Genomic DNA, 72,089 nt, shown 5'->3' on the forward strand with positions numbered 1-72,089 from the left:
TCGGGGGACTGAGGTCGTCGCAGGTACTCGTCGATTTCCCGAGGGCGTTCACCATAACGTGGGCGCGGGTCGATCGGGTGGAACCCGCGCAGTCCGAGTCGTCGGTATGGACATCGGCGGTAGGCGTGGTCTGCTTCCCTGCAGTGGAAGCACAGAGGGCGTAGGTCGGGCGTCCTCCACACGTCTGTTTTTCTGGGTTCGGGCTGTTCCGGATGGACGTACGGGACCCATTCTTCTTGTCGTCGAAGGTAGTGTGACGCTGTGGCGTCTCGTCGAGGTGGCAACGTGCATAGACCAGCAGTCGGTGGTGGTCGTCGTGCCACTGAAGCGTAGGTTATTACCGGTTCTTCTAGTTTAGCGATGTCGACAGGAGACACCGGCTGAAAGGCCCGCTGCAGTTCTTTTTTAACGAGCTCTGCCGTTGGTCGTTCTGCTGCCGGCACCAACTTCCTAAGCTCTTCGCGGACAATGTCTCTAACCACCTCATGGATCGCAGAGAGGTCAGAGTTACCGGAACTGATGTTGCAGGTAGATGGTGGAATCACGGTGGCGCCATTATACCACTAGTAATGTTTCGCCTTTGCGAGGAACGCCCTTTTAAGGTTGGTTACGTCCGAGATCACGTTTTCCACAGTCGACGGAGGATTGCGGACAAGGCCCCCGAAAATGTCATCCCTGACACCCCGCATGAGTACCCTCAGCTTCTTTTCATCTGTGGCCTGCGGGTCGGCGCGGGCGAACAGGCGGAGAACGTCTTCAGTAAAAGATGCCACGCTTTCCTTGGTCCCTGGTTCCTCCCTCGAAAAAGGTCTTCGGCACGCTCATGTCGGTGTTGACTGACCAATGTTTTCTTCAAATCGTTCTTACAAACTTACCACGTGGTCAAGGCGACTTCGTTTTTTCATACCACTGCCTTGCTGTCCCTTCCACTGAGAAGATGTTCTGGAGGCGTTGCTCATCAGTCCATCCGTTGTGTCGGGCCACTTGGTCGTTCTGCAGGAGCCAGTCTTCTACGTCCTCGTAGATTTCACCTTTGAATGGCATCGGCACGCGGGGCACCAAAGGCAAGAATACGTAGGACGACGCGGCTGGAGGATTTTCCGTCTGCTGGACCCGGGAGCTCATCGTCGGCTTCGATGGCTACTATGTCTTGTCCGGCAGTGGTCCAAACTCAGCGCATTGTCCTTGCGGACGCTGGATTGCCCCGGGCCCTCCCTCTTCCACGAATCGACATATTGGTGTGGGGCTTGCCGAACGGGTCCTCGGAGGCGTACGGTTAAGAAACATAAGTTGCGTACCCCACACCTCCACGAAAATGTCACGGGTGGTGACCAAAAAACAATAAATAAACAGGAAGAAATAAACGTTTAATGTGGCGAACTTGTGCCAAAAATAAAAGTTTACAAAAGATAATAACAGAGCGCCGCGCACGTCGAAGTCGGCGTAACAGCAGAGTCGAACGCTGGGTCGAGACTGACCCCAAATCGCCGCGCGGAGCCCCTTATGTACACGTGTGGGCTTCTGGAATAATCGGCATAAAAGGTTGGGCGTGTAGAACATTCTGACCTCGCAGAAGCAACACGGTTCTCGAATTTACCAGAACATTACGTTAGAGTCACTGAAACTGCGCCTCCGCGGCCAGGAATCGAACCCTGGCTTTCCGTGAGACACACACTAGCGATAACCGTTATGCCTCGCGCGCAAAACGGCGGAACCAGGATTTGAAAGCTGGGCCTCCTAAACTCCGGTCGAGTGTGCTAACCTTTACACCACTCCACCTTGTCTTTCTGGCGTTTCCTACCTGTCTTAATAATGCACAAAAACCAAAAGGTATCCAATCGGATGTGTTCTGGAAACACACGCCGCCGCGTGAAACGCGGTACGACGCTTGGTGTCACGTTGTACGTGCTCTTTAGTGCTCCAGAAATCCTCCCACTGTTTGCCTCCTCCGGTGTACATGTAGTATTCTTTGTTTACGAGCTTTAGAGACACGGTATCATCATCATCTGAGAGAATCAAGAGCCACGTTATTGAATACATAACACGAGCACTTCACACCATCGTACGTTGTCTCCGAGGAGGATATAAATGAACATATTCAGATGAATGAACCGTACTTAATCCAATGAATCACGGAATTAAAGTTATCAGGAACCCGCCGAAAGCCAAAAAACGCGGAGCCAGTATTTGAACTCTGGGCCTCCCAATGTACGGTCGGGTGTGCTAACCTCTACACCACTCCATTTTTAGTATATGTACTTTGGTGAAGCGGGAACCAGCGCTTTTTTTTTTAGTATTTGTTCTAAAAGGCTTTTTAGTGTATGTACTTTGGAATTAATATCTTGGGTCCAAATAGGATTTCTGGAGCACAAACGAGCACGTACCACGTGACACCAAGCTTCATACCGCGTTCCGCGCGGCGGCGTCCCTACTGAAAAAACTCGTATAAAAATTCATAGTGGTTGACCCGTATATTTCATACTGTGTTATGGGATACGGGTCTCCCGTATGCTACTGGGAACCCGTACCTGTACAGGTTGACCCATTCAGATACAGGAGCCCGTACCTGTATGGGTTGACCCGTTCAGATACGGGACCCGTACCTTTATCTTCTTTATTCAGGTTCCCACTTTGCCATCAGGCATTACAGTGGGGGGGGGGGGGGGGGGGGGAACAATCAATATGTTGACACACAAAAAAACTCACCCTCATAAACGGGTGAACCTGTACGGGTTGACCCGTTCAGGTAAGGGAAACCGTGTCTGTACGGGTTGACTCGTTTAGATTTAGGAACTCGTCCGTACCTTGCAGGTTAACCCATTCAGATACAGGAACCAATATTTATGCAGATTCACCTGTTCAGGTAGAGAAACCTATATCTTTACAGGTTTACCCGTTCTGACGCAGTAATAGGAATCAACATGGTGTTGAACGTCTGCATACGGACGTACGGATCTTTGCAGGTTTAACAATTCGCATGCATTTGTCATGCAAAGAATGAACATGAGCCAGGTCATTTCAGGTTATATGTGTATTTACTGAAGGCAAATTGGCATACTGCAGGATATCAACAAGAAGCTTAACCTCGAAGCAAGCTTAGAACTCAAGCTTCTTGTTAATATCCTGCAGTAGGATATTAACAAATTGGCTGGCATACTGCAGCAGGTTGACCCGAGCTGTCCTCTTCCCTGGAGAGACCTCTCGAGGATGCCTCCATATGTACTAGTTGAAGGCATCTGCAGGGGAAAATAATACAACAATAAGTCATGTATATCTACAGTTTCTCAAAAATTTTAATATTTTACTTCCTGGAATTATAAGCAAGCGATTTCCACTACAATTTATGCTTTGTTAATATCTCGTGATAGCGTAAGAAGAGCAACTTCTTACGATTACGCAGTCTGCTGAAAACAGCAGGTATGCATGATTCGGCCAGAAAGTTTTGAACCAGTTCAGACCGAGTTCGCAGGAGTGCAAAGCAGTGCGCAAGTCGGGCTGCAACTGCGTGAAGTTAAGCTGCAGCGTTACAAACGACCCTGTAATTGGTTTCCGAAAGACCGAGGAGTTGCCATCTGTTCCTGCATGAACACTGAACTGACTTCAGCCAGCGGATAAATCGAACAGGCGAGTTCAGCGTCCAAGCAACTTCCGATTAGATCTAATGCATCAGTTCTTACAGTATTTGAACTATATCGACTGGTTCAAGCAAATCGAAAAGACCTAGTGTGACTTCCCACAACTATGCACTTAAAGTTTGCTTGAAACAGTGTGTTCCTTGCATTTCAGTGTCTATAAAAATAATAGACCCTGGAGCAGGGGGACAAAAAGGAACGGAAAGACACGAAGCTCCGGAGCTTTATGTCTGTCTGTTCCTTTTTGTCCCCACGCTCCCGGGTTATTACGTCTATCCTTAACCAGCTCGCCTTCCTGTTAACTAAAATGAAAGTATGTTCTATGAATCCAAATATGTATTTTCAATTATGAACATGGGCCTCCGATTGCCTAAAGCCTCGAACACATTTCATGCCCAACAATGTCACCATGGAAACCAGTGAAAGGAACATTGAACACACAATTCTCGGCAGGCGGTTTTTTGCGAAAAAAGATTTTGAGCCGGAATTGTTGTTCTGGGCATGTATATAAATTAACAACACAGATTTGACATCAAGAATCATTTAACAAATTTAATATCCGTGTCTCGACCCTTCAATGGTCCATTCATACGTGATAGGAGGAATACCCGCGATTAGAAGGTAGTTTAGAAAAAATGGCCAGTAATCAAAGGACAGAGCCAAACATAGTTCGGTTCCAGCAGCTCTAGTGGACAAACAGACTCGTTTCACAAATTTGCTAGTGCCAGCTTTTCGTTCAAAAGAAAAAAAAAGTGCCTCACAGCTCCGCCGGGGAGCCAGTAGAAGGTCCTGCGAGCAGGCCTCTGATATCATGGACCCCCCCAAAACTTGCAGGGATTAGCAGATATTTGCGACGCGGAGCATGTTGCTGTAAAACCTCCATAGTGTGAATGCATCAGAATGCGCCAAGCGACCTAGATGACCGTGACAAGGTCACTTTATTTTTCTTTATATATTAAAAACAAAGAAGGAGATAGGGCTTCTTCATTTCGGTTTTGCGCTTGGAGCTTTACGTTCCTAAAGCTCGAGCTCGTCGAACTGCGACCCTTCAATAGCCTATAACACTGAAAGTTCTGAAAGCATTGGAATATTTTATGCCATTCATTTTGCCGTAGCAGATTGCAACTTCGGAAGCCATAAGGTTTGAATGTCTCACCAAGTATGAGACATCTGTGACAAGTGGGCACTTTCTGCTGACTGCTGCCAACTTGACTGAAGACAGGGCCTTCTTGGCCACAGCGCTCTTGAAGCGCCGTCATGGCACTCCTCACACTCGGCCTATGCAGGTCCTCCCTGCCGAAGATAAGCTTCGTGGCCTGTTTAACGAAGATGGAGTCTCCCCGGGCTCCCCTGACGTAGGACAGTTTGTACTTTTGCACCAAGACACCGTGGTCAAGGTGAACCTAGAAATATATAAAAATGCTTTACAGGAAATGCAGCCAGCCATCGGTCCCAATCTCGATCTTTCGGAAACTTCTGCAGACGTCTGCCGCACAATGGCACTTTTTTCGGACGCAGGACATGCGAGGCAGCTCTTCACGTAACATCTTGGTGGTATTCTTTTCGGAGTTGATAACGGAAATTCACCACGGGCACTCACTACTCATATCCAACCTCGCAATGTACAGAACAACTCATCTTGAAGTGCAGAACAGAGAGCGGAACAAACATAACTACAAAGGAATCGCATAGCAAGCAGTTCCAGCCATGCATGTCGTCTGCTGTACACACACAAAAAAAAGGACACGGAAGGGAAAACAAAAAGCTTAGTCGGGTGTAGCCACGTGACCTCTCCCACTCACTCCCTCCTCTCCACTTCTCCGACCTCCGTGCACGGGTTTCAGTTTCAGTTCTGAGCAGTTGCGTTTCCTGGCTTCAATAAAAATATATGTGACTCTGTTGCAAAATATTAATTATGTAGTCTTTCGACACAATAAATCGCCTAACAAAAAATTAAACTTTTTTTTTTTTTTTTTGGGGGGGGGGGTGGGGGGGTGTGAGTGTCCGTTTGAGTGAGTTTTCAGTAAAGGGGAAGAGCGAAAGAAGGGTACCAATTATAACAAAACTTTAATCTGGGCTCGTGGTACACGATTTATGAAAAAGCCCGAAATAAAACGAGAACACTAAATAGAAAACGTTTTAGAGAAGCGACAATTAATTGGGTAGAAATATCTTATCAATGCACGGTTCTACTCTAGATATTCACCAGCATTTCGAAGCAGGACGGTGGTTCAATTTAAGGAAGCATGCAAATAACCTCATTCAAGGAGCTGTGGAAACCATAAAATGTAGTCACTTGCCCAATATCTGAAATGAATATTCAATGAAATTCTGAACTTACCTCATCATCGACCTCTGCAAGCACTGGCACACACTCAGGAGGTGCCTCCGGTGGGCCTGCTACAAGAACCGCTGCTGGAACTGCAGCATCAGCGACCGGTAGCTGCACAACGCGAACTGGAGCAGGAGCACCAGCTGCAGGAACTGCCGCTGGGAAGCTGGAGGAGCTGACCCAACACCGCCAGACGGGACTTTGTCCACTGCAACATAATAAAACAATGTTTAGAAACAAAGCACGGTTACAGTAGTCGACAGATTTTTCGGACGCCAGAAATTGAGGCATGCTTGGTTATTCAGACTTCAGCACTTCCCTGGTCCGTTGATGGCATGAGGGCTTCATAGTGCTTCATGCCACATAATACTATCGGCAGTGTGCCTATTTGTTTTTCCGTAACACACCGAGACTGGAAAAGTGGTGCGAGTAGAACACACACACAAAAAAAGGACGAGACACGAAACCAAAAAAGAAAAAGAGGAAAAAAGGAAATGCGCTCAAATTCGCCGGCAGTGGGAGGCAGATAGCATGTTTACAAAAAAATACCGGTGAATAGCTAATGAATATTCATACCTAGTACTTCCGACGGTTTGCGAGATATAAGCTCAATCTTTCTGACGAAATCCAATGCTGTATCAGATCGTCTGGCCACCTTTTGACCAGTTGCACAGTTGCGTCGCTAGGCACAATCTGCCGCCCGATTAAAGTTCAGCCTTGTTGGTGATGTAGTCATGCCTACGACCAGCTTCCTCACTCCCTCCTCCTCAACAAAAAGAACTCCTTTCTCCCCAATGACGAAAGGACGTTTGCTGGCCGGGCTCATCGGAAAGTGCATATTTACAATGTTGTGACCGACAGAACAAACTTTCACTTCAAACCTCATCTATGCGCACAGACCATGGTGTCTTGGTATAAACATGATTGTTTGACCAACTGCAAAAAAATATTTCTTCGGTCAAAACAACAGTGCTGCCAAGCAAAACGGGGTCATTGCCATCAGCAACAAGAAACAAACTCTCAAAGCTCCATTTGCACCCTAAGAAAAGAGAATTATGGACACCAACTCATTGATACATATAGGCCACCCTCTTGTATATGCTTACTTCTGTTTGCGACCAAAAAAATTAACGTTACTTTTGATCCCTCGGATAAAGTGTGAGCACATAATGTGTCGTGTGTGAGGTGGGCAACTGAAAGTGCCTCCACGCTTACCCAATAGTGCCAGCAGCTGCTTCTTGGTAGCATTCTCTCTATCTGGAGCTCCTGCTCCAGGTTCACCACCCTCTGCTTTGCCGACTGCAGCTTTTCAACCAGTCAGGCCTGCTCCACAAGCGACACAGTGGACGTCTTGTACTCCGTCTTCTTTTTCCTGTGCTTGCCACCCACTGCAGGGGATGGCGACATCTCAATCTGGAAAAGAAAAAAGGTCCACGCATTTCAATATTCATTTAATATAAACTTCCAACACAGGATTCGGACACACATAGTTCACATTAAATTGCCCCCCCCCCCCCCTTTATTTTCTAGGTGTATGTTTCAGCCCTATACCTGTGATTGCCCCCTCCCCCTGAAAGAATGCTTCCAGATGCCCATGACCGTATTCACGGTCATTTCAGGAAATAATTGCTACATCGTCCTTTACACACTCTAGTGAGTAAAGGACGATACGTGTATCTGTTTGCGCTACGTGTACCTGTTGGCAGCAAACACTGTATAGGTAAACAAGATAGTATGATAAAATATTCTGTTAAAAGTACTTGTCAGTTAGTTAGAAAGTAAATACTACTTTGCACCCAGTGTACTTTCTACGAGGAACGTAAACTCTCAGTTACTTTGTATTTGCAAAACAGTACTTTTAAATACGATAGCATTTATAAGCAAACCCTATGCACTTTAGGCCTCCATTGATCCGAGGATTTGTAACTGCTTTTGAAAACCAGCTTGCGCCGGAACATTATAATTCAGAGAAGAAAAACATGACGCCGGCACTGTGCCTCACACCCACAACTGTTGGGGTCTAAGCCGGGCACATCGTATCCGCTTCACTACGAGCACACATGGGCAAGCATTTGCGAAAGAGTTACCGGGTGCAGGCAAGAGCTGCGTTGATGCACGTGCCAGTGACTCAACGCCGTTGTTGCCATAGCAATGAGTGTCACATCTGGTCGCAGTCATGCATAGCCACATCTGAGGAGAGCTCTGTGAACCAGACTTAAGCATCGTGTATCGTTGTCGGTATGCGAAGGCAGGTCTAACCAGAGGAACGCACACGCAAGCGTGCTGAGGCACAGCGAAAGCAAAGTGCCTAGGGCACTTCGGAACAACATGAAACATGTTTGGTGAAAGCTAGAGAGGAAAGTAGCAACAAGAGAACCATCGAAGCGGATGAAAAGGTTCAAAAGAAGAAACTTTGGCTGCAACGCAAGCAGGACGCCAAACAAACGAGGACGTCTTGCGATAGTGGAGAAGAGATGCACCTTCGACTACAACGAGATTGAGACTTAGAGCAGGTGAGGACGCCTTGTAAGACTTAAGAGGGTCGAATTCAGATATAGTGCGGTGGAGAAACAAGCAGGAGAGTATCTCTTAAAATTGAAGACGGACAACTTCGGCTACAGCACAATCGAGACCAGGAGTGGCCAAGATGCGGCTCTTTGTGTTAAAGTGCGGCTTGTGGTCCAATTTTATATAGCGTATTTACCCACCGAATCTATACAAATATTCCTGACCAGCCATAATGAATGGACACAATTACTCATGAGGCGAACAAAATGCAAGATATTCCTTAGCCTAACCGTGCAATTTTACCCACAATTACTGCCCACTGGTAAGAGAAGTGAAGCATGGTGCCGATTTGAAAAAGGGACACAAAAGACGAACTTAAGGCCGCTGGTTCTGAACAGAGTCTAAGAATGAGGTAAGAAAAACAGTTTAAAGGCGCACATATACCTCGAACCCTGAGTCCAAAATCATAGGGATGGCCACGTGCTTCTTGTTCAAAGCAGCAACCAGCTCACCTCGTGTCTCTGTAAGACAAAACATGCACATTGAGCTACATTTCAAAGTCGTGTTTGTCCCGTCCCCCCCCCCCCCCCCCTTGTATCGAAGTTTATAAATATGACCGTCCACCAGCTAGCCTGTGCTATAACCTTTGTTTCAACAAGTCTTTTCTTCTATATTTTTTACAAATTAAATGCACCACCTAGTCGAACTTCTGTGGTAAAGTTGTCGTAGCTTACAAAGCCGATTTGTTGTGATTTATTTTAAATGTCGTGGCTGCCATCTGGAGCGCCCTGTAGTTCAACAATGTAAAACCCTTTGCTTTTGCCGCCCAGTTCATTACAAATCCGGCGCAAGGACATATTCGTGCCCATCACATTTTGCGAATTCTAAACGCCCGAACGGGGGACGCCGGAACGGGGGCCCACCAAATTTCCGCTTTCCACGTCTCCTTAAATTTCGCTATTTTTGGACGTGTAGAATATGCCAAAAAGTAGAGGCTCGCGAACATAGGTAGTTTTCGTAGACGGCGTATCCCCCTCCACTAATCTTTCCGCAACGAAGAAGTTAGTACTGCGCCTGCACGCCGATAGCCTTGACTGTAGAGTTCCAGGTATATAGCGAGTTGCGGAGGGCGTTGCGGGACGGCGAAAACGATGTACGAAAACTCCCTATTAACGGTTTGCAGTAAACGTTGTGCTTCGAGCCCCTGATGCGTAGAAAACAACTTACCATTCCCCGGCGCATGCTCCAACAGCCTCCCAGTAGACGCTTTTCGGCACGTCGGCGTCGAAGTCGCCAACGCTCGCCGGTTTGAACTTCTTGATACGGTTCACGCTGACTATTGCCTTCGCGCCATCAACATAAATCACGTACGCTTAGTACATATCGACACCGATACACACCGATCGAGATAGCCCTAACAGTACCCGGACACTCCCATAGACCCAATGGAGTCGATTTCTGGGAAAACTGGGCGTTAGCAGCGCTTCCGTGGTCGGAGGCGCTCATTACTGCAACGAATCGAAGCCTCATTGCTTTATTAATAGATTGCGAAACTAAAATAAGCAGCGATAATTACGTTCATAAAAGGAAGCGCTAACGTTTTATTAATTACTTTTGACGCCGTCGAGCTAGCTGGAGCGGCTTCTTATCCGTTTGCGAAGACGAGGCCGCTCAAAATCCAACATGGCGCAGCCCTTCCGCCGTGCCCTGCCGCTGCTCCCTGCCGCTGCTCCCTACCGTGGTACCGCCGGTACCGCGGTAGGTTTTGTTTGGAAATTTACGGTCCGCGCGTGCCATACAACGTCTTATGGCAAAGAATTGTAAGTTCTGCTTGCCTACCTTGTGTCCAGCAGTTGACAGTCCGTTACTTGTCGTCAGCGTCTTCCAGGGAATCGAAATAAATGCAGCATTTTTCGCACTCGTTGAAGCATTTATTCAGTCATTTGCATGACAAGGAAAAACAATTTACACTGTCACTTTATACAAGCGTTGCTATGCAGAAAAAAGATAATAATGAGCGCAGTATCTACGTTAGCCAGAGGTGCTACAGTGAAGATACAACGTGCGACACTGTTAGCGCGAACATAACATAGCTTTTTCACTTTGAAAGGCTGTCGGCGCGCACAAACTATAACTGCCTTAGTTCTCGCTAACGTGTCTCGCTAACGTGGTCGATCGTTTCGGTCACGCCGCTATAAATGTCATATTTTCGGGGACTGATATGTGTCCCCATACAATTCAAACTCGTCACGTTAAATAAAGAAACCCGAAGTACGTACTATGGAAAGCTAGCTTGGGAGCGAAACGGATAAATACATGTTTTTTTATCTTTTTATTGTGGCCTCTGTAAAGACAAACGCAAAAACAAAAAGAAAGAAATGGGGGGAAATATATTAGTGAGGCAAAAAAGATTGACGAGGTAGAAAGTTGGGCGAGTTGGTGATTCATAATGATTAAAAAGCGCGACAGGACAACGGACACAGAAGGAGACACAGCACTGCGTCTGTGTCTCTTTCCGTGTCCGTTGTCCTGTGGCGCTTTTTAGTAAAGCTCTTCGGTTACGGAATTTACCCAGAGCTGCACAATTGTTAGATATGACAATGGTGACTCAATGGTTACAATTTTCAGGGGTTTCCAGCCTGAATCACTTGCAGTTCTTTCCCTTTCCCAGTTGCAGATGACAAAAATAAACAACATACCACCTTCATTGTTTATTCTTTGTAATCAAGATTATGGATGAGCAACATTACGGAGAATTGTTTTGGAAACTGGAGGTGTCCATATTAAAGAGAAAATAGCGTAACAGCAAACAGAAATGTCTGTTTCCGTGACATGAAAACACAATGATCATAATATCTGATATGTGTTACATAGAAGCAAACCCAGTGCGAAGTAAATATGCAGCCTTGCCGGAGAATTGTGTGCAAACAGCCCTATTGGTGAGGCAGGCACGTAGCCAGGGGGGAGGCCCATGGTGCCTGAGCCCCCCCCCCCCCCCCCCCCGAAATCTTCCATTTTTCTAGGGCCTCTCCCCCCTCCCCCCATACAGCATTTTGTCATAAGCGCCCCCCCCCCCCCCCTCGAAACAAAATCCTAACTACGTGCCTGCGGTGAGGTACGTCTGAGAAGATATTTAAATGGTTATAGGTTGTGGAATCTCAAATACCAACTTGAACATATATTACGATAAAACATCAATTCTTCAACCTGCGTAATACGACAATACTGCAAAATTTTAGGGGGTCAGATATTGTCCACCAAAACTTGAGATCGTAAAGAGTGAAACTCTCCAAATACGTAGTTTGAATTCTAGCTGCTAAAGGTCCTGGAATCACTGGTTCGAAGCAACAGATATTTTCCCCCCTCGCCCTCCCACCCTAAAAAGAAAACTGCCTAGAGGTTGTTGGCTACCAGCAGGCTAACAACGTGTCTAAACAAAGTGGATGCTCAGAGGCTTCTGTTAGTCTATGATCTTGCTCCATAAAAATTGTGCAAAGAGCAACCTGCTGACGCAGTGGACAACATTGTCTCTCGAGGGTCTCAAGAAGCACAGCCATAAGATTTCATGCTTAGGTGAAAGCTCGTGTCATTCTGACTGGTCCATGCAAATAAACAGTTAACACAATGAATTGTAATTCGGTCAAACTTATTCGTTGCTTACTTACAGACTTGAACCAAAATCTTTAGAGACTTAATAATGTGTAGACCTAGCTCTCTGTAGACCACTTTGGTATTTCTCATTTCTCTTGGCCTCTTGATGAGCTTCCGATACCTGTCGCTTGCACCGTGAAGTTGAACCACGAGTTGAACCTGGTTTTCTTGGTGTGGCCACCGAGATCCTATGATACCCATGTGATGGGCCAGCAACTTCATTGCTCTTTCTAATTTTTGCTGTATGTGTGTTCTTTATCCTCCCAGGATCTGCACAGGACAATGTAAGAACACATTAGTTTGTCTCGTCACAACACATACACTTGCAGAAGAGAAACAGGGCTATGAAATATTGTAGAGGGCGGCTCATACTCTCCTTTTGTTTGTGTTGTAATTCTCTTTGCCCTAGCCACTCTCGTTTTACATTACAGTTGATCGTAGATTGGGCTGCATAGATCACTACGGTGGAAACTAGCATGCTGATGGTTACATATTCAGGAAGCTTGATAGGTTGGCCAACAATCAAGTGCACTTCACAAAAAAATTACCACGGACATACCTTTTGTGTATTGGGGTTCCCTGTCCCTGAGGCTTGTTGGAGTGATTTTCATGCCTTGAGAATCTGTATGAATACACAAAAAGAAAAAAAAAACAATGCAAATGATGCTATTTTATGTGCAACAAACGAAAAAAAAAAGATGCCTAACGCGAGTTTTAATTGTTTTGAGGGGAGTGCGTTGGGAGGTGTAAAAACTTTCGGAAGAATTGCACATGGAAGGTCGGATAGCACAACTCGCGATCAAGCTCTGCTGTCTGCATTCCGCCTTTCTATGCGTAAATCTTTCAAGATTTTAAAAGTGCCTTTAAAAATGATTCTACTATCCAGCTTTCTATTTATTTTTGAAAGAAATAAAACGTGAAAAAACGAGTCGCAGGGCTGTAAAAGAGTCAACATGAGATACATTAATAAAAACGGGCAGATAATATAAGATGTGAACTCCGAAATATTGTAAAACTGGGAGAAGAATATTTATATAGAGACTTCAATTTACTCGACGGGGTATCGACACTGCTGTGAACGAGATCGACGAGAGGTAGAGGAGGTGATATTTCGCCAACAGTCTACAGATCATAAAATATTTGCAGGACGGTCTTCATCTTCAGAACCGTGCTAAGAACGCTCGCCAAAATGGGTACATCGCAATGAAATCGCGGTGACATTTTGTAAATTTAAAAAATGAAACGATATATTCAATTACCTAAAAGAGTACAAGATCCTCAAATGGTGCACTTTGTGGCTGGAAGATCAGCTTAGGAAAAGTTTTAATTGGGGTGAAAACTTTCAAACTCACCGTCGTCAGTTGGAATCCGAACGAACGGGTGCTTCTTGTCCCCGACGCTGCTTGGGCACGACTTTGCGTAACCGCACAAATGAGGTGGTTCAAAGACACGAAAAGCTTTCCACTGGCCCGAAAGTGCGAGGCTCGCGCAATGCGATGATCGAGGCGCCGAAGCTTGACGCTCTGAAGGCGAGCGAAAGCGCGAAAGCGCGAAAGCACCGAGCAGACCCACGGACGCCTCCACAACGGTCCACCGGTTTCAGAACGCGCAGAGCGCAAGCGCGCATGCGCATAGGCAGCGGTTTCGTTTTAGAAACGCAAAAATCAGAAAAAAGCAAAATTTTGAGAGTGTGATGTTGACATGAATTTAAAAAAAAATATATTATATTTTTAGGAATACGTAATTTGTATTTAGTAAAATAATATGCAGTCATAACTAAAGTTGAATGAGGTTTGATTCATTATTGTTTTGTTTAGTTTTTAGTAATGACCGCCTCCGACCACGCGAGCGCTGCTGTACATTTCTATGGTGGCACCATCCGTGTTCGAGCAGCCCAACTCGCTCTGTGTCCGGAGGTTGGCTCTAACGTCAATGCGGCTTTGGTTCAGAAAACTGGCTGGCACTGGCCACCTGGCCAGCGGCGCGGGTACATAAGGATTGGATTCGATTAAAGAAATAATCTACCTTAGTTTGTATTAGTACTATTATTACTTAAAATAGTTTTAAAACATTTAAAAGCATAAAAACTTACCATGTTAAGTTTATTTCTTGTTAAGAAAAACATTGTTTGTCCGTCGTTGCTTGTTTTTCTGCACTCTGGCTTGGAGCTACGAAATCCAATCCAATCCGATGCCAATAAACTGAAACCGAAACTACGGCGGTACAGGGCTCAAAGCTATGAAGCAAACTCTCGTTTATCTCGGCCTCGCTTCCCGTGGATTTGGTTTTCCCATTTTATGACTTTAAATATGCATGTCATAAAATGGTTGAGTTTGATACCTGAAACTGTTCAATGAAATGACCAAATATGTGATTTTATGATTAAAATTCTTTATTGAAAAAATTATCACAGTTTAGTTTCGCGGTGCGCGCGTTCCCGTCGATGTCTGATAATTTCTGGTCGCCTTAAATAGAACGATCTCACCGGCCAGTTTGACTACGCCACCGCTGCCGCAATGCAGCGAGGGAACTTTAGTCTTTGGGCACGTGCGACAACCTCGCTAGAGCTCCTTCGCGTGTAGAGCACGAGAAGACACGAGCCCTCGCGTGCACGGCCGTCTGCCTCCTGTGAACTCAAGTTATGGAGGCTTTACGCATGCGCCCAACGCTTAGTGAGATCGGTCTATTATGTATACCGGTAGAGCCTGTACAAGGTTACCGACCGCCGGTTTAAGTGGCGGCGCCGGTAAGGCGTTACCGGTCGCTCCGATACGTGGTTGCTGTTAGCCGCGCACCGATTTCTGGCCACCGGTACGTTATTACGGACCACCAGAGTGCCGTACCGGCTTCGCCTGTAAGTGTTCACTCGCCGCCTGTACATGATATGGGCAACCGGTACTTCGTATCGGCTTCGCTGGTACGTGGTTACCGGTTACCGGTGTGGCCTACCGGCGGTGCCCGTACGTGTTTACCGGTCGCCTGTACATAGTACGGGCAGCCGTATCGGCTTCGCCAGTACGTGGTTAAAGGTCGCCGGTACAGAGCTATGGGTTACCAATATGAGAATACAGGACTCCGGTGTGAACCGGTATAGGCCGGTATACATTCGTACAGGTTTTTTCAGTAGGGGTGTGTTTCCACAACACCTCCGATTGGATACATTTCGTTTCTTATGCATTATTAAGACAGGTAGGAAACGCCAGAAAGACAAGGTGGAGTGGTGTAGAGGTTAGCACACCCTACCGGACATTGGGAGGCCCAGAGTTCAAATCCTCGCTCCCCCTTTTTCATATGGCTTTCGGCGCGTTCCTGAAATCTTTGATTCTTTGATTCATTGGATTAAGTACGGTTCATTCATCTGCGTATGTCTGTTTATATATATATAGATAATATATAAACGAACATATATATATATGTATATATATAAACAATAATGTTGATATTTGAAGAGTTCAAAACGTTACGGACATTTCACACTTTGAATATGTATACTCTTTCTTTTTTATTGTGATGAATACGCGGCAATTTATAACCCTCGTTTTCCACTGAGAACTCATGGTGTGATGTTGGCATTGTGTTCTTCATTCATAAACAGCCAATTTAAACTTTGTTTGTTGTTCGTACTGTTGTTTCTTGTCTTTATTGTTATTTTTCATTTATTGTAGCCTCTTTTGTTCAGGATTGCCAATGTATGTCTTTTTTCGGACAGACGCGCGGTGTATTCATTCTGCCCAACCCCTTGTGCATAAATTCGCAGCTGGCCGATCTAATTTCGTTCCGAACGGTTTATCGTGCCAGACACGCCCGTGCCGGGTTTTCTTTTTGCCACTACGGCCGGTCTCTTTTTGGGGGGCTGATTCATGACACCACATCCTGTTCTACACGCAAAAAAAGGCAGAGAGAATTACCAGTGAAAATGTTAATATCTTTGCGCTCAATTACCTACAATAATAAAGACAGATTGTGAAGCAACGTAAGAAGTTTATTGAGAACTCTTTGCAAGGACGATAAACACGTGGTTGCAGAAGTAGTTTTGTTTCTGAGACAAGACCATCCCCGCAAATAAGCTCACAGCCTACCGAAAAGCACCATACATTCGTGTTAACGTATCAATGTACAATGTAATAGCATGCGCACGCCTGCTTCCAAGGTCCACTGCAGTAACCTCCGTGTCCTCCAGTGCTCTCGCAGTGCCTGAGACAGGTGTCTCTGTCGTAGGGACATCCAAAACCGCGTCCTGAAAAAACAGATTTATATCGAATTAGCACAAACATTACATTTTAAAAAGCTCGTACACGTATAGTGTACAAGATGCATAAAACACCAATCCTTCGCATCAGTTTAATCAATTTTGTCAATATAAAAAGCGATTGGTGTCGCACCACCATTGATATAAACCAGGGTGTAGAATATAACATTTAATCATTTCAATTGTGATTTAGATCATACCACTTTTCAATGATTAATTAAATCAAACATTTGCCGCTAAAAATATCTGCTGGTTCCTTTTGGGCACTGGAAATAGAGACTTATTTTTGTTATTATATAATAATCCCCAATTTTTTTAATTAATCGTCCATTTATTGTTTGATGCTTTCTATGTGCAAGCGTATTGTATTCAAACAAAATAATAATCAAGTATAAAAAGATTTCTATAAAAATAAACAAGAGCAAAATGAAGTGCGCGTCTGCGGAAAAAGAAGCATTGAGCTTGATCTCCACCTTCCACTTCGTTCGCGAACCACGTAACGTCCAACTGCCACAAACTCCGAAGGAATAAGTAGGAAACAAAAACTAGAAAAGTAATGTCATATTGCCATCAACTCAAAACTCGAAGAAAACCAAATGGCGCTTTTTTATAAATAACTAAAAAAATCAAGCTCTTTTTGTTATAGTGCGGCAGGGATTGCTGCAGTGAGAAGTTGTTAATAAAACTACACTCGACATTTACTGTAATTCCTTTTTTCCGCATTGTTATCAGCGATCCAAAGGATGATCGATCAATCTGTAATGTTGCAAAACAAATCTACTGGTGAAGAATCACCAAAGTCGAACTCGCGTGATTTAAATTGAGATTAACTAAGAACATATATAAAATGGCGAAAATAGGGTGGCCTGGGGCGTGGGGGATATTCGGACGATGCACAGGCTGGGAAGCTCTTTGGCTTAAACTTCCACAAATGTTCCAAATTTTATTAAGTTAAAACATATTCGCCATTGAAGAAAGGACGAAAACTTTTTGCTTTGAAGTGTTTCCGTCACTGTTGTTGGCTCCTTGAGTAGCTCTGAACGTTTGGCCGTCGGACTGGCGTGGGCTCGTGCACGCACACTTTGAAGATGAATACTTTAAAGTCCTTAACGTGACTGCTTAATGCAGACGCTGCGGCAAATTGGTTGTTTGCTATCTGATTTTGTGTGCGGAGAAACGTAGATCATTCCAATAATAGATTTCTGCGTGCGGCCAGCTTTGTCTACTGGGATCTGAAAGGCGTTCTGAAAAACCTTAGTAGCTCTCTGTATGGTAACCTTCCGTGCATGCTGAGAGCGGAATAGCACGTGGTCGGAATATTGGCGGAATATTAAAACGGGAGCATGCGTACAGCCTATTAATTGGGTACTTCAAAAGATTTCGAGGTTACAATGCTACATAGCATAGCACATAGCCCGTGTTGTTTTACACTTCGTGGAAAATCCTGAAGCTTAGTGGGATCAAAATACTTGCAACAACATCACAAAACAAACTGTTAGCCGCATCTTGCATAAAGATTACTGTACTTCTTCAAATGTTTTTACTGATACAAATATTTGGGGAAACGTAACTCACGAACTCGAACGTGAGCCACTTGCTTTTCTTCCCTTTGTGCGCTGGAAGTAATAAATGCTCCTGAAAAAGTTAGAAACATGCGGGACATTATTTTATAGAGCTCATAACTAAGAGCTGAAAAGGCAGCTTTCGAGTTCAGAGTTCGAGATTTTAACGAATAACTACCAAAAATTCACTCACCAGCAATGAGAAGGGCGATCAAGGCAACACCAATGATCTTCATGATTTCAAAGTTGATGATGCGGTGTTCTACTTGGCCTGGGTCCTGCCGCACCAACAACAATATTTATGATTGTTAATTTGCTTTAATCGTAGCTCGAAAATAACTCTTAAAATGTGCGCAATTAAAATGCTAGCTCTGAATTAAATTAAAAATATATCTATTTTTAATTTCCCCCTTATTTCGTGTAATAATTAGCAGCAAGAGGCTTACAAAGCAGCAGTGTAAATTAAAGCTATTTTATCTGTTGTTATTTTTCAGCGAGCAAGTAAGTATTTTTTTCTTTGTATGAAGTAGGACTGCTGATTAAATATTTTAGTTGCAATTTATGTTGAGCCACAACATCACTCTTACACGCTTTTTTTGTTTCACAAAAACAAGAATGGGCATCAATTAAAAACAATACGAAAAGTGAGAAGCAGTGCCTCTACCTGTTAGCAACTCTACTCACCTTCTTTGAGCTCTACGCAAAGCCGTGGTATCTAACCGGAGTCCAAAGCTCTTATATTGTTGCAGTCCAAACAAACCAGCGACGAAAAAGTCCTCTTTACAGCTAGTGTTTTTCCCTTCACAATGCCTGGAGTTGCAGGTTATTGCGACGCCCAAATAAGTCTTCTCCGTCTCTACTTTTGGCCCTAAGTTTTGTTTTACGCATGTTTTACTACGAGCGTATCGCAAATCCGGTGTTGGAGACGTGCCATGAAATTTTCTTGCGTAGGCGGAAGGTGCGCCTGGTGTCATCTATTAGCGGAAAAGCGATAGCTACAGGAATGCCTGCCGCGCCAAGAGGCTTGACAGTGATCCAACGCCACGTGACGCACGCATGCAGTGGCGCGTACCAGACAGGGATCACGAGCCCTGCCCGAACAGCGAGACTGGCTGGGATCACAGCGACAGCAGGATGGATTTGTAGCAGCTCCTTTTTCTTTTTTGGCAATTTAAGCATTAACAATCTAAAACGTTCCCTTACATCTACTTTTTTATGACACCCTGGCCCATCATTGCATCTTTATAAAATATGCCAAGTAAGCGGTAAAGCCCGTAAAAAATTAGTTTAAAGATTAGAAAAACAAATTTTGTAATTATGAAAATGAAATTGACCCTAACGTCCCTTCTTACGGCGATCGTTAATGACCGGGTATTTCGACGAGGACCATGAAATGGTCCTTTTATTTTAAGACCACAGTTGTAGACCTAGCTGACAAAAAATATTGCTTTTTTTATAGGTGCACATCATAGCCATAGAGAGGAGCCTCCAGCTTTGCCACGTTTAAAGGCAAGCATTGCTAGTTTCTTCTATATTCTTTCTTAATCCTATCCATTAATTAACCACATGACTTGCATCATAGATGGCAAAATTAAATTTAAAAAGTAATTAATTTACATTACTAATTACTGTTCTGAATACTCCAAAGATGTAATTAAATTACATTACAAATTACCGCAGACTAAAAATAATGACATTACATTACAATTACTTTCCAAAAGTAATGAAATTCCTTCTGCATTACTTTTTAATGCCTTGAAGCAGTAATTTGTGCTTGCTTTATTTACCGTAGATGTACCAAAACTCAGACCCTCCTGTTCGTACTGGAACAGCCTTATGCGCGTCAAAGTGAACCATACTGAACAGTCGTTTTGCTGGCGCACACGACATAGGTATTAAATATGACGAATAGCTCTATTACATGTGGCTCAAAGACAGTCACTCACCGGTTTCTCTGTTCATTTAAAGGTGAAGGTCCTTACTAGTAGGTTACTATGTTTCCGTCTTCCTGATTATAGTCCCCTGTCAGTATGTTAAGTTGGGCCACGGAAGCTCGTTCTTACGAGGAGTCATTACGTGAAACGTTTTCCTTCCGCCTCGGACGCAGTAAAATCCTATCCCCCCAAGTGCACTAGTTGACGTATTCCCGGTCCGTCCTCCCAAAAAGAATTGTCTCAAACACCTGAAGAGCCCAAGTTTTTGTACATTGTTACACTAAGGGGCTGGATAATTGCTAACCAGAAGCGTCGCCAGTTGAGGAAAGGAATGATGCGCGCTTCTTAAATTGTGTACTTTCCCAACAAACGGGTGGCGATATTAGCTTGTGGGCATATTCCCGAATAAACTTTTCAAGGCAAGGCAGCGATGCATACCGCGAGCGGCACCTGCTTTGCTCTAGGACGCACGAAACTTGCTGGGGCCTTGACAAGGATTTTGGAAATAACTAATTATTAAGATCGTTTGTTGTTCACAATGGTCGAAGCTTACGGTTTGACCTAGCTTGAAGAAAGAACATGAGGGCTGGAGACGTGCTTGTCCGGCCCTCTCATTGGTGAGGTGTCCTTCGCCTTGTAGCCAAAAACCCGTTCATCCATAAGCTGACAGTGCATGCGGTTGAAGCTACGGGCTTTTTGGAACAGTCACATGTCTATCTTTCGCCACGTACCCACGCTCTGGTTCATACCAACGTGCAGAGAAAGGGACGGGTGCGGTGATTCAAATGTGGTGTTTGATTGGTTCTGGATAGCTCGCTGCTTCCACCGCACTGTCAGCTTAGGGATGAACGAAGTACAGTATCGAATCTTCCTTGCCTGGAGCTCGTAAGCCGTAGCCTTCCAGTTATGTCTGCACGTAAGCTTTTCTCCATCACTTTTCCAGTCCGCCTTTGTGCTTCTGTTTAGTTCTTTGTACGAGGCTATGCACTCAGGTGGCGGAGGCATTGCGAAGCTGCCCAGGCTTTTGCTGTAAAAGCCCAGTTTTGACTTAAAACAAACGAAACATAACTTGTGTCGTGAGTACTGTTATTAAAGATTAATAAGAAAATATTTGTGTACGGTGCTTCGGTAAAAGTTTGACGTGAAACTCGAAGGTAACGGGTCTACTGGTCAAAAATGTGCAAGATGGCGGCGTCCCGTTGGGGGCCTTTTTCAGCTGCCAATATATTGTTGGAAGGCCCTGTACCTCGCTGTCTCGCCCACAAATCACTTTGCCCGTGCAATGCTACTGGATTGGGTTGGCTGCTGGGCCGAACACAATAACAAGCCTGGTTTCTCTCGTTCCCGACATCAAGAGCGTCTTGTCTAAAGTCCGACAACGCCTGCTAGTTGTGAGAGCAGACGCGCGGCAGCCTCCGACATCGCCTGCCATTTCAAAACCGTCATTCGTCGTCTGCCGTGCCCAAAGAACACGGACGTTAACGCTGCCCGTCGGCGTCCGTTTTCACCTTCGTCCGTCAGCTAGTATTCCGCCCCCGTCTAAAAGCTTTTCTACGCTCGCAAGACTCGACCATTCGAACGACGTTTTAACGTTCCATCATACGAGGCAACAGTCAAATACAAGCGTCTCTCAGCATCTGTCGATGTGCGGAAAAAAGCGACAAAGGAAACTAAAAAAAGGAACAAAATAAATATGCAGTCATTGCAGCTTTTATGTTCTCGTTATTTTCTTTTTCATGGCATCCGCTAGTAAGGTGAGAGAGCGTCATGACGCACAATTAAAACTTTACCTGAAATTATTCTCCTTGGCAGTCCAGGGGCCTTGCAAACATGAGAGCTACTCGCCTTTCGAAGCGAAATGACGGTAACACACTTCGAGTAACTTGATGAGTACCGAGCGCCATATTGCCTCCAGTTAAATGGCTCGCAAATTCTTACGTGTGAAGGTATTTTACCGGCATTGAAACCATGGTTACAATCACGATGCTTGCAAAATTCGCAGAACAGCGGGGCCGCTTTTATGGAAACCAACATTTTCATTCAGCATGAACACCTGCAAAGAAAGAAATCAAGCCAGATTGATCAGAACAGTAAACGTGGAACGTTAAGCAAGCCCCGCTACAGAAACAGAGCATCCACACAGCGCGGCCGAAAACGCGTACTTGCGACAGCTGTTTGCTGCAAACCATGTCCGTTGATGAAATCTTCCTCTAAATCGTTCTGTACACTCAAAACGACCCGCACTCATAAAAAAATGACGAGCTCAACGAGCTACGCTCATTCAGCCCGTTCAGCACCCAGCAGACCCTGGCAGCCATGTTTCTTAACGTCTCAAGCGAAAGCCGGAGAAACAATTTCAGAAAACATTTGGAAACAATATTGACGGAAGTTGTTTCTCAAACATAAAAAAAAAATTGTCGATTAAAATACTATTACGGCACGGAGATACAAATTTACAACCAACCTTTCACACGTCACTCGTCTCTCCAGCCGATGAGAGATGTAGGCACCTTGTAAGCAGGGTCGGAGTTAGTGGGCCGCGACCTGAACCTTCTCCACCGAACTTTGCGTCTAGCGGCGTAAATATTGCAAAAAGAAAAAAAAAAAAAGTTTTTCCGTCATCAATTATTTTTATACACAATTCTTGTCTAGGCTTTTGGAAAAATTTTTGTTTTTTTGTTTTACTGGACTGTTTTTTAAGGGTAACGTCGAGGGTACCAAAGAAATTAAGCTGATCCAGGAGCTTTATTGGTTCCTCGGTATTTTAATAGCACCTCCAGGGTTCTTAAATTATAAATGAATACAAAGGTCATGTAATAATTGTTTTCTGTTGAGAACCAAGTATCAATAAGGCATAATGATGGCATTTGTTCACTCGTGAGTGAATACACAACCTAGTAAAGTTTTTTTTACGGTCAAAGTTGGGTTTCTATTTCTTCACCGTCGCTCCGAAATTTACATTCTGTAGCGTGCCTGTGTTAACAAATATTTTAGTTTTACTTTTTTGTGCGTTTGGCCTAATTATGGCTTGTTTCGTATCTTTTATTTCAGTTTTGTGTTGCTTACTTTAAAATGTGTGTATAAAGATTCTCAACTGTACAATTAGTTGTGTATATAACATTTCCACGTGTATTTTCCTAGTAAGGCAGGCAGTAGATAAAATAAATAAATAGGTCCCATGGTATCATGCCGAGTCAATTTAATGGCGAAAAGAGAACAAGGAAAAAAATATTGATCGAAAAAGTAAGGTCTAGATTCACAGAATAAATTTGGACATCTGCTTGCTCGGAAGGCGAGTGGGAGTCAGAAAACATGTAGCTATAATTGAGTAAAGTGAACTACAGCAATGAAACAATATTGCACCATGCAATTCGTTAGTTGAAAATATTGTCGCGAATGAACGGGAGAGGAAACAGAATAACTGGCGAAACTGAAACGTTTAATAAGGGCGAACTTGTGCCCGAAAATAAAAAGGTAACAAAAGATAACAGGAGAGCGTCGCGGGCGTCGAAGTCGGCGAGAGAGCAGAGCCGACCGCTGTGGCGCGCCTGACTCGACAAAGTCGCCGGCAGCCTCTTATCTAGAGTAAGTCACTATCTCGAAGATTCGGTAGAGAAAGTTCGAGCGTAGCGCGCTCGGGGCGAGAATGAACACGCACTTTCTAGAAAAACAAGAGCAGGACGGACCTTCTACAGGTCCGTGATCTTGCGCGCGGCAATATGTTGCAATAATTGCGAACACAATAAGATGGCTGCAGCTACGTCTCCAAGAGGAGCATGTCCACGTAAATGAACTTTCGATCTGATGCAAAGGAGTAGCGCTCCACGTTTTATTTATATCCTGAACGGTGGATGCGACAGAACATTTCTGGCGCTTGCTGCGCCCTCATGTCTGTTCGAAGACCCTGTTGCCTCCGAGCCGTCCGATGTTCCTGCAGGGGCTGTGTCAGGCTGCTTGGTTGAAGAGACAGCCAGAGCCACGTCGTGGAACAAAATCAAGAACCAATCAGTACAAAGCCCGCACTCCAAAACAGCCCTAGATGTGAACTGTCTCCATCCTAAATGCCAATCACTGGTGTCCTCCTGACTAGTTTCGTCAACCACTGGCGTCCCACCAATTAGTTCCGCGTGCTGAAATTTCAAGCACAGTGCCACGGCACAGACCGTTTTCTAGGTCTAGACATGTCAGCCTTGTCATTCGAGCAATTCTTTTGCCAAACGTCAATTGATGTACTAGGAATGATCATTCGATGACAGCAATTGGTTCCCCCTAAATCACTCCGGAAAACTGTACACACTGGATTTTTTTCCATAGTGTACGTAATTTTAAGAACTGGCAAAGCAGCTGTTTTATGCGGACGCTGGAAAAGATCGATAGACATTCATTCATTTTTTAGTAAGAAAATATACACGCTAGCCATATATAGCACTCAAAATAAGACAATAGGTTTCATATTCAACCATTTCGTCGTTTACCCTGAGACTGGGTTTTTTTTTTGAAGAGCAGAAGTAACAGCTGTTTTGAGACCTGTCTGTTTTTTCTGTTACTTCTGCTCTTCAAAAAAAAAACCAGTCTCAGTGTAAACGACGAAATCGTTGACTTCCACCAGCTAGCCTGTACTTTGACTCTTTTCTCGTTAGGTTTCATATCTTGTTTCCAGAATGATGGCCAACGTATTGCTGCCTGGAGTGTTATATATCCTCCGTAATCACATAATAGAGATTGATGCTTCAGATATTAAGATTTACGGAAAATCTAATATCTGATTTGCAAAAATCGCGTATCCAGATATCATATTCTGGCATAAAGCTTACTGCAGGTTTGTTTACATTATACCAATATTTGTAATATTGCTCATGAACTCAAACCTGAGCAAGTTGACCTTCGTTCTCTTCTCCGGCGGAACTCATGAAAGCGCCTGTGTTAGAAAGATATAGGACGTTAGCTCCCGATTAATAAGAAAAAACACAGGCAATCGGTGAATTAACTTCATATTAAAACCCGAAAAGGGAGGTGGGGGGGGGGCAATCATCCACATTCTTTCAAACTAGAATTTTTTGAGACACTATGTGATTGTACTTTTTCATTTATTTATAGTCCGTTTGTACCCTTGGGGTCTTAAGTTTTAGCGTTTCTGACTCAAAATGCAACTTTTGAGTTCAAAGTAGTCAAACTGATTCGCCATTACGCTAGTATTAACTGGTTTTTACTCGTAATGCAGCACATTAACTTGCGCCCTCTAAGCGACTGATGGCCGCTGAAAGAGTCCGCCTGGTCCGAGGATCGATCTTGGAACCTTCCCAAGTCGACCATCAAAATCATTTGACGTGAAAAAAAAAACAATGACTTACCAGCAACGAGGATGGCGATCAAGGCAACAGCAACAACCCTCATTATTTCAGGATTGATGATGTTGTGTGGTACTTGACTTGTTTTCTGCATCACCGACATAAGTAATGATAATTGTTAAAATTGCTTCATTCATAACAAGAAAATCACACTTAGGAGTGACTTTCCTTAAACTACTTTGTGCATAATAAAAAAAAATTATGTTATATATATTTTTTTATATTTTGAACTTATTGCGTTTATCAAAACAAACTACGCTTTCAATAGAGGCAACATCATTATTGAACGTTTATTTATATTTACTTTTAATGAAGGGAACAATAATCTTTATTTTCATTGGATGAAGTGGGACTAACACGACTTTTGTTCTAAAGAATATGAACACCACAATAATGGGGATTGAAAATGAAAATGGAAGACCAGCGAAATACCACGCCAGTATCAGGTAGCGCTCCCACACCACTCACCTTTGCTCTGCTGCACGCAAACGATGCCGTCGTGTCCAACCGGTGATCAAGGGTCTTATATAACCACCGTCGAAAGAGAGCAAGAAGAAAGATACCTTTGTTTACCGTTAGGGTTTTCCCTTTTGAATTAGTTGTGCAATACTGTTGCGAACCCCGAAGTAGCAACCTCCGTGCCAACTTCGCTCTTCAATTTTGTTTCGTGCATGTTTTACGACGATAATATCGCATACCTTCTCTTGAAGAATGCTCTGAGTCTCTTTAGGCGCATGGCGGGAAGTCTGTGGGAAGTCGTATTGCTAAGTCTTGACTTAACATTTTGATCCACGTCTCAAGAATTGTGATTTGAGAACTTGGTTGCCCTAGCCCACAATCTACGAAGTGATTCTCCACGTACATACCGGCAAAGCGCACACTGTTGGTTCATCACAGCGATTTTATAAAATTCTTCAAGCGAGTGAAAAGGCCTTAAAATGAGGTTCCCATTGAAAAAAGGAAACGTATGGGTATCGTTATAGCATGGACGAGCATGATGTTCATTTCGCGAAGGTCGCAGTAACTAGGCCTTTTCTTTGCACGGTAGATTTTGTTTTAACGAACAAAGTTGCAGTTCTTTCGTGAACATTTCTCGCATACTTTGACATGATAATGGCTGATTACGACCTAAAGTTTTCTGAAGGCTGAGTCGACATTCTATCTATAGCCGCGCCTATTTCCGGCTCGTTCTTTTTTTTTAAACACTTCAAGCGCTAGAGAGAGAAAAAAAAAAAAGATTGTCTGGACGGTGCTAAACACCAAAGTTAATTAAAGCCCCTGTGGCGCACAATGGAAGGGCCTTGAGCCAAAAATGGCGTGACGTCACCTCAAATGCCCCGGTCAATCTCGCCGTGTCGCCGGCGGCCACGAGATACCAAGAAGGGCGTGCGTGTTCACATGTAAGACGCGCCATTAACCAAACACACACACGCACACACACACACACACAAATAGCGACGCGTCGCAGAAATCCAAGAGAAGCTAGAGCGGCAGGATTCGAGAAGGATGATACTTGAGTAACTAGGAGTATCCAGTGCTTTAAATTTTATTGTAAGCGAATGACAGCTCCCTAAAGATTTTTTGTTTCTTTGTTTTTTTAGACTTTAGAAGTGATCGCTAAATTTGACACAACGAGGTGTGACCCGAGTCATGACACTGTAATGTTGTTTGCTATCTCTACGCCTGCTCCAACGTACACAGGGCAGTAGTTTAGCGTAATGTAATGTATACATGAAAAGGGCGAGTCTTGTGACTAAGCCCGGACTCTCATAAAGGGCCGTCTAGCTGAACATGTATACACCTAAGCTGCGTCTGATTCATTCATTTGTTTGAGCTTATGGTCCGTTACTCCACTATTTATCTCTAGCATTCATTTTGAAACCTTTGAAATTAAGGGATATCAAGACTCTCAAATTTCTTGGTTTGTTGTTTAAAAAAAAATGAAAGAACCGTCTAGCAGAACTACATATATATATATATATATATATATATATATATATATATATATATATATATATATATATATATATATATATATATATAACGGGCATGGTGGCGGGAGGCCGAAGGCGTGGGTATAAAACTGAGAAGAAAAAAACCCTTAGTAAAAAACAGCAACAACGGACGATTTAATCTTCGACGTTTCGGCCGGAGTCCGTCCTTCGTCAGGACGGAGGCCGGACTCCGGCCGAAACGTCGAAGAATAAATCGTCCATTGTTGCTGTTTTCACCAAGGACTTTTTCCTTCTCAGTTACACACATACACATATCCCGGGTGTTCATCTTTAATTCGAACAGCTTTATTTAAAAAAATCCGTAAAAGATGCACTGATACGGTTCGAACAGGTGAGTTATACGGCCAGGGGGACATATTAAAGGGGGCTAATCGTAACGATCAGTTGGCTAATTAATTAAAATTCCTTAATTAACTTTACAATTAATGAAAATAGATTTATGGCTCCAATTAGAAACTTGCACAGCGTCTCCAAAAACAACTAAATTAGTCATTTTCAGAAAGACTTTGAGCGCGTGAGAAGCGTAGTAGTGCACTGAAGTTACGACTCGTGGAGCAGGTGCTAGACTCGGGCTAGATAAGAGACGGAAAAATCGCGCGGGCGCCTTACCGCAACCGCTAGCTTTGTACCTGCTCCACTAGTGGTAACTTTAGTGCACTACTACATTTCTCACACGCGGAAAGTCTTCCTGAAAATGACTGATTTAGTGCTTTTCGATGACGCTGAGCAAGTTTCTAATTGGAACCATATGTCTATTTTCAATATTTAATAAGTTAATTATCGAATTTTATTTAATTAGCCAACTGGTCGTTACGATTAGTCCCCTATAATATGTCCTCCTAGCCGTATAACTCACCTCCACAAACTGCATAAGTGTAACTTTCACGGCCTATATATATATATATATATTTTTTTTTTTTTTTTTGCCACGGGTGGTGACCAAAAAACGATAAATGAACAGGAAGGAACAAACCTTTAATGTGGCGAACTTGTGCCAAAAATAAAAGAGTACAAAAGATAATAACAGAGCGTCGCGCGCTTCAAAGCCGGCGTAACAGCAGAGCCGAACGCTGGGGCGAGACTGACCCCAGGTCGCCGCGCGGAGCCACTTATGTACAAGTGTGGGCTTCTGCAACAATCGGCGTAGTAGATTCGGCGTGTAGAACATTCTGACCTCGAAGAAGCAACACGGTTCTCGAATTTACCAGAACATTACGTTAGAGTCAACAAAAATGCGCATCTGCGGCCAGGAATTGAACCCTTGCTTTCCGCGTGGAACCCACTAGCGATAACCGCTAGGCCACGAGCGCGCTGCCTTCTTTGTCGGCTGCGCTCGCGACATTATTCCCCCCTTTAAAAAAGTGCATCTTCCCGATGCAACACAAAACGAAAAGAACAAATCAACAACAAAACGACAACAGAATCGCGAGTCACAGTTCACAGTTCACAGTTCACAGTTCACAGTTCACAGTTCGCAGTTCGCAGTTCGCAGCTCACAGCTCACAGCTTACAACTCAATACTCACAACACACAGTTCAGTCGTCGACGAGAGTGGAAAGTTCTATCGTTCGTAATACGGCTTCCTCCGAACGACGTGCACCACCTCGGGTATCGGCTGACGTCTTGTTGATGGTCGTGTTCCGTCGGGAAGCACTTTGTAGTTAAGGTCTCCGAGACGTCGTATGATCTTGTAATGCCCAAAGTAGCGCTTCAGCAGTTTTTCGCAGAGACCGCGGCGCCGTATCTGTGCCCCATACCCGGTCTCCGGGTTGGAAGGGGACGTCCCTGCGACGAAGGTTATAGCGGCGTGCGTCGACTCGCTGTTGGTCTTGAATCTTGATTTTTGCCAGTTGACGAGCTTCCTCGGCGCGTTGAGAGATCAGTTGAGCGTCGTCGTTGCCATCCTCGGTAGGCACGTGAGGCAGCATGCAGTCGAGCATTGTGGTAACCCTCCTGCCGCGTACCAGTTGGAACGGCGTCATTCCAATGGTTATCTTGAACCGCTGTGTTGTACGCAAGCGTAACGTACTGCAACACCTCGTCCCCTGTCTTGTGCTCCACGTCGACGTACCTGGAGATCATGTCGGCGATGGTCTTTCTGAGTTTCTCCGTCAGCCCGTTTGTCTGTGGGTGGAATACCACCCGCAGACAAACGGACTCACGTCGCACCACGGCGTATACGCCGTGGTGCGACGATGGCTGGTATGGCTGAGACGAAGGATTTCTTGCATCAGTTGGGCCATGAAAGATGATCCTCGATCTGTGATCAGCACTTCAGGTGCGCCGTGTCGAAGGAGAATGGACTCGACGAAAGGCTTGACGACTTCAGCCGCTGTGCCTGATCGAAGGGCTTTCGTCTCTGCGTATCGTGTAAGATAATCGGTCGTGACAATAATCCACCGGTTTCCCTGCGTCGATGTTTGGAACGGCCCGAGTAAGTCCATTCCTACGTGCTGGAAGGGAGTAGTTGGAGCAGATATCGGCTGCAGGAGTCCTGCTGGCTTCGTCGCAGGCTTCTTACTTCGCTGGCACTCATGGCACGACCGTGTGTACAGATGGACGGTTTTCGGGAGTTTCGGCCAGTAGATTTTGTCGCGAATCCGGATGAGCGTCCTGCTGTAGCCAAGGTGTCCAACCGTCGGGTCGTCGTGCCATGCTTGAAAGATTTCATTCGCAGGCTGGCAGGAACAACCAGCAGCCAAGCAGGGTTGCTGGTTACGAAGTTCTTCTTGAAGAGCACGCCTTGCCGCAGAACGAAGCTTGACAAGTCTCGGGCCAAGACTTGCGGGAGTGAACTTCCTTGACCTACGAGGTAGTCGATCACGGCGCGAAGCTCCGGGTAGTCACGTTGAAGTGCTCCCATGTCGGTATCTGCGACTGCGCCGACAAAACGGGCGTCATCATCGTCGTCGGCGCTGTCGGCAGGAGATTCGACTGGGCCCTATACAAACAGTCGGCGTCGTTATGCTTGTGGCCAGACTTATGCACAATGGTTACGTCAAATTCTTGTAGTCGAAGACTCCAGCGAGCGAGGCGTCCTGACGGGTTCTTAAGCTTGGTGAGCCAACAGAAAGCGTGGTGGTCCGTGACAACGCGGAACGGGATTCCATACGGGTACGGTTGGAACTTGGTTAACGCCCAGACGACAGCGAGGTATTCCTTGTCGGTCGTTGAGTAATTTTGCTCTGCCTTCGACAGCGCCCAATTTGCGTAAGCGACCACCCTCTCTGCTCCATCTTGTCTTTGGACGAGTACCGCGCTGAGTACGGGGTTGCTGGTGTCCGTGTCAACTTCGGTTACCGCTAATGGATCGAAGTTTCCGAGGATAGGGGGTGACTGGAGTCTTTCCTTCAGTTCGTTGAACGATTGTTCTTGCTCCTCCCCCAACCGGAAATCCACGTCGTCCTTCATCAGATGCGTGAGAAGTGCAGAAATCTTGGCGAAATCGCGAACGAATCGTCTGTAGTAAGCGCACAGCCCAAGAAATCTTCTTACGGCTTTCTTGCCTGATGGCTTGGGAAAGTCTGTGATAGCGGATGTCTTGTCAGGGTCTGGGCTTACACCCTGAGCACTCACGACATGGCCCAGTAATTTGAGCTTGACGTAAGCAAACCGACATTTTGATGGCGTTAGTGTTAGTCCAGCACTCTGGATAGCCTGTAGCACGGCTCGCAGGCGTTTCAGGTGCTCGTCGGAGTCGCTTGCCAATACCACGACTTCGTTGAGGTAGACGAGGCAGCTTCGCCATTTTGAAGCCAGATAGGACGACGTCCATTACGAGCTATAAGGTCGCCGTTGTGGTTGACAGTCCGAATGGCATCACTTTAAATTCGTACATTCCGTCCGGCGTGACGAAGGCAGTTTTCTCACGATCCCGTTCGTCGAACTCTATCTGGCAGTACCCACTCATCAGGGCCGTCGACGAAGAGTATCGGGCGTGGCGTTGCCGGTCCAGAGTGTCGTCGAAGCGTGGCAGTGGGTAGACGTCCTTTTCCGTTACGGCGTTTAGTTGACAATAGTCCACGCAGAACCGAAGAGTCCCATCATTCTTTTTCACCAGGACTACCGGTGAAGCCCACGGACTCTTTGAGGGCTGGACGATGTCGTCGTCGAGCATTTCTTGGACCTGCTTCTGGATGACTTCTCTCTCTTTCACGGATACACGATACGGCGACCGATGAACAGGAAAAGCGTCGTCATCAGTAATAATTCAATGTTTCACAATCGTCGTATGGCGCATCTTTGATGAAGTGACAAAGCACTCACAGAACTTGCCGAGGAGGTCAGTCAGCTGTCGTAGGTGGGAAAGGGGGAGGTTGGGTCGATGTCGATCTGAGATGATGACGCTGTTTCACGTTGCGACGAAGGGGAGTCTTTAGAGATTCCGGCGATTCTGGAGCTCGTCGACGTGTCGCACGGTGGTACCTTTTGTAAGGTGCTGAGCCTCTTTTTGGAAGTTGGTTACAAGGACAGCGGTGCGACCATCTTGGAGCTTCGTTACGCCTCTGGCGAAACCGATCCCTCTGCCTAGGAGCAGCTGAACATTACTTTCCAGCAGGGCGTCTCCGCAGGTTGCTGTTTCGGTTCCTGCGGGCACCAGCACACTCGAGGGCGGTTGCAAGTTCACGTGCTCGGACAGTACACGTGCTGTGGCTGAGGCGGCCGGCGCTATTTCCTGGTTCCCGGGCTTCATAACAAATTTCCGCAGTATCAGCTGGTTGACTTCCAGGTCGATGACGGCGCCGTATTCGCAGAGAAAGTCCATGCCGAGTATAACGTCTTTTGCAGAGTCTTGTAGAACAAGGAACTTCACCGGACATGTCTCACCGTGAATCTCGACGCGAGCGGTGCACCTCCCGACTGGTGTGATGAGGTGCCCACCGGCAGTTCGTATCTGTGGACCATATCACGGCGTCGTCACTTTCCGAAGGCGTTGGGAGAGCCTCCCACTCAGGACGGCGTAGTCTGCTCCGGTGTCGACGTGAGCCGACGCGTCGTGGCCGTCGATAACGACGTGTAGGTTATTCTTTACGGTCGCAGGAGCGCTGTTTGTACGTGCGCCGCCGTTAGAGTGGGGGCCCTCCGACGTTTGTGGAGAATGTTTGCGTCGGTCATTTTCGGCAACACCACCTCCAGGGGTTGCCGCACCTAGTTTCCCCGGCGAGGAGCGAGGGGCGACAGGCTTCCACGTCGGGGTCGGAGCGTCGCCGAAACTGGACGTCGTGGCGACGGCGACCCGAACTCTCGGCGGGACGCAGGCTCGGGGGACTGAGGTCGTCGCAGGTACTCGTCGATTTCCCGAGGGCGTTCACCATAACGTGGGCGCGGGTCGTTCGGGTGGAACCCGCGCAGTCCGAGTCGTCGTTATGGGCATCGGCGGTAGGCGTGGTCTGCTTCCCTGCAGTGGAAGCACAGAGGGCGTCGGTCGGGCGTCCTCCACACGTCTGTTTTTCTGGGTTCGGGCTGTTCCGGACGGAGGTACGGGACCCTTTCTCCTTCGCCGAAGCTAGTTTGGGGCTGTGGCGTCTCGTCGAGGTGGCGACGTGTATAGGCGAGCAGTCGGTGGTGGTCGTCGCGCCACTGAAGCGTAGGCTATTACCGGTTCTTCTAGTTCAGCGATGTCGACAGGAGACTCCGGTTGAAAGGCCCGCTGTACTTCTTCTTTAACGAGCTCGGTGAGTAAGAGAGCAGCGGTCGTTCTGCTGCCGGCACCAACTTCCTAAGCTCTTTCCGGACAATGTCTCTAACCACCTCATGGATCGCAGAGAGGTCAGAGTTGTCGGAACTGATGCTGCAGGTAGATATTGGAATCACGGTGGCGCCATTATGCAACTGGTAATGGTTCGCCCTTGCGAGGAACGCCCTTTCAAGGTTTGGTACCTCCGAGATCAAGTTTTCCACAGTCGACGGAGGATTGCGGACAAGGCCGCCGAAAATGTCATCCATGACACCCCGCATGAGTTCCCGCAGCTTCTTTTCATCTGTGGCCTGCGGGTCGGCGCGGGCGAACAGGCGGAGAACGTCTTCAGTGAAAAATGCCACGCTTTCCTTGGTCCCTGGTTCCTCCCTCGAAGCAGGTCTTCGGCACGCTCACGTCGGTGTTGACTGACAAATGTTTTCTTCAACTCGTTCTTACAAACTTACCACGTGCTCACTGCGACTTCGTGTTTTCATACCACTGCATTGCTGTCCCTTCCAGTGAGAGGAAGATGTTCTTGAGGCGTTGCTCATCAGTCCATCCGTTGTGGCGGGCCACTTGGTCGTACTGCAGGAGCCAGTCTTCTACGTCCTCGTAGATTTGACCGTGGAATGGCGTCGGCACGCGGGGCACCAAAGGCAAGAATACGTAGGACGATACGGCTGGAAGATTTTCCGTCTGCTGGACCGGGGGGCTCATCGTCGGCTTTGATGGCTTCTTTGTCTTGTCCGGCAGTGGTCCAAACTCAGCGCATTGTCCTTGCAGACGCTGGCTTGCCCCGGGCCCTGCCTCTTCCACGGATCGACATATTGGAGTAGGGCTGGCCGAACGGGTCCTCGGAGGCGTACGGTTAAGAAACATAGGGTGCGTACCCGACACCTCCACAAAAATGTCACGGGTGGCAACCAAAAAACAATAAATAAACGGGAAGAAATAAACGTTTAATGTGGCGAACTTGTGCCACAAATAAAAGGGTACAAAAGATAATAACAGAGCGCCGCGCACGTCGAAGTCGGCGTAACAGCAAAGTCGAACGCTGGGGCGAGACTGACCCCAGATTGCCGCGCGGAGCCCCTTATGTACACGTGTGGCGTGTGGGCTTCTGGAATAATCGGCGTCGAAGGTTCGGCCTGTAGAACAATCTGACCTCGCAGAAGCAACACGGTTCTCGAACTTACCAGAACATTACGTTAGAGTCAACAAAAATGCGCCTCTGTGGCCAGGAATCGAACCCTGGCTTTCCGTGTGGCACCCACTAGCGATAACCGTTATGCCTCGCGCGCAAAATGGCGGAGCCAGGATTTGAACTTGGATTGCCAAAGGCATGGTAGCGCTTTTTTGGACAAGGACAAAAGAAAGAAAGACAAGACAGACACGAACGCTGACTGCAACTATTTAATCAACATGGAAATGAGGCATACATACACGCTTCGATCCTATCAATCAACCAACACCAGGACAGCGCTGGTGTCTGTCTTGTCTTTCTTTCTTTTGTCCTCGTCCAAAAAAGCGCTACCATGCCTTTGGCAACCCAAGACCAATAACAACTAGCCCAACATACAGCTTTGACAGGATTTGAAAGCTGGGCCTCCCAAAGTCTGGTCGGGTGTGCTAACCTTTACACTACTCCACCTTGTCTTTCTGGCGTTTCCTACCTGTCTTAATAATGCACAAAAAACGAAATGTATCTAATCGGAGGTGTTCTGGAAACACACGCCGCCGCGTGGAACGCGGTACGACGCTTGGTGTCACGTGGTACCTGCTCGTTTGTGCTCCAGAAATCTTCCCACTGTTTGTCTCCTCCGGTGTACATGTAGTATTCTTTGTTTACGAGCTTTAGAGACACGGTATCATCATCATCTGAGAGAATCAAGAGCCACGTTATTGAATATATAACACGAGCTCTTCACACCATCGTACGTGGTCTCCGAGGAGGATATAAACTAACATATTCAGATGAATGAACCGTACTTAATCCAATGAATCAAGGAATAAAAGGTTTCAGGAACCCGCCGAAAGCCAAATAACGGCGGAGCCAGGATCTGAACTCTGGGCCTCCCAATGTACGGTCGCGTGTGCTAACCTCTACACTACTCCATTTTTAGTATATGTACTTTGGAGAAGCGGGAACCAGCGCTTTTTTTTTAGTATATGTACTAAAAGGTTTTTTTAGTATATGTACTTTCGGATTAATATCTTGGGTCCAAATAGGATTTCTGGAGAACAAATGTTCACGTACCACGTGACACCAAGCTTCGTACCCCGTTCCACGCGGCGGCGTGTGTTTCCAGAACACCTCCGATTGGATACATTTCGTTTCGTATGCATTAATAAGACAGGTAGGAAACGCCAGAAAGCCAAGGTGGAGTGGTGTAGAGGTTAGCACACCTGACCGGACATTGGGGGGCCCAGAATTCAAATCCTCGCTCCGCCTTTTTTTTTTTTTTTTGGCTTTCGGCGGGTTCCTGAAAACTTTGATTCTTTGATTCATTGGATTAAGTAGGGTTCATTCATCTGCGTATGTCTGTTTATATATATAGATAATATATAAACGAGCATAGTTATATCTGTATATATATATAAACAATAATGTTGATATTTGAAGAGTTAAAAAACGTTACGGACATTTAACACTTTGAATATGTATACTCTTTCTTTTTATTGTAATGAATACGCGGCAATTTATAATCCTCGTTTTCCCCTGAGAACTCATGGTGTGATGTTCGCATTGTGTTCTTCATTCATAAACAGCCAATTTAAACTTTGTTTGTTGTTCGTGCTGTTGTTTCTTGTCTTTATTGTCATTTTTCATTTATTGTAGCCTATTTTGTTCAGGATTGCCAATGTATGTCTTGCTCCGGACAGACGTGTGGTGTATTCATTCTGCCCAACCCCTTGTGCATAAATTCGCAGCTGGCCGATCTAATTTCATTCCCAACTGTTTATCGTGCCAGAAACGCCCGTGCCGGGTTTTTTTTTCGCCACTACGGCCGGTGTTTTTTTTTTGGGGGGGCTGATTCATGACACCACAATCTGTTCTACACGCAAAAAAAGGCAGAGAAAATTACCAGTGAAAATGTAATATCTTTGCGCTCAATTACCTACAATAATAAATACAGATTGTGAAGCAACGTAAGGAGTTTATTGAGCGCCCTTTGCAAGGACGATAAACATGCTGTTGCAGAAGTAGATTTGTTTCCGAGATAAGACAATCCCCGCAAATAAGCTCACAGCCTACCGAAAAGCACCATACATTCGTGTTAACTTATCAATGTACAATGTAATAGCATCCGCACGACTGCATCACAGGTCCACTCCAGAAACCTCCGTATCCTCCAGTGCTCTCGCAGTGCTTCAGACAGGTGTCTTCGTCGAAGGGACATCCAAAACCGCGTCCTGAAAAAACACATTTATATCGAATTAGCACAAACCTTACATTTTAAAAAGCTCGTACACGTATAGTGTACGAGATGCACAAAACACCAATTATTCGCATCAGCTTAATCAATTTTGTCAATATAAAAATCGATTGGTGTCGCACCACAATTGATGTAAAGCAGGGTGTAGAATATAACTTATAATCATTTCAACTGTGATTTAGATGATACCAGTTTTCAATGATTAATTAAATCAAACATTTCCCGCTAAAAATATCTGCTGGTTCTTTTTGGGCACTGGAAATAGAGACTTATTTTTGTTGTTATATAATAATCCCCAATTTTTTAAATTAATCGTCCATTTATTGTTTGATGCTTTCTATGTGCAAGCGTATTGTATTCAAATAAAATGATAATTAAGCAATAAAGATTTCTATAAGAATGAACAAGAGCAAAATAAAGTGCGCTTCTGCGGAAAAAGAAGCATTGAGCTTGATCTCCACCTTCCACTTCGTTCGTCAACCACGTAACGTCCAATTCCCACAAACTCCGAAGGAATAAGTAGGAAACAAAAACTAGAAAACTAATGTCATATTGCCATCAACTCAAAACTCGAACAAAATCAAATGGCACTTTTTTATAAATAACTAAAAAAATCAAGCTGTTTTTGTTATAGTGCGGCAGGGATTGCTGCAGTGAGAAGTTGTTAATAAAACTATACTCAACATTTACTGTAATTCCTTTTTTCCGCATTGTTATCAGCGATCCAAAGGATGATCGATCAATCTGTAATGTTGCAAAACAAATCTACTGGTGAAGAATCACTAAATTCGAACTCGCGTGATTTAAATTGAGATTAACTAAGAACATATATAATTGAAAAGACGGTGAGAGTGCAGGCGAGCTGGTGGTAGCTAATCATGTCGTATTACACCTGAGACTGCGGTGGAAGAAATCGGAAGAACTTTCAGTAGAAGGAACAGACACAGAGAACGTCTCAAACTCAGCTAACTGGTTTATTTCTCAAACAGCCTTTAAGTACCCACGGAACTTTTTCCCAACCACACTCAACAGATAAACTCCTTTGTTGCAGACATTTCAAACCGGATGGATACAAAAGATACAAAACAACCCACACATGGGACGAGGACTTAACAATGGGACACTGCGGATCATCGCAGTGACCTTGACAGAGATATGTCCCGAATTATCCTAACAGTCGCGTCAAAGCGCACAAAAAAAAAAAAAAAAAAAGAAAAACCACACACAGGTGGTCTCTAAACCGTGGCAACGCACCCAGACAAAAAAAAAAACAAAAAAAAAACACCATCACTAACACTTTTTTCCCCCCTTTCCTTTCTTTGGGAAAACACACCCAAGTGATCTCGAAATCGCGATTACACGCACATTAAAAAAAAAAAAAAAAAAATTTTTAGATGTATATACACATATACATTGTCTCTCCCCCACCTTCTTCTCGTAAACCGAATGCGTTCGTTCAAAGTCTGAGAAACTTTTTGGAGTTTCGTCCAAGTTGCATCGATGCTTGGCTTATGCAGTTTCCGATAGAACTTATTCTTATAGTTTCTTTAACGACCCTCTTAATGTCATTTCGCTCTTTATGCAGAACTTCTGTCTCTGACCAATGCGCATTACAATTATTGCATTCCTGTATGTGCTTTGCTATTTGCTATAGCAGTAATCCCGTATTTCCACGGGATTTCCCACAACCTAAAGGCTCTCGCAAAAAAGTTCGGCGTGGACGTAGTTTTTTCTTCAGATTTAAAATTAAGCAGGTTGACGCCCTTTCTGTCGGACCACAAGGGTTGTCAGAAGGCCCATCGGGAACCTTCAGTTCCTTGCAAAGAGAGTGTAGTATATGAGATTCCGTTGACATGTGGATTTAAGTACGTGGGACAAACTTCAAGATGCCTTAATGACAGGTTACTAGAACACCAGAGAAATGTACGCACGCATGCGCCGAACTCCGAAATAGCAAAGCACATAGAGGAATGCAATAATTGTAATGCGCATTGGTCAGAGACAGAAGTTCTGCATAAAGAGCGAAATGACATTAAGAGGGTCGTTAAAGAAACAATAAGAATAAGTTCTATCGGAAACTGCATAAGCCAAGCATCGATGCAACTTGGACGCAACTCCAAAAAGTTTCTCAGACTTTGAACGAACGCATTCGGTTTACGAGAAGAAGGTGGGGGAGAGACAATGTATATGTGTATATACATCTAAAAAATTTTTTTTTTTTTTTTTTAAATGTGCTTGTGATCGCGATTTCGAGATCACTTGGGTGTGTTTTCCCAAAGAAAGGAAAGGGGGGAAAAAAAGTGTTAGTTGTGGTGTTTTTTTTTTGTTTTTGTTTTTTTTCTGGGTGCGTTGCCACGGTTTAGAGACCACCTGTGTGTGGTTTTTCTTTTTTTTTTTTTGTGCGCTTTGACGCGACTGTTAGGATAATTCGGGACATATCTCTGTCAAGGTCACTGCGATGATCCGCAGTGTCCCATTGTTAAGTCCTCGTCCCATGTGTGGGTTGTTTTGTATCTTTTGTATCCATCCGGTTTGAAATGTCTGCAACAAAGGAGTTTATCTGTTGAGTGTGGTTGGGAAAAAGTTCCGTGGGTACTTAAAGGCTGTTTGAGAAATAAACCAGTTAGCTGAGTTTGAGACGTTCTCTGTGTCTGTTCCTTCTACTGAAAGTTCTTCCGATTTCTTCCACCGCAGTCTCAGGTGTAATACGACATGATTAAGAACATATATAAAATGGCGAAAATAGGGTGGCCTGGGGCGTGGGGGATATTCGGACGATGCGCAGGCTGGGAAGCTCTTTGGCTTAAACTTCCACAAATGTTCCAAATTTTATTAAGTTAAAACATATTCGCCATTGATAAAGGACGAAAACGTTTTGCTTTGAAGTGTTTCCGTCACTGTTGTTGAGTCCTTGAGTAGCTCTGAACGTTTGGCCGTCGGACTGACGTGGGCTCGTGCACGCACACTTTGAAGATGAATCCTTTAAAGTCCTTAACGTGACTGCTTAATGCAGACGCTGCGTCAAATTGGTTGGCTGCTATCTGATTTTGTGTGCGGAGAAACGTAGATCATTCCAATAATAGATTTCTGCGTGCGGCCAGCTTTGTCTACTGGGATCTGGAAGGTGTTCTGAAAAACTTTAGTAGCTCTCTGTGTGGTAACCTTCCGTCCATGCTGAGAGCGGAATAGCACGTGGTCGGAATATTGATGGAATATTAAAACGGGAGCATGCGTACAGCCTATTAATTGGGTACTCTCTCTCTTAACGCTAAGCGCTCAAAAGGATTTTCGAGGTTACAATGCTACATAGCATAGCACATAGCCCGTGTTGTTTTACACTTCGTGGAAAATTCTGAAGCTTAGTGGGATCAAAATACTTGCAACAACATCACAAAACAAACTATTAGCCGCATCTTGCATAAAGATTACTGTACTTCTTCTAATGTTTTTACTGACACAAATATTTGGGGAAGCGTAACTCACGAACTCGAACGTGAGCCACTTGCTTTTCTTCCCTTTGTGCCCTGGAAGTAATAAACGCTCCTGAAAAAGTTGGAAACATGCGGGACATTATTTTATAGGGTTCATAAATAAGAGCTGAAAAGGCAGCTTTCGAGTTCAGAGTTCGAGATCTTAATGAATAACTACCAAAAATTCACTCACCAGCAACGAGAAGGGCGATCAAGGCAACACCAATGATCTTCATGATTTCAAAGTTGATGATGCGGTGTTCTACTTGGCCTGCGTCCTGCCGCACCAACAACAATATTTATGATTGTTAATTTGCTTTAATCGTAGCTCGAAAATAACTCTTAAATTGTGCGCAATTAAACTGCTAGCTCTGAATTGAATTAACAATATATCTATTTTTAATTTCCCCTTTATTTCGTATAATAATTACCAGCAAGAGGCTTACAAAGCAGCAGTGTAAATTAAAGCTATTTTATCTGTTGTTATTTTTCAGCGAGCAAGTAAGTATTTTTTTTCTTCTTTGTATGAAGTAGGACTGCTGATTAAATATCTTAGTTGCAATTTATGTTGAGCCACAACATTACTTTTACACGCTTTTTTTTGTTTCACAAACAACAAGAATGGGCATCAATTAAAAACAATACGAAAAGTGAGAAGCAGTGCCTCTACCTGTTAGCAACCCTACTCACCTTCTTCGAGCTCTACGCAAAGCCGTGGTATCTAACCGGAGTCCAAAGCTCTTATATTGTTGCAGTCCAAACAAACCAGCGATGAAAAAGTCCTCTTTACAGCTAGTGTTTTTCCCTTCACGTCGCAATAACCTGCAACTCCAGGTTGCAGGTTATTGCGACGCCCAAATAAGTCTTCTCCGTCTCTACTTTTGGCCCTAAGTTTTGTTTTACGCATGATTTACTGCGAGCGTATCGCAAATCCGGTGTTGGAGACGTGCCATGAAATTTTCTTGCGTAGGCGGAAGGTGCGCCTGGTGTCGTCTTGTAGCGGACAAGCGATAGCTACAGGAATGCCTGCCACGCCAAGAGGCGTGACAGTGATCCAACGCAGCGTGACGCACGCCGCGGAGCGTACCAGACACGGATCACGAGTCCCGCCCGAACGGCGAGACTGGCTGGGATCACAGCGACAGCGGGATGGATTTGTAGCAGCTCCTTTTTTTGGCAATTTAAGCATTAACAATATAAAACGTTTCCTTACATCTACTTTTTTATGACACCCTGGCCCATCATTGCATCTTTATAAAATATGCCAAGTAAGCGGTAAAGCCCGTAAAAAATTAGTTTAAAAATTAGAAAAACAAATTTTGTAACTATGAAAATGAAATTGACCCTAACGTCCCTTCTTACGGCGATCGTTAATGACCGGGTATTTCGACGAGGACCATGAAATGGTCCTTTTATTTTAAGACCGCAGTTGTAGACCTAGCTGACAAAAAATATTGCTTTTTTTATAGGTGCACATCATAGCTATAGAGAGGAGCCTCCAGCTTTGCCACGTTTAAAGGCAAGCTTTGCTAGTTTCTTCTATATTCTTTCTTAATCCTATCCATTAATTAACCACATGACCTGCATCAGAGATGGCAAAATTAATTTTAAAAGTAATTAATTTACATTAACTACTTACTATCCTGAATACTCCAAAAATGTAATTAAATTACATTACAAATTACCGCAGACTAAAAATAATGACATTACATTACAATTACTTTCCAAAAGTAATGAAATTCCTTCTGCATTACTTTTTAATGCCTTGAAGCAGTAATTTGTGCGTGTTTTATTTACCGTAGATGTACCAAAACTCAGACCTTCCTGTTCGTACTGCAACAGCCTTATGCGCGTCAAAGTGAACCATACTGAACAGTCGTTTTGCTGGCGCACACGACATCGGTATTAAATATGACGAATAGCTCTTTTACATGTGGCTCAACGACAGTCGACTCACCGGTTTCTCTGTTCATTTAAAGGTGAAGGTCCTTACTAGTAGGGTAGTATGTTTCCCTCTTCCTGATTTAGACGAAATTATAGTCCCGTGTCAGTATGTTAAGTTGGGCCATGGAAGCTCGTTCTTACGAGGAGTCATTGCGTGAAACGTTTTCCTTCCGCCTCGGACGCAGTACAATCCTATCGCCCCAAGTGCACTAGTTGACGTATTCTCGGTCCGTCCTCCCAAAAAGAATTGTCTCAAACACCCGAAGAGCCCAAGTTTATGTGCATTGTCACACTAAGGGCTGGATAATTGCTGACCAGAAGCGTCGCCAGTTGAGGAAAGGAATGATGCGCGCTTCTTAAACTGTGTACTTTCCCAACAAACGGGTGGCGATATTAGCTTGTATGCTTGTTCCCGAATAAACTTTTCAAGGGAAGGCAGCGATGCATACCGCGAGCGGCACCTGCTTTACTCTAGGACGCACGAAACGTTCTGGGGCCTTGACAAGGATTTTGGAAATAACTAATTATTAAGATCGTCTGTTGTTCACAATGGTCGAAGCCTACGGTTTGACCTAGCTTGACGAAAGAACATGAAGGCTAGAGACGTGCTTGTCCGGTTCTCTCATTGGTGACGTGTCCTTCGCCTTGTAGCCGAAAACTCGTTCATCCATAAGCTGACAGTGCATGCGGTTGAAGCTACGGGCTTTTTGGAACAGTCACATGTCTATCTTTCGCCACGTACCCACGCTCTGGTTCATACCAACGTGCAGAGAAAGGGACGGGTCCGGTGATTCAAAGGTGGTGTTTGATTGGTTCTGGTTAGCTCGCAGCTCCCACCGCACTGTCAGCTTAGGGATGAACGAAGTACAGTATCGAATCTTTCTTTCCTGGGGCTCGTAAGCCGTGGCCTTCCCGTTTTGTCTGCACGTAAGCTTTTCTCCTTCACCTTTCCAGTCCGCCTTTGTGCGTATGTTTAGTTCTTTGTACGAGGCTATGCACTCAGGTGGCGGAGGCATTGCGAAGGTGCCCAAGTTTTTGCTGTAAAAGCACATTTTTGACTTATGTCGTGAGTACTGTTATTAAAGATTAATAAGAAAATATTTGTGCGCGGTACTTCGGTAAACGTTTGACGTAAAACTCTAAGGTAATGTGTCTACTGCTCAAAAATGTGCAAGATGGCGCCGTCCCGTTGGGGGCCCCTTTCAGCTGCCAATTTATTGTTGTAAGTCCCTGTACCTCGCTGTCTCGCCCACAAATCACTTTTCCCGTTCATTGCTACTGGTTTGGGTTGGCTGCTGGGCCGAACACACTAACAAGCCTGGTTTCTCTCGTTCCCGACATCAAGAGCGTCTAGTCTAAAGTCCGACAACACCTGCTAGTTGTGAGAGCAGACGCGCGGCAGCTTCCGGCATCGCGTGCCATTTCAAAACCGTCTATCGTCGTCTGCCGTGCCCAAAGGACACGAACATTAACGCTGCCCGTCGGCGTCCGTTTTCACCTACGTCCGTCAGCTAGTATTCCGCCCCTGTCTAAAAGCTTTTTCTACGCTCGCAAGACTCGACCGTGTGAACGACGTTTTAACGTTCCATCATGCGCAGGCAACAGTCAAACACAAGCGTCTGTCAGCATCTGTCGATGTACGGTAAAAAGCGACAAAGGAAACTAAAAAAAGGAACAAAATAAATATGCAGTCATCGAAGCTTTTATGTTCTTGTTATTTTTTTTTTCTCATGGCATCCGCTAGTAAGGTGAGAGAGCGTCATGACGCACAATTAAAACGTTACCTGAAATTATTCTCTTTGGCAGTCCAGGGGTCTTGCAAACGTGAGAGCTACTCGCCTATCGAAGCCAAATGACGGTAACACACTTCGACTAACTTGATGCGAGGCGAGCGCCCAATTACCCCCAGCCAATTGGCTCGCAAATTCGTACGTGAGTAGGTATCTTCCAGGTATTGAAACCATGGTTACAATCAGGGTGGTTGCAAAATTCACAGAAAAGCGGGGCCGCTTTTATGGAAACCAACATTTTCATTCAGCATGAACACCTGCAAAGAAAGAAATTACGCCAGATTGATCAGAACAGTTGACGTGGAACGTTAAGCAAGCCCCGCTACAGAAACAAGCATCCACACAGCGCGGCCGAAAAAGCGTACTTGCGACAGGTGTTTGCTGCAAACCATGTCCGTTCATGAAATCTTCCTCTAAATCGTTCTGTACACTCAAAACGATCCGCACTCATAAAAAAATGACGAGCTCAACGAGCTACGCTCATTCAGCCCGTTCAGCACCCAGCAGACCCTGGCAGCCATGTTTCTTAACGTCTCAAGCGAAAGCCGGAGAACCAATTTCAGAAAACATTTGGAAACAATATAGACGGGAGTTGTTTCTCAAACATAAAAAAAATGTCGATTAAAATACTATTACGGCACGGAGATACAAATTTACAACCAACCTTTCACACGTCAATCGTCTCTCCAGCCGATGAGAGATGTAGGCACCCTGTAAGCAGGGTCGGAGCCTAGTGGGCTGCGACCTCAAGCTTCTCCACCGAACTTCCGTCATCAACTATTTTTATACACAATTCTTGTCTAGGCTTTTGGGAAAAATTCTTGTTTGTTTTACTGGAGTGTTTTTTAAGGGTAACGTCGAGGGTACCAAAGGAATTAAGCTGATCCAGGAGCTTTATTGGTTCCTCGGTATTTTAATAGCACCTTCAGGGTTCTTAAATTATAAATGATTACGAAGTTCATGTAATAATTGCTTTCTGTTGAGAACCACGTATCAATAAGGCATAATGATGGCATTTGTTCACTCGTGATTAAATTTACAACCTAGTAAAAATTTTTTTTCACGTTCAAATTTGGGTTTCTATTTTTTCACCGACGCTCCTAGGTTTACATTCTGTAGCGTGCCTGTGTTAACATATATTTAAATTTTACTTTTTTGTGTGTTTTGCCTAATTATGGCTTGTTTTGTATCTTTTATTTCAGTTTGGTGTTGCTTACTTTAACATGTGCGTATAAAGATTCTCAACTGTACAATTACTTGTGTATATAACATTTCCACGTGTATTGGCCTAGTAAGGCCTCTACCTAGATAAAATAATAAATGTGTGCCATGGCATCATGCCGAGTCAATTTAATGGCCAAAAGAGAACAAGGAAAAAAATATTGATCGAAAAAGTAAGGTCTAGATTCACAGAATAAATTTGGACATCTGCTTGCTCGGAAGGCGAGTGGGAGTCAGAAAACATGTAGCAATAATTGAGTAAAGTGAACTACAGCAATGAAACAATATTGCACCATGCAATTCGTTAGTTGAACATATTGTCGCGAATGAACGGGAGAGGAAACAGAATAACTGGCGAAACTGAAACGTTTCATAAGGGCGAACTTGTGCCCAAAAATAAAAAGGTAACAAACGATAACAGGAGTGCGTCGCGGGCGTCGAATTCGGCGAGAGAGCAGAGCCGAACGCTGGGGCGAGACTGACTCGACAAAGTCGCCGGCGGCCTCTTATCTAGAGTGAGTCACTACCTCGAAGATTCGGTGGAGAAGGTTCGATCGTAGCGCGCTCGGGGCGAGAATGAACCTGCACTTTCTAAAACAAAAAAAGAGCAGGGGCCCTAATGTGGACACTTGTCGGAGAAGTCGGCGGGAAATTCGGCGGCTATGATTGGCCGGCGCCAAGGTCAAGTGTGGCGTTGGCCAATGGCGGCCGCCACATTTCTCGCCGTCGTTTTCGCCAAGCGTCCAGCTTAGCGCCCCTGGACGGACCTTCTACAGGTCAGTGATCTTGCGCGCGGCAATATATTGCAATAATTGCGAACACAATAAGATGGCTGCAGCTATGTCTCCAAGAGGAGGACGTCCACGTAAATGAACTTTCAATCTGATGCAAAGCAGTAGCGCTCCACGTTTTATTTATATCCTGAACGGTGGATGCGACAGAACATTTCTGGCGCTTGCTGCGCCTTGATGTCTGTTCGAAGACCCTGTTGCCTCCGAGCCGTCCGATTTTCCTGCAGGGACTGTCTCAGGCTGCTTGGTTGAAGAGACAGCCAGAGCCACGTCGTGGAAGAAAATCAAGAACCAATCAGTACAAAGCCCGCACTCCAAAACTGCCCTAGATGTGAACTGTCTCCATCCTAAATGCCAATCACTGGTGTCCTCCTGACTAGTTTCGTCAGCCACTGGCGTCCCACCGATTAGTTCCGCGTGCTGAAATTTCAAGCACTGTGCCACGGCACAGACCGTTTTCTAGGTCTAGACATGTCAGCCTTGTCATTCGAGCAATTATTTTGCAAAAACGTCGATTGATGTACTAGGAATGATCATTCGATGACCGCAATTGGTTCCCTCTAAATCACTCCGGAAAACTGTAAACACTAGATTTTTTTCCATAGTGTAAGTAATTTTAAGAACTGGCAACGCAGCTGTTTTATGCGGACGCTGGAAAAGATCGATAGACGTTCATTCATTTTTAGTAAGGAAACATACACGCTAGCCATATATAGCACACAAAATAAGACAATAGGTTTCATATCTTGTTCCCAGAATGATGGCCAACGTATTGCTGCCTGGAGTGTTATATATCCTCCGTAATCACATAAAAGAGATTGATGCTTCAGATATTAGGATTTACGGAAATCCTAATATTTGATTTGTAAAAATCGCATATCCAGATATCATATTCTGGGATAAAGCTTACTGCAGGTTTGTGTACATTATACCAATATTTGTAATATTGCTCATGAACTCAAACCTGAGCAACTTGACCTTCGTTCTCTTCTCCGGCGGAACTCATGAAAGCGCCTGTGTTAGAAAGATATAGGACGTTAGTTCCCGATTGATGAGAAAAAACACAGGCAATAGGTAAATTAACTTCATATTAAAACCCGAAAAGGGAGGGGGGGGGGGGGGGGGAGGGCAATCATCCACATTCTTTCAAACTAGAACTTTTTTGAGACACTATGTGATTGTACTTTTTCATTTATTTATAGTCCGTTTGCATCCTTGGGGCCTTACGTTTTAGCGTTTCTGACTCAAAATGCAATTCATATTAAAAATAGCGCAAAAGAGACGGGACAAAAAGACGAAGAAGCACACAGGACAAACGCTAACTGGCAACTAAACTTTATTGAAAGCTTCCAACTTTGCTATCGCCATGCACGTGCTTAGTCTCGTTCAACAGAGACAGGGCGTACCGCCAAATCCGCACAATCATACCGCCCACCGCCTGTTCCAAAAAGTCAGCAAAACAGCTACATCACCCCGCCGCACAATCCGAACGAGAAAAGAATAGAAAAAAACGCCGCGTTAATATTGTCAAGTTAGATAGTGTTAATGAAATGGTACTCTTTCTGCTGCATATACACCGATGCGACGCTTATGCAAACGTCTTTGTCACAATCACGTATTTTCGCTGCCTCCAGCAACTCTCGTTCCCTCCTTCCTTTGTTTCGTCCCTCCACCTGCGCACCGTCCAGCTTGGGGGAACAACCACAAGTTCTACAATGCCCCGGTAAGTGGGAACCGTAATTGTTGCCAAGAGAAGCCGCATGCTCTCGAAGTCGATCATTTAAGCAACGTCCCGTCTGCCCTATGTAAACACGGCCACACGTTAGAGGAATCCTGTAAACCACCTCAGTGGCACAAGGTACAAACTTTGTCACGTGTTTCTTGCTACAAACAGGCCTCTTCACTTTCGGCCCGCTCACCAGAGGCAGCGAAAATACGTGATTGTGACAAAGACGTTTGCATAAGCGTCGCATCGGTGTATATGCAGCAGAAAGAGTACCATTTCATTAACACTATCTAACTTGACAATATTAACGCGGCGTTTTTTCTATTCTTTTCTCGTTCGGATTGTGCGGCGGGGTGATGTAGCTGTTTTGCTGACTTTTTGGAACAGGCGGTGGGCGGTATGATTGTGCGGATTTGGCGGTACGCCCTGTCTCTGTTGAACGAGACTAAGCACGTGCATGGCGATAGCAAAGTTGGAAGCTTTCAATAAAGTTTAGTTGCCAGTTAGCGTTTGTCCTGTGTGCTTCCTCGTCTTTTTGTCCCGTCTCTTTTGCGCTATTTTTAATATGAATGTCCACTACCAACTTGCCCAGCAGACCAAGCTTTTTCAAAATGCAACTTTTGAGTTCAAAGTAGTCAAACTGATTCGCCATTACGCTAGGATTAACTGGTTTTTACTCGTAATGCAGCACATTAACTTGCGCCCTCTAAGCGACTGATGGCCGCTGAAAGAGTCCGCCTGGTCCGAGGATCGATCTTGGAACCTTCCCAAGTCGACCATCAAAATCATTTGACGTGAAAAAAAAAAACAATGACTTACCAGCAACGAGGATGGCGATCAAGGCAACAGCAACAACCCTCATTATTTCAGGATTGATGATGTTGTGTGGTACTTGACTTGTTTTCTGCATCACCGACATAAGTAATGATAATTGTTAAAATTGCTTCATCCATAACAAGAAAATCACACTTAGGAGTGACTTTCCTTAAACTACTTGGTGCATAATAAAAAAAGATTATGTTATATATATTTTTTTTTAAATTTTGAACTTATTGCGTTTATCAAAACAAACTACGCTTTCAATAGAGGCAACAGCATTATTGAACGTTTATTTATATTTACTTTTAATAAAGAGAACAATAATCTTTAGTTTCATTGGATGAAGTAGGACTAACAAGACTTTTGTTCTAAACAAAATGAACACCACAATAATGGGGATTGAAAAAGAAAATGAGAGACCAGCGAAATACCACGCCAGTATCAGGTAGCGCTCCCACACCACTCACCTTTGCTCTGCTGCACGCAAAGGATGCCGTCGTGTCCAACCGACGATCGAGGGTCTTATATAACCACTGTCGAAAGAAAGCAACAAGAAAGATACCTTTGTTTACCGTTAGGGTTTTCCCTTTTGAATTAGTTGTGCAATACTGTTGCAAACCCCGAAGTAGCAACCTCCGTGGCAACTTCGCTCTTCAATTTCGTTTCGTGCATGTTTTACGACGATAATATCGCATACCTTCTCTTGAAGAAGTGCTCTGAGTCTCTTTAGGCGCATTGCGGGAAGTCTGTGGGAAGTGGTATTGCTAAGTCTTGACTTAACATTTTGATCCACGTCTCAAGAATTGTGATTTGAGAACTTGGTTGCCCTAGCCTACAATCTACGAAGTGATCCTCCATGTACATACCGGCAAAGCGCACACTGTTGGTTCATCACAGCGATTTTATAAAATTCTTCAAGCGAGTGAAGAGGCCTTGAAATGAGGTTCGCATTGAAAATAAAAACGTATGGGTATCGTTATAGCATGGACGAGCATGATGTTCATTTCGCGAAGGTCGCTGTAACTAGGCCTTTTCTTTGTACGGCAGATTTTGTTTTAACGAACAAAGTTGCAATTCTTCCGTGAACATTTCTCGCATACTTTGACATGATAATGGCTGATTACGACCCAAAGTTTTCTGAAGGCTGAGTTGCCATTCTATCTATAGCCGCGCCTATTTCCGGCACGTTCTTTTTTTTTTTTAAACACTTCAAGCGCTAGAGAGAGAAAAAAAAAAAAGATTGTCTGCACGGTGCTAAACACCAAAGTTAATTAAAGCCCCATGTGGCGCATAATGGAAGGGCCTTGAGCCAAAAATGGCGTGACGTTACCTCAAATGCCCCGGTCAATCTCGCCGTGTCGCCGGCGGCCACGAGATACCAAGAAGGGCGTGCGTGTTCACATGTAAGACGCGCCATTAACCAAACACACACACGCACACACACACACACACAAATAGCGACGCGTCGCAGAAATCCTAGACAAGCTAAAGCGGCAGGATTCGAGAAGGATGATACTTGAGTAACTAGGAGTATCCAGGGCTTTAAATTTTATTTTAAGCGAATGACAGCTCCCTAAAGATTTTTTGTTTCTTTGTTTTTTTAGACTTTAGAAGTTATCGCTAAATTTGACACAACGAGGTGTGACCCGAGTCATGACACTGTAATGTTGTATGCTATCTCTACGCCTGCTCCAACGTACACAGGGCAGTAGTTTAGCGTAATGTGATGTATACATGAAAGGGGCGAGTCTTGTGACTGAAACTTGGAGAACATAATAGCGCTTCACGACAGGGACGAAGGGTAGGAACGAGACAACGCAATGCGCTACGTTCCTACCCTTCGTCCCTGTCGTGAAGCGCTATTATGTTCTCCAAGTTTCAGTACCAACTCGCCCAAGAATCCGCATTACTCAACTTGTGACTGAGCCCGGACTCTCATGAGGAGCCGTCCAGCTGAGCATGTATACACCTAGGCTGCGTCGGATTCGTTCATTTGTTTGAGCTTATGGTCCGTTACTTCATTACTTATCACTAGCATTCATTTTGAAACCTTTGAAATTAAGGGCATATCAAGACTCTCAAATTTCTTGGTTTGTGGTTTAAAAAAAATGAAAGAACCGTCTAGCAGAACTACAGATATATATATATATATATATATATATATATATATATATATATATATATATATATATATATATATATATATATATATATAGATATAGATATATAACGGGGCATGGTGGCGGGAGGCCGAAGGCGTGGGTATATAACTTAGAAGGAAAAGAAAAACCTTGGTGAAAACAGACACCACGGACGATTTATTCTTCGACGTTTCGGCCGGAGTCCGGCCTTCGTCAGGACGGAGGCCGGACTCCGGCCGAAACGTCGAAGAATAAATCGTCCGTTGTTGCTGTTTTCACCAAGGACTTTTTCCTTCTCAGTTGCACACATACACATTTACCGGGTGTTCATTTTTAATTCGAACAGCTTTATTTAAAAAAAAATCCGTAAAAGATGCACTGATACGGATCGAACAGGTGAGTTATACGGCCAGGGGGACATATTAAAGGGGGCTAATCGTAACGATCAGTTGGCTAATTAATTAAAATTCCTTAGTTAACTTTACAATTAATGAAAATATACATGTGGCTCCAATTAGAAACTTGCACAGCGTCTCCAAAAACCACTAAATCAGTCATTTTCAGAAAGACTCTCGGCACGTGAGAAGCGTAATATTGTACTAAAGTTACCACTCGTGGAGCAGGTACAAGGCTGGGGCTAGATAAGAGACGGAAAAATCGCGCGGGCGCCTTACCGCAACCGCTAGCTTTGTACCTGCTCCACGAGTGGTAACTTTAGTGCACTACTACACTTCTCACACGCGGAAAGTCTTTCTGAAAATGACTGATTTAGTGCTTTTCGATGACGCTGAGCAAGCTTATAATTGGAATCATATGTCTATTTTCTTTAATTAAAAAGTTAATTATCGAATTTTAGTTAATTAGCCAACTGATCGTTACGATTAGTCCCCTTTAATATGTCCCCCTGGCCGTATAATTCACCTCCACAAGCAGCATAAGTGTAACTTTCACTGTTTTTTTTAATAAATCTGTTCGAATTAAAAATGAACACTCGGTATATACATATATATATATATACATATAAAAGTAGATGCGACCGAAGGGTCAAACAAACTTGGACGATTTAATTGAACATGTATAATTCATACAGAAACCGCGACGTTTCGAAGGGGGACCCTTCTTCCTCAAGCGCGACTTGAAAATTGAGCCCTCAAATGTCGACATATATATATAACTGAGAAGAAAAAACCCTTAGTGAAAACAGCAACAACAAACGATTTAATCTTCGACGTTTCGGCCGGATTCCGGCCTTCGTCACGATATATATATATATATATATATGGGTGGTTTCATCTCAACTCGTGCAGGCAAAAAGGGTCCAATTCTTAATTTCGATGAGAAATATATATGTTATGGCGCCGTTTCTAAAACCGCAGTCGACACAAACCGCAAGTTCGTCGGATTTTTTGTTCTCGACTTATGAATTTTTAAATGGCCGCGGCGAAAAGCAGTGTTTTTCACACCCGTCGTGGGTCGGATGTTTCGCTTGATCTCCCGCCGTGGATTTTCAGTCCACATTATATTATCTTTTTTGAAGCACTCTGTGGACACATTTAAAAGGCTCCAATACCATAAAATAATTTTAGGCCTTTTGCTTTTTTTCTGTAAAAATGTCAAAAACGCCTCCTAGGTCCATTGTTTACGAATTTTGACAATTAATTACTGGCGATCTACTTGGGTTACGCCGATATTTTTTATCTCCACGGAGAGCCTAAAACACGATCTTTCTATTTATTATAAAATGCCTTGGCTGTATAAAATATCCTTTGCGGTACGTTTACGTTAATATTATGCAAAAACCAAAAAGTACCATTTTTGAAATTGATTTTCTCAAAAAACCCATTTTTTATTTTTTTTTATTTTTTGTTCAAATGTAGATATGATAGTTGTCTATACAAAAATCAAGCCTAGAAAGTGTATATTTTGTTTGTATGTTATACATTTAAGCATCAATATTGTACAAAAACGTGTTTTTGCGGCAAGAAATGGACTTGCGAATTGCGCGTCTTCACAAGCTTGGAAATAGTTTTTTCTTTTTTTCAACGTTCCCACATAAAAATGAAATGCAGTAGTTCCACTCTGTTATATTTATTGATTATTGAAATTTATTATAGGCGGCAAGCTACATCGGAGGAGTTCAAAAGAGAATGCAACACTTCTTAACAGACCAGCAGGTGTCGTAAATTTTTAACGTGTAGGAGTCGGCAAACGTCTTATTGATTCGGGGCCCTCATTGGCCTGCATGAACGTCCCGCCCTTTCGGAGCCAGCAGATGACCACGACCTTTCGCGCTCGTTGTGTTAGATGGGACGGCCCGTGACAGTAAAGTGAGCAGCGCACCCTGTGTCACGAGGAGTGAAATGGTACGATTGTGTCGTTGACGCGGCGAACAGTGACAGCCACCCAGGAGGAGTCTGTCAGAGTATTGCACAAGGGAAACCAAAGGAATCGTTGCCTGAAAGGATGAGGACACCACGGCTTTACAATGTCGACGGTCAACAACTGTTCTGCCAGCCAAAACTACGCCGCGTGCGCGTTAAAACCGGCGGCGCGGGACAGAAATCCCGCAGACGCACACACGAAGATGTGCCGGTTTCGTTAGGGATGTGGGGAAATTTGAAACCAGCCATCTGTGCATGCGTGAAACAATACCGCCTGTTTGCCCTAGCTTCGAGCGCCCTATCCTTACCTTGAAACGGCCGTGCTCCCTCTCTCTCTCCGGGGAGATCCGATGGCACCGAAGAATTATCTATTAAACTTGAGGAGGAAAACGAGAAGGGAGTGTTTAAGTTTAATTATCCCCACCAACCCGCTCGTTCTGTCCTTATAAAGGGTTATCTCTTTTGGAAACAGCAAAGCCCGGAGACTGACATTAAAACGAGCGTGTTGGTAAATATACTTGTGTTTGTATTCTGCCCGGAGACTAGTTGGGTCGAAGTCAGCCTCCTTGTCAACTATAACCGTTTGTGAAGAGTGGGTTTCTCCCGAGATGAAACGTTAGCGCCGGCTGACGTGTTCTTTTGAAAAAGGGAAGGGGAAAGAGAAAGTTTGAGTAACTGCAGAAACTACCTCGAAAGCTCCCCTCCCGATATGAAGCTTGAAGCATAGTCTCGGTTGCCTTCTCGCGCATCGCCTGCTCGAATCTATTCTTCACTTTCTTTCGTACAGCCACTGTTCCGCACAGCCGTCGTGGATGTGCGCAATAAAGGGAGGAACAGATTCGAGCATCATCTGGACGCCGTCATCCTGCCAGACTTCAATGTCGTGGGACCGACTCGTGTGTGTTTCTTCGCCCCGCTGAACTTCGTTTTCATGTTGTGGGAGAAGCGCTAAGTAGATTCACTCACCCTCAAACTCACACTCACGCTCACACCAGAAAAACGGTCATTCACGTCGCGCTGACTTTCAACTCAAATTGTATTTCGTCTTCTTTCGTTTTTCTTTTACCCGTTTTAAAATTGTCATCTCACTTCGTTCTCTTCTGTACAAAAAAATTAGCAATGTCTATGGCACATTACCTTCGAGAATCAAGAAAAAACAATTCTTTTTCCGTTAGCGTTATGGATGGACTGCTAACACAGATGTCACGTCTTTTTATGATGTGAGCTGCCTCTATTATCTCACGTGTTAACTGATGATGGTTCTTTGCGATTATGGTGCTATTTTCGAAGTCCGCGGCGCACCCACAGTCACGGCAGTGAATTTCAGCTCCGTCATGTCTGTCGGTCGTATGAGCCAAGAGGGAAAAAACCATTCCTCAATTATAATTCGGCGCATTCCAAATTGGTAAAGAGAGGCATAGTTAATCAGTGCTTCAAAAACTCTATTTTCAAGTCCTGCCCACATTCAGGCCTAACAAGTTTCACATGACAAGTATTTAGGATAGTAAGTGCGGGATATCCTTCACATATATTAACTTCAGTCGCCGAAAGTCTCCTCAAACAGATTAAAAAAGGTCAAATCACATCCCGCAAGCCACGCGAAAGATTCAGTAACCAGAGACCGGTAGTCATCCCCTTCATTCATAACATTTCTCATAACCTGAAGAAGATTGGGAATCGCGCCAACATCGACGTAGTCTTTTCCGCTTCAATCAAACTATCAGGCCTTTGTAAAAAAGTTAACGCCACACCAAAAACTAATACCGTCTGCACTAAAAAGCATAAAACCCCATACATACCTTGATCAGAAGCAGTGATTTATTCCTTTTCCCTATCATGCGGCAAACAGTACATAGGACAAACTGGAAGATGTATTAACGACAGATTAAGGGAACACAACAACAACACCCGATTAGCTAACTCAGGACTTTTGGGCATTCACTGCCGTGACTGTGGGTGCGCCGCGGACTTCGAAAATATCACCATAATCGCAAAGAACCATCATCAGTTAACACGTGAGATAATAGAGGCAGCTCACATCATAAAAAGAAGTGACACCTGTGTTAGCAGTCCATCCATAACGCTAACGGAAAAAGAATTGTTTTTTCTTGATTCTCGAAGGTAATGTGCGATAGACATTGCTAATTGCTTTGTACAGAAGAGAACGAAGTGAGATGACAATTTTAAAACGGGTAAAAGAAAAACGAAAGAAGACGAAAATACAATTTGAGTTGAAAGTCAGCGCGACGTGAATGACCGTTTTTCTCGTGTGAGTGTGAGTGTGAGTTTGAGGGTGAGTGAATTTACTTAGCGCTTCTCCCACAATATGAATACCCAACTCGCCCGAGCATCCATTTTAGGAACTTTGTTTCTCGGGTGCGGTTTTTTCTGAACGTTTTTTTTTCTTTTTTTTTTAATGATTTCTTACTAACTGTTTGTTAGCACTCTTCAGTTGTTGGGTTTATTTCGTCATGGCGTAGCGGCCTGGCGGTGATGTAAAGAGCGTGTTCGCACGCATTTGGTTGCGTCCCGTTTAGGGAATGCCCGGGGAAGTTGGTTTTTGTTCTTGCCATGTGCGGCTGAGCTTTCCCGTCTTTAATAAATTATTGATTTTTTTTTTTTTTTTTTTTTTTTTTTACCTTTACGTGCCGTTGACTTTTTTGTCTGACTCTCCACCAGGCGTGGACCTATCGCCTTGCCACCGCTCGAACTTAAATACTTCATTTTTTTTTAACGCAATTTTCGTTAAGATCGGAGTTGGGCAATTTAATTCCTATTTATTTATTTTTATTTCCTACCCCTCTCCATGAAACACTCTCTGTGTGTTTCGGACCGTTTCTGTGTCACCACTTTTGTGTATTACGGAAGTGAAAGGACATTCCCTGGTGACCTGTGCGATGTGCGGTGAACAAGCCCCAGTGTTTGGTTTCGTAAAGAATTGTATATAATATATCGACGATGTGGTGACTTTCTTTGTCTTAGTAATATGACAGCTAATAGATAGTCGCGCTAGTTTACTTTGAAAGGTTTATAAATCGAAACAATACAACGTCTGTGCCTTTTGGTTATTGAAAGTCTAGTAGGCCTGCTGATTTGGTTAGGTATGTATCTCATGGTTCCCGCTCTTATCAAAACATACATAAATATTCAATACCACAATATCCGTTTATAATTGATTACAAAATGCAAAAGAAAATTCAAGAAAACTTTTTTCACAATTCATAGAGACACATGGGTCGCTATGTCTGACTTAGGTCTTGCAAAACAAAGACGTCTTTTTCCGATATTGAGGCCTAAATATAAAACATGCAAAAAAAATATACACTTTCTAGGCTTGATTTTCGTGTAGACAACTATCATATCTACATTTGAACAAAAAATAAAAAAAAAATATGATTTTTTTGAGAAAATCAATTTCGAAAATGGTACTTTTTTGGTTTTTGCTTCATATAAACGTAAACGTACCACAAAAGATATTTTACACAGCCAAGGGATTTTATAATAAATATAAAGAGCGTGTTTTGGGCTCTCCGTGGACATAAAAAAATATCGGTGTAACCTAAGTAGGTCGCCAGTAATTAATTGTCAAAGTTCGTCAACAATTGACCAAGGAGGCGTTTTTGACATTTTTACTGAAAAAAAGCAAAAGGCCTAAAATATTTCATGGTACTGGAGCCTTTTAAATGTGTCCACAAAGTTCTTCAAAAAAGATAATATAATGTGGACTGAAAATCCATGGCGGGAGATCAAGCGAAACATCCGACCCACGACGGGTGTGAAAAACACTGCTTTTCGCCGCGGCCTCTTTAAAAATTCATAAGTCGAGAACAAAAAATCCGACGAACTTGCGGTTCGTGTCGACTGCGGTTTTAGAAACGGCGCCATAACATATATTTTTTTCAACGAAATTAAAAATTCGACCCTTTTTGCCTGCACGATTTGAGATGAAACCACCCATATATATAGAGATATATGTTTTGCCACGGGTGGTGACCAAAAAACATTAAATAAACAGGAAGAAATAAAGCTTTAATGTGGCGAACTTGTGCCAAAAATAAAAGAGTACAAAAGATAATAACAGAGCGTCGCGCGCTTCGAAGCCGGCGTAACAGCAGAGTCGAACGCTGGGGCGAGACCAAAGCTGGCAGTAATGTAATTACTGTAATGAAATTACAGTAATTTAATTACTTGTTCCAGTAATTAGTAATGTAATTCATTACTTTTTGTAGCAGGTAATTTAGTAATGTAATGAATTACTCCAGCGACGGTAATTGTAATTAAATTACTTTTTCGCGCCAGGCATATTTTTGTGTCCACAATACACAAGAGCGCTTTTCTTTTTATTTTACTTTTTCTTTTTCCTCTACACCTTTCCAAAAAAACGCTCTTCGGCCGCCGCTACGTTGCTGATGCTCATGCGGCTGGTGCGACTCTCGCGCCCGCCATCAGCTAGACATTTTCTGCCACTCTCTTGAACTGTGAAAACCCGCTCAGCGCGATTCTCAACCTATGTTTTGCGGTTTTGCATTCGACGTTTTCTGGCCCCTCTTGAAAGTTTCCGCTTACTTTTTCTGATGCATGCTGCGTACCCTCTCTGTGTTATCGTCCACTGTGAGAAATAGGGCTGGTAAGTGCCTGCCATTCGAGCTTTTCTGCTCGATATTCTCGGGAAACGAAGGAGGGAAAGTAGGTCGAACTAAGGCCCCTGGTGGAACGGCCCTCGACGCGATTTTGCGAACAATGACAATTGTTCTCCCCCCACCCAGAGATAATCTGCATAGGGTCCTCAGTCATCTCCAAAAATAGTTGTCCGGGTTGGGGTGGGAAACGGATCAGTCGCGTGCGTTCCTCTGTCCATCGGTAAACATGCAACAGAGAGTTCTAGCTGTGTGCCATGAACTGTGCAAAATAATGTAAATAAAGTTATCTGTAAAAGGAAGTTATCAATAGCTCCTCTATATTTAAAATTATACAAAAGTAATGCGAAAGTAATGTCATTACTTTTAAAAGTAATTTGTAATGGTAATTAATTACTTTCTGGCTGTGGTAATTTGTAATGTAATTTAATTACATTTCAGCAATTTTCAGCAAAGTAATTAGTAATGTAATTTAATTACAAAATATGAGTAATTTGGCCAGCTCTGGGCGAGACTGACCCCAGGTCGTTGCGCGGAGCCCCTTATGTACAAGTGCGGGCTTCTGGAACAATCGGCGTAGTAGATTCGGCGTGTAGAACATTCTGACCTCGAAGAAGCAACACGGTTCTCGAATTTACCAGAACATTACGTTAGAGTCAACAAAAATGCGCTTCCGCGGCCAGGAATACACTTCTTCCAAAACCGACGCGCCCCATCGCGGCAAAATACCACGCAGTGCACCCTGGGAACTAGTTGGCCACTCAGTTTCGGTTTCGATTGAGCTGCTTTCATCTCATGCTATCACGCCGCGGCCGAACAAGCTGCTTGGGTTTTCGACTATCTGACTTTTCACGAATGTACAATACACTCATTATCGAGCGGTACAAAAACAAGGACCGGGGCACTTTCCTTGGTTCCCGAAACACCGGATATTGTGCGTGCGTGTGCAAACGTAGTAAGACGTGGCTTAGTCACCTCACCCCACGAGTGCATCTTTGAGCTCGTGTCTGTAATCACGTTAGTACCAGTGAATTACAACTGAAATTTGGTCACCTTGAACTTTACGCGTATTTTGTTGGCCAAACATCCGCTTCTTGTTACTTCATTCGGCGAAAAGCAAGCCGCATCCTCACAGGAGTTTCAAAGTTGAGCTTAGCTTTGGCGCATGAACTTTTAAGGAGACGCAATAAATTCGACCTCACTAATGCACAAAAGTTACTATGGTGTCTTCCTCGTGTCATCACATATCTCATACTCAAATTTTATGCTGATATAAGATTAAGTTTCCGCAAACGCAGAGATCGGCTAGCTACGACAGAGGCCCTAACAATCGTCCCCTACTCCACGCTAAGCCTTTTTGAACGAGCTTTTCCTGGCGCCCAAAATCTGTGCCTGAACGGTGTGTCTGAAATTATCTGGGCATACTCAGTGAGGAAGAAAGCAAACACATAACAAATATTATGGCCATCAGTAACCGTCAAATGCGATTTGAATAATTTCGTTCGTTTGGCGCATCAGGGTTCATGCCCGTCCGGCGCACTTCCACCGAATGGTGCAACATTCTTCATACAAGTACTCGGCAGTCGACTTTTGCTTTGTTAAAACGGTTTCTATGTTCGAATGTGGCTATATGATTGCAGGATAACTTTATGCGTATACGCGATGTTGAATATTAGTGAAATGCAAGCGGGTGGGGACTTCACGAATTCGTGCAGTGCTGCGGGGCAGTACAGATAAGCGATGAGAAGTGGGTTCAAATGGAGCTTTTCAATGGCGCCTACGAGTTTTACCTCGCGTACTCAGGCGTATTAAGAAAGACACTAATTGCAAAAAGTTATATTTCGTCTCTGGACGCACGAAAGAAACAATCTTCCTGATCAATAACACTAATTGCGCGAGCTTGATGTATCCATACTTAGTGGTGTCTCCAGCTTGTTGATTCGCAGACAAACAGGCTCACGTAGCACCACGGCGTATACGCCGTGGTGCGACGATGGCTGGTGTGGCTGAGACAAAGGATTTCTTGCATCAGTTGGGCCATGAAAGATGATCCTCGATCTGTGATCAGCACTTCAGATGCGCCATGTCGAAGGAGAATGAACTCGACAAAAAACTTGACGACTTCAGCCGCTGTGCCTGATGGAAGGGCTTTCGTCTCGGCGTATCGTGTAAGATAATCGGTCGCGACAATAATCCACCGGTTTCCTTGCGTCGATGTTTGGAACGACCCGAGTAAGTCTATTCCTACCTGCTGGAAGGGAGTAGTTGGGGCAGATATTGGCTGCAGGAGTCCTGCTGGCTTCGTTGGAGGCTTCTTACGTCGTTGGCAGTCATGGCACGACCGTCTGTACAGATGAACGGTTTTCGGGAGTTTCGGCCAGTAGTATTTGTCACGAACCCGGGCGAGCGTCCTGCTGTAGCCAAGGCGTCCAACCGTCTGGTCGTTGTGCCATGCTTGAAAGATTTCGTTCGAGGCTGGCAGGAACAACTAGCAGCCAAGCAGGGTCGCTGCTTACGAAGCTCTTCTTGAAGAGCACGCCTTGCCGCAGAACGAAAATTGACAAGTCTCGGGCCAAGACTTGCGGGAGTGAACTTCCTTGACCTACGAAATAGTCGATCGCGGCGCGAAGCTCCGGGTAGTCACGTTAAAGTGCTCCCATGTTGATATCTGCGACTGCGCCGAGGAAACGGGCGTCATCCTCGTCGTCGGCGCTGTCGGCAGGAGATTCGACTGGGGCCCTAGACAAACAGTCGGTGTCGTTATGCTTGTGGCCAGACTTATGCACAATGGTTACGTCAAATTCTTGCAGTCGAAGACTCCAGCGAGCGAGGCGTCCTGACGGGTCCGTGAGGTTGGCGAGCCAACAGAGAGCGTGGTGGTCCGTGACAACGCGGAACGAGTTTCCATACAGGTACGGTCGGTACTTGGTTAACGCCCAGACGACGGCGAGGTATTCCTTGTCGGTCGTTGAGTGATTTTGCTCTGCCTTTGACAGCGCCCGACTTGCGTAAGCGACCACCCTCTCTGCTCCATCTTGTCTTTGGACGGGTGCCGCGCTGAGTCCGGAGATGCTGGCGTCCGTGTCAACTTCGGTGTCCGCTAATGGATCGAAGTGTCCGAGGATAGGGGGTGACTGGAGTCTTTCCTTCAGTTCGTTGAACGATTGTTCTTGCTCCTCCCCCAACCGGAAATCCACGTCATCCTTCATCAGATGCGTGAGCGGTGCAGAAATCTTGGCGAAATCGCGAACGAAACCCCTGTAGTAAGCGCACAGCCCAAGAAATCTTCGTACGGCTTTCTTGCCTGATGGCTTTGGAAAGTCGGTGATAGCGGATATCTTGTCAAGGTTTGGGCTTACACACTGAGCACTCACGACATGGCCCAGGAATTGGAGCTTGCCGTAAGCAAACCGACATTTTGATGGCGTTAGTGTTAGTCCAGCACTCTGGATAGCCTGTAGCACGGCTCGCAGGCGTTTCAGGTGCTCGCCAAAGTTGCTTGCCAATACCACGACGTCGTTAAGGTACACGAGACAGCTTCGCCATTTTGAAGCCGGATAGGACGGTGTCCATTACGCGCTATAAGGTCGCCGGTGTGGTTGACAGTCCGAATGGCATCACTCTAAATGCGTACAGTCCGTCCGGCGTGACGAAGGCAGTTTTCTCACGATCCCGTTCGTCCACCTCTGTCTGCCAGTACCCACCCTTCAGGGCCGTCGACGAAGAGTATCGGGCGTGGCGTAGCCGGTCAGAGTGTCGTCGAAGCGTGGCAGTGGGTAGACGTCCTTTTCCGTTACGGCGTTTAGTTGACGATAGTCCACGCAGAACCGATGAGTCCCATCTTTCTTTTTCACCAGGACTACCGGTGAAGCCCACGGACTCTTTGAGGGCTGGACGATGTCGTCGACGAGCATTTCTTGGATCTGCTTCTGGATGATTTCTCTCTCTTTCACAGATACACGATACGGCGACCGATGAACAGGAAACGCGTCGTCATCAGTATTAATTCGATGTTTCGCAATCGTTGTCTGGCGCATCTTTCATGACGTGACAAAGCACTCACAGAACTTGCCGAGGAGGTCAGTCAGCTGTCGTCGGGGAGAAAAGGGAAGGTTGGGTCGATGTCGATCTGAGATGATCACGCTGTTTCGCGTTGCGACGAAGGGGAATCTTTAAAGATTTCGGCGATTGCGGCTGAGTCCTGGAGCTCCTCGATGTGTCCCACGGTGGTACCTTTTGTAAGGTGCTGATCCTCTTGTCGGAAGTTCGTTACAAGGACAGCGGTGTGACCATCCTGGAGCTCCGTTACGCCTTTGGCGAGACCGATCCCTCTTCCTAGGAGCAGCTGAACATTACCTTCCATCAGGTCGTCTCCGCAGGTTGCTGTTTCGGTTCCGGCGGGCACCAGCACACTCGAGCGCGGTGTCAAGTTCACGTGCTCGGACAGTACACGTGCTGTGGCTGAGGAGGCCGGCGTTGTTTCCTGGTTCCCGGACGTCATAACAGGTTTCCGCAGTATCAGCTGGTTGACTTCCAGGTCGATAACGGCGCGGTATTCGCAGAGAAAGTTCATGCCGAGTATAACGTCTCTCGCACAGTCTTGTAGAACAACGAACTTCACCGGACATGTCTCACCCTTAATCTCGACGCAAGCGGTGCACCTCCCGTCTGGTGTGATGAGGTGCCCACCGGCAGTTCGTATCTGTGGACCATCACACGGCGTCGTCACTTTCCGAAGGCGTTGGGAGAGCCTCCCACTCAGGACGGAGTGGTCTGCTTCGGTGTCGACGAGAGCCGACGCGTCGTGGCCGTCGATAACGACGTGTAGGTTATTCTTTACCGCCGCAGGAGCGTAGTTTGTACGTGCGCCGTCGTTAGAGTGGGGGCCCTCCGACGTTTGTGGAGAATGTTTGCGTCGGTCATCTTCGGCAACACCACTTCCAGGGGTTGCCGCGCCTAGTTTCCCCGGCGAGGAGCGAGGGGCGACAGGCTTTCACGTCGGGGTCGGTGCATCGGCGAAACTGGACGTCGTGGCGACGGCGACCGGAACTCTCGGCGGGACGCAGGCTCGGGGGACTGAGGTCGTCGCAGGTACTCGTCGATTTCCCGAGGGCGTTCACCATAACGTGGGCGCGGGTCGATCGGGTAGCACCCGCGCAGTCCGAGTCGTCGGAATGGGCATCGGCGGTAGGCGTGGTCTGCTTCCCTGCAGTGGAAGCACAGAGGGCGTAGGTCGGGCGTCCTCCACACGTCTCTTTTTCTGGGTTCGGGCTGTTCCGGACGGACGTACGGTACCCATTCTTCTTGTCGTCGAAGGTAGTGTGACGCTGTGGCGTCTCGTCGAGGTGGCAACGTGCATAGACCAGCAGTCGGTGGTGGTCGTCGTGCCACTGAAGCGTAGGTTATTACCGGTTCTTCTAGTTCAGCGATGTCGACAGGAGACACCGGCTGAAAGGCCCGCTGCAGTTCTTTTTTAACGAGCTCGGTGAGTGAGAGAGCAGCGGTCGTTCTGCTGCCGGCACCAACTTCCTAAGCTCTTCGCGGACAATGTCTCTAACCACCTCATGCATCGCAGAGAGGTCAGAGTTACCGGAACTGATGTTGCAGGTAGATGGTGGAATCACGGTGGCGCCATTATACCACTGGTAATGTTTCGCCCTTGCGAGGAACGCCCTTTTAAGGTTGGTTGCGTCCCAGGCCACATTTTCCACAGTCGACGGAGGATTGCGGACAAGGCCGCCGAAAATGTCATCCCTGACACCCCGCATGAGTACCCGCAGCTTCTTTTCATCTGTGGCCTGCGGGTCGGCGCGGGCGAACAGGCGGAGAACGTCTTCAGTAAATGATGCCACGCTTTCCTTGGTCCCTGGTTCCTCCCTCGATAAAGGTTTTCGGCACGCTCACGTCGGTGTTGACTGACCAATGTTTTCTTCAAATCGTTCTTACAAACTTACCACGTGGTCAAGGCGACTTCGTTTTTTCGTACCACTGCCTTGCTGTCCCTTCCACTGAGAAGATGTTCTGGAGGCGTTGCTCATCAGTCCATCCGTTGTGTCGGCCCACTTGGTCGTTCTGCAGGAGCCAGTCTTCTACGTCCTCGTAGATTTCACCTTTGAATGGCGTCGGCACGCGGGGCACCAAAGGCAAGAATACGTAGGACGACGCGGCTGGAGGATTTTCCGTCTGCTGGACCGGGGAGCTCATCGTCGGCTTCGATGGCTACTCTGTCTTGTCCGGCAGTGGTCCAAACTCAGCGCATTGTCCTTGCAGACGCTGGCTTGCCCCGGGCCCTCCCTCTTCCACGAATCGACATATTGAAGTAGGGCTTGCCGAACGGGTCCTCGGAGGCGTACGGTTAAGAAACATAAGGTGCGTAACCCACACCTCCACCAAAATGTCACGGGTGGTGACCAAAAAACAATAAATAAACAGGAAGAAATAAACGTTTAATGTGGCGAACTTGTGCCAAAAATAAAAGGGTACAAAAGAAAATAACAGAGCGCCGCGCATGTCGAAGTCGGCGTAACAGCAGAGTCGAACTCTGGGTCGAGACTGACCCCAGATCGCCGCGCGGAGCCCCTTATGTACACGTGTGGGCTTCTGGAATAATCGGCATAAAAGGTTCGGCGTGTAGAACATTCTGACCTCGCAGAAGTAACACGGTTCTCGAATTTACCAGAACATTACGTTAGAGTCACCGAAAATGCGCCTCCGCGGCCAGGAATCGAACCCTGGCTTTCCGTGAGGCACACACTAGCGATAACCGTTATGCCTCGCGCGCAAAACGGCGGAGCCAGAATTTGAAAGCTGGGCCTCCTAAAGTCCGGTCGGGTGTGCTAACCTTTACACCACTCCACCTTGTCTTTCTGGCGTTTCCTACCTGTCTTAATAATGCACAAAAACGAAATGTATCCAATCGGAGGTGTTCTGGAAACACACGCCGCCGCGTGAAACGCGGTACGACGCTTGGTGTCACGTTGTACGTGCTCTTTTGTGCTCCAGAAATCCTCCCACTGTTTGTCTCCTCCGGTGTACATGTAGTATTCTTTGTTTACGAGCTTTAGAGACACGGTATCATCATCATCTGAGAGAATGAAGAGCCACGTTATTGAATACATAACACGAGCACTTCACACCATCGTACGTTGTCTCCGAGGAGGATATAAATGAACATATTCAGATGAATGAACCGTACTTAATTTAATGAATCAAGGAATTAAAGTTATCAGGAACCCGCCGAAAGCCAAAAAACGCGGAGCCAGTATTTGAACTCTGGGCCTCCCAATGTACGGTCGGGTGTGCTAACGTCTACACCACTCCATTTTTAGTATATGTACTTTGGTGAAGCGGGAACCAGCGCTTTTTTTTTTGTATTTGTACTAAAAGGTTTTTTTAGTGTATGTACTTTGGAATTAATATCTTGGGTCCAAATAGGATTTCTGGAGCACAAACGAGCACGTACCACGTGACACCAAGCTTCGTACCGCGTTCCGCGCGGCGGCGTCCCTACTGAAAAAACTCGTATAAAAATTCATACTGGTTGACCCGTATATTTCATACGGTGTTATGGGATACGGGTCTCCCGTATGCTACTGGGAACCCGTACCTGTACAGGTTGACCCATTCAGATACAGCAGCCTGTAGCTGTATGGGTTGACCCGTTTAGGTAAGGGAAACCGTGTCTGTACGGGTTGACTCGTTTAGATTTAGGAACCCGTCCGTACCTTGCAGGTTGACCCATTCAGATATAGGAACCAATATTTATGCAGATTCACCTGTTCAGGTAGAGAAACCTATATATTTACAGGTTTACCCGTTCTGACGCAGTAATTGGAATCAACATGGTGTTGAACGTCTGCATACGGACGTACGGATCTTTGCAGGTTTAAAAATTCGCATGCATTTGTCATGCAAAGAATGAACATGAGCCAGGTCATTTCAGGTTATATGTGTATTTACTGAAGGCAAATTGGCATACTGCAGAACATCAACAAGAAGCTTAACCTCTAAGCAAGCTTAGAACTCAAGCTTCTTGTTAATATCCTGCAGTAGGATATTAACAAATTGGCTGGCATACTGCAGTAGGTTGACCCGAGCTGTCCTCTTCCCTGGAGAGACCTCTCGAGGATGCCTTCACATGTACTAGTTGAAGGAATCTGCAGGGGAAAATAATACAGCAATAAGTCATGTATATGTACAGTTTCTCGAAAATTTTAATATTTTACTTCCTGCAATTATAAGCAAGCAATTTCCACTACAATTTATGCGTTGTTAATATCTTGTGATAGCATGTAGACTCCAAGAGCAACTTCTTACGATTACGCAGTCTGCTGAAAACAGCAGGTATGCATGATTCGGCCAGAAAGTTTTGAACCAGTTCAGACCGAGTTCGCAGGAGTGCAAAGCAGTGCGCAAGTCGGGCTGCAACTGCGTGAAGTTAAGCTGCAGCGTTACAAACGACCCTGTAATTGGTTTCCGAAAGACCGAGCAGTTGCCACCTGTTCCTGCATGAACACTGAACTGACTTCAGCCAGCGGATAAATCGAACAGGCGAGTTCAGCGTCCAAGCAACTTCCGATTGAATCTAATGCATCCGTTCTTACAGTATTTGAACTATATCGACTGGTTCAAGGAAATCGAAAAGACCTAGTGTGACTTCCCACAACTATGCACTTAAAGTTTGCTCGAAACAGTGTGTTCCTTGCATTTCAGTGTCTATAAAAATAATAGACCCTGGAGCAGGGGGACAAAAAGGAACGGAAAGACACGAAGCTCCGGAGCTTTATGTCTGTTTGTTCCTTTTTGTCCCCACGCTCCCGGGTTACTACGTCTATCCTTAACCAGCTCGCCTGCCTGTTAACTAAAATGAAAGTATGTTCTATGAATCCAAATATGTATTTTCAGTTATGAACATGGGCCTCCGATTGCCTAAAGCCTCGAACACATTTCATGCCCAACAATGTCACCATGGAAACCAGTGAAAGGAACATTGAATACACAATTCTCGGCAGGCGGTTTTTGTGCGAAAAAAAGATTTTGAGCCGCAATTGTTGTTCTGGGCATGTATATAAATTAACAACACAGATTTGACATCAAGAATCATTTAACAAATTTAATATCCGTGTCCCGACCCTTCGATGGTCCATTCATACGTGATAGGAGGAATACCCGCGATGAGAAGGTAGTTTAAAAAAATGGCCAGTAATCAAAGGACAGAGCCAAACATAGTTCGGTTCCAGCAGCTCTAGTGGACAAACAGACTCGTTTCACAACTTTGCTAGTGCAAGCTTTTCGTTCAAAAGAAAAAAATAAGTGCCTCACAGCTCCGCCGGGGAGCCAGCAGAAGGTCCTGCGAGCAGGCCTCTGATATCATGGACCCCCCCAAAACTTGCAGGGATTAGCAGATATTTGCGACGCGGAGCATGTTGCTGTAAAACCTCCATAGTGTGAATGCATCAGAAAGCGCAAAGCGACCTAGATGACCGTGACAAGGTCACTTTATTTTTTTTTTATATATTAAAAACAAAGAAGGAGATAGGGCTTCTTCATTTCGGTTTTGCGCTCGGAGCTTTACGTTCCTAAAGCTCGAGCTCGTCGAACTGCGACCCTTCAATAGCCTATAACACTGAAAGTTCTGAAAGCATTGGAATATTTTATCCCATTCATTTTGCCGTAGCAGATTGCAACTTCGGAAGCCATAAGGTTTGAATGTCTCACCAAGTATGAGACATCTGTGACAAGTGGGCACTTACTGCTGACTGCTGCCAACTTGACTGAAGTCAGGGCCTTTTTGGCCACGGCGCCCTTGAAGCGCCGTCATGGCACTCCTCACACTCGGCCTATGCAGGTCCTCCCTGCCGAAGATAAGCTTCGTGGCCTCTTTAACGAAGATGGAGTCTCCCCGGGCTCCCCTGACGTAGGACAGTTTGTACTTTTGCACCAAGACACCGTGGTCAAGGTGAACCTAGAAATATGTAAAAATGCTTTACATGAAATGCAGCCAGCCATCGGTCCCAATCTCCATCTTCCGGAAACTTGTGCAGACGTCTGCCGCACAATGACACTTTTTTCGGACGCAGGACATGCGAGGCAGCTCTTCACGCAACATCTTGGTGGTATTCTTTTCGGAGTTGATAACGGAAATTCACCACGGGCACTCACTACTCATCTCCAACATCTCAATGTACAAAACAACTCATCTTGAAGTGCAGAACAGAGAGCGGAACAAACATAACTGCAAAGGAATCGCATAGCAAACAGTTCCAGCCATGCATGTCGTCTGCTGTACACACACAAAAAAAAAAAAGGACACGGAAGGGAAAACAAAAAGCTCAGTCGGGTGTAGCCACGTGACCTCTCCCACTCACTCTCTCCTCTCCACTTCTCCGACCTTAGTGCACGGGTTTCAGTTTCAGTTCTGAGCAGTTGCGTTTCCTGGCTTCAATAAAAATATATGTGACTCTGTTGCAAAATATTAATTATGTAGTCTTTCGACACAATAAATTGTCTAACAAAAAATTAAACTTTTTTTTTTTTTGGGGGGGGGGGGGGGGGGGTGGGGGGGTGTAAGTGTCCGTTTGAGTGAGTTTTCAGTAAAGGGGAAGAGCGAAAGAAGGGTACCAATTATAACAAAACTTTAATCTGGGCTCGTGGTACACGATTTATGAAAAAGCCCGAAATAAAACGAGGACACTAAATAGAAAACGTTTTAGAGAAGCGACAATTAATTGGGTAGAAATATCTTATCAATGCACGGTTCTACTCTAGATATTCACCAGCATTTTGAAGCAGGACGGTGGTTCAATTTAAGGAAGCATGCAAATAACCTCATTCAAGGACCTGTGGAAACCATAAAATGTAGTCACTTGCCCAATATCTGAAATGAATATTCAATGAAATTCTGAACTTACCTCATCATCGAGCTCTGCAAGCACTGGCACACACTCAGGAGGTGCCTCCGGTGGGCCTGCTACAAGAACCGCTGCTGGAACAGCAGCATCAGCGACCGGTAGCTGCACAACGCGAACTGGAGCAGGAGCACCAGCTGCAGGAACTGCCGCTGGGCAAGCTGGAGGAGCTGACCCAACACCGCCAGACGGGACTTTGTCCACTGCAACATAATAAAACAATGTTTAGAAACAAAACACGGTTACAGTAGTCGACAGATTTTTCGGACGCCAGAAATTGAGGCATGCTTGGTTATTCAGACTTCAGCACTTCCCTGGTCCGTTGATGGAATGAGGGCTTCATAGTGCTTCATGCCACAGAATACTATCGGCAGTGTGCCTATTTGTTTTTTCGTAACACACCGAGACTGGAAAAGTGGTGCGAGTAGAACACACACACAAAAAAAGGACGAGACACGAAACCAAAAAAGAAAAAGAGGAAAAAAGGAAATGCGCTCAAATTCGCCGGCAGTGGGAGGCAGAGAGCATGTTTACAAAAAAATACCGGTGAATAGCTAATGAATATTCATACCTAGTACTTCCGACGGTTTGCGAGATATAAGCTCAATCTTTCTGACGAAATCCAATGCTGTATCAGATCGTCTGGCCACCTTTTGACCAGTTGCACAGTTGCGTCGCTAGGCACAATCTGCCGCCCGATTAAAGTTCAGCCTTGTTGGTGATGTAGTCATGCCTACGACCAGCTTCCTCACTCCCTCCTCCTCAACAAAAAGAACTCCTTTCTCCCCAATGACGAAAGGACGTTTGCTGGCCGGGCTCATCGGAAAGTGCATATTTACAATGTTGTGACCGACAGAACAAACTTTCGCTTCAAGCCTCATCTATGCGCACAGACCATGGTGTCTTGGTATAAACATGATTGTTTGACCAACTGCAAAAAAATATTTCTTCGGTCAAAACAACAGTGCTGCCAAGCAAAACGGGGTCATTGCCATCAGCAACAAGAAACAAACTCTCAAAGCTCCATTTTCACCCTAAGAAAAGAGAATTATGGGCACCAACTCATTGATACATATAGGCCACCCTGGTGTATATGCTTACTTCTGTTTGCGACCAAAAAAATTAACGTTACTTTTGATCCCTCGGATAAAGTGTGAGCACATAATGTGTCGTGTGTGAGGTGGACAAATGAAAGTGCCTCCACGCTTACCCAATAGTGCCAGCAGCTGCTTCTTGGTAGCATCCTCTCTATCTGGAGCTCCTGCTCCAGGCTGACCACCGTCTGCTTTGCCGACCGCAGCTTTTCAACCAGTCAGGCATGCTCCACAAGCGACACAGTGGACGTCTTGTACTCCGTCTTCTTTTTCCTGTGCTTGCCACCCACTGCAGGGGATGGCGACATCTCAATCTGGAAAAGAAAAAAGGTCCACGCATTTCAATATTCATTTATTATAAACTTCCAACACAGGATTCGGACACACATAGTTCACATTAAATTGCCCCCCCCCCCCCCTTTATTTTCTAGGTGTATGTTTCAGCCCTATACCTGTGATTGCCCCCTCCCCCTGAAAGAATGCATCCAGATGCCCATGACCGTATTCACGGTCATTTCAGGAAATAATTGCTACATCGTCCTTTACACACTCTAGTGTGTAAAGGACGATACGTGTATCTGTTTGCGCTACGTGTACCTGTTGGCAGCAAACACTGTATAGGTAAACAAGATAGTATGATAAAATATTGTGTTAAAAGTACTTGTCAGTTAGTTAGAAAGTAAATACTACTTTGCACCCAGTGTACTTTCTATGAGGAACGTAAACTCTCAGTTACTTTGTATTTGCAATACAGTAATTTTAAATACGATAGCATTTATATGCAAACCCTATGCACTTTAGGCCTCCATTAGTCCGAGGATTTGTAACTGCTTTTAAAAACCAGCATGCGCCGGAACGTTATAATTCAGAGAAGAAAAACATGACGCCGGCACTGTGCCTCAAACCCTCAACTGTTGGGGTCTAAGCCGGGCACATCGTATCCGCTTCACTACGAGCACACATGCGCAAGCATTTGCGAAAGAGTTACCGGGTGCAGGCAAGAGCTGCGTTGATGCACGTGCCAGTGACTCAACGCCGTTGTAGCCATAGCAATGAGTGTCACATCTGGTCGCAGTCACGCATAGCCACATCTGAGGAGAGCTCTGAGAACCAGACTTGAGCATCATGTATCGTTGTCAGTATGCGAAGGCAGGTCTAACCAGAGGAACACACACGCAAGCGTGCTGAGGCACAGCGACAGCAAAGTGCCTAGGGCACTTCGGAACAACATGAAACATGTTTGGTGAAAGCTAGAGAGGAAAGTAGCAACAAGAGAACCATCGAAGCGGATGAAAAGATTCAAAAGAGGAAACTTTGGCTGCAACGCAAGCAGGACGCCAAACAAACGAGGACGTCTTGCGATAGTGGAGAAGAGATGCACCTGCGACTACAACGAGATTGAGACTTAGAGCAGGTGAGGACGCCTTGTAAGACTGAAGAGGGTCGAATTCAGATGTGCGGTGGAGAAACAAGCAGGAGAGTATCTCTTAAAATTAAAGACGGACAACTTCGGCTACAGCACAATCGAGACCAGGAGTGGCCAATCTGCGGCTCTTTGTGTTAAAGTGCGGCTTTTGGTCCAATTTTATACAGCGTATTTACCCACCGAATCTGTGTAACAGAATAGCAAGCAATTTAAAAAAAAAAAGTCTATACAAATAGTCCTGACCAGCGATAATGAATGGACACAATTACTCATGAGGCGAACAAAATGCAAGATATTCCTTAGCCTAACCGTGCAATTTTACCCACAATTACTGCCCACTGGTAACAGAAGTGAAGCATGGTGCCGATTTGAAAAAGGGACACAAAAGACGAACTTAAGGCCGCTGGTTCTGAACAGAGTCTAAGAATGAGGTAAGAAAAACAGTTTAAAGACGCACATATACCTCGAACCCTGAGTCCAATATCATAGGGATGGCCACGTGCTTCTTGTTCAAAGCAGCAACCAGCTCACCTCGTGTCTCTGTAAGACAAAACATGCACATTGAGCTACATTTCAAAGTCGTGTTTGTCCCCCCCCCCCCCCCCCCCCCCCCCCCTTGTATCGAAGTTTATAAATATGACCGTTCACCTGCTAGCCTGTGCTATAACCTTTGTTTCAACAAGTCTTTTCTTCTATATTTTTACAAATTAAATGCACCACCTAGTCGAACTTCTGTGGTAAAGTTGTCGTAGCTTACAAAGCCGATTTGTTGTGATTTATTTTAAATGTCGTGGCTGCCATCTGGAGCGCCCTGTAGTTCAACAATGTAAAACCCCTTTCTTTTGCCGCCCAGTTCTTTACAAATCCGGCGCAAGGACATATTCGTGCCCATCACATTTTGCGAATTCTAAACGCCGGAACGCGGGACGCCGGAACGGGGGCCCACCAAATTTCCGCTTTCCACATCTCCTTAAATTTCGCTAATTTTTGGACGTGTAGAATATGCCAAAAAGTAGAGGCTCGCGAACATAGGGAGTTTTCGTAGACGGCGTATCCCCCTCCACTAATCTTTCCGCAACGAAGAAGTTAGTACTGCGCCTGCACGCCGATAGCCTTGACTGTAGAGTTCCAGGTATATAGCGAGTTGCGGAGGGCGTTGCGGGACGGCGAAAACGATCTACGAAAACTCCCTATTAACGGTTTGCAGTAAACGTTGTGTTTCGAGCCCCTGATGCGTAGAAAACAACTTACCATTCCCCGGCGCATGCTCCAACAGCCTCCCAGTAGACGCTTTTCGGCACGTCGGCGTCGAAGTCGCCAACGCTCGCCGGTTTGAACTTCTTGATACGGTTCACGCTGACTATTGCCTTCGCGCCATCAACATAAATCACGTA

General features: G+C 45.2%; 2 protein-coding genes across 2 annotated transcripts; both read right to left on the bottom strand.

Moving 5' to 3' along the window:
* Window positions 1-16,232: 16,232 nt before the first annotated feature.
* Window positions 16,233-25,319, bottom strand: LOC121047423 (defensin). Its single transcript, XM_042294271.1, has 5 exons — window positions 25,220-25,319; window positions 24,737-24,786; window positions 18,128-18,212; window positions 17,948-18,007; window positions 16,233-16,360 (listed from the first exon to the last, which is right to left on the bottom strand). Exons 1-5 carry the CDS (start codon window positions 25,317-25,319, stop codon window positions 16,233-16,235), a joined length of 423 nt encoding a protein of 140 aa, XP_042150205.1.
* Window positions 25,320-36,197: 10,878 nt separating this feature from the next.
* On the bottom strand, window positions 36,198-40,725 carry LOC121838186 (defensin-like). Its single transcript, XM_042294272.1, has 4 exons — window positions 40,585-40,725; window positions 40,012-40,096; window positions 39,832-39,891; window positions 36,198-36,325 (listed from the first exon to the last, which is right to left on the bottom strand). Exons 1-4 carry the CDS (start codon window positions 40,723-40,725, stop codon window positions 36,198-36,200), a joined length of 414 nt encoding a protein of 137 aa, XP_042150206.1.
* Between the last annotated feature and the right edge of the window lie 31,364 nt (window positions 40,726-72,089).

This window comes from Ixodes scapularis, unplaced genomic scaffold (genome assembly GCF_016920785.2).
Source record: "Ixodes scapularis isolate PalLabHiFi unplaced genomic scaffold, ASM1692078v2 PGA_scaffold5__190_contigs__length_132052651, whole genome shotgun sequence".
Classification (NCBI taxonomy): Eukaryota; Metazoa; Arthropoda; class Arachnida; order Ixodida; family Ixodidae; genus Ixodes; species Ixodes scapularis.

Bases quoted from the DNA above. Each gene is read 5' to 3' on its own strand.
- LOC121047423 (XM_042294271.1), bottom strand. From the start codon at position 25,319: ATGTCGGTGATGCAGAAAACAAGTCAAGTACCACACAACATCATCAAT. The intron at 24,787-25,219 runs GTAAGTCATTGT...TTTCTAACACAG, and splicing joins GATCGCCATCCTCGTTGCTG to GCGCTTTCATGAGTTCCGCC. The intron at 18,213-24,736 runs GTTTGAGTTCAT...TTGGTGCGGCAG, and splicing joins ACGAAGGTCAACTTGCTCAG to GACCCAGGCCAAGTAGAACA.
- LOC121838186 (XM_042294272.1), bottom strand. From the start codon at position 40,725: ATGCGTAAAACAAAACTTAGGGCCAAAAGTAGAGACGGAGAAGACTTA. The intron at 39,892-40,011 runs GTGAGTGAATTT...CAACTTTTTCAG, and splicing joins GATCGCCCTTCTCGTTGCTG to GAGCGTTTATTACTTCCAGG. The intron at 36,326-39,831 runs GTGAGTTACGCT...GTGTTTTTTCAG, and splicing joins AGTGGCTCACGTTCGAGTTC to GACGCGGTTTTGGATGTCCC.